This window comes from Armigeres subalbatus, chromosome 1, assembly GCF_024139115.2.
Source record: "Armigeres subalbatus isolate Guangzhou_Male chromosome 1, GZ_Asu_2, whole genome shotgun sequence".
Lineage (NCBI taxonomy): Eukaryota > Metazoa > Arthropoda > Insecta > Diptera > Culicidae > Armigeres > Armigeres subalbatus.
The window spans coordinates 155950291-156022379 of NC_085139.1; the positions used below are offsets into that span (position 1 = coordinate 155950291).

At 41.9% G+C, this 72089-nt stretch overlaps 2 protein-coding genes across 16 annotated transcripts in view; one reads left to right on the plus strand and one right to left on the minus strand.

Annotated features, from left to right (window-relative positions):
* Positions 1-7982: 7982 nt before the first annotated feature.
* On the minus strand, positions 7983-31876 carry LOC134207730 (dynein axonemal intermediate chain 3). The gene is made up of 4 exons (XM_062683583.1): positions 31256-31876; positions 13607-15317; positions 13375-13550; positions 7983-9185 (listed from the first exon to the last, which is right to left on the minus strand). Exons 1-4 carry the CDS (start codon positions 31808-31810, stop codon positions 8292-8294), a joined length of 3336 nt encoding a protein of 1111 aa, XP_062539567.1. The 5' UTR covers positions 31811-31876; the 3' UTR covers positions 7983-8291.
* Positions 31877-36512: 4636 nt separating this feature from the next.
* The window catches only part of LOC134205359 (cytoplasmic dynein 1 intermediate chain), a 40459-nt gene continuing 4882 nt past the window's right edge, over positions 36513-72089 (plus strand). For 2 of the 15 annotated variants that reach the window (XM_062680558.1, XM_062680549.1), the window contains exons 1-6: positions 37736-37924; positions 37994-38140; positions 38201-38325; positions 48893-48925; positions 49519-49539; positions 60688-60735. In XM_062680558.1, coding sequence (XP_062536542.1) covers positions 37779-37924; positions 37994-38140; positions 38201-38325; positions 48893-48925; positions 49519-49539; positions 60688-60735 — 520 coding nt within the window. In that variant the 5' untranslated portion in view covers positions 37736-37778. Of the gene's footprint in view, positions 36741-37735; positions 37925-37993; positions 38141-38200; positions 38326-48862; positions 48926-49518; positions 49540-60687; positions 60736-72089 lie in introns of those variants that run through there. The other 13 variants (XM_062680547.1, XM_062680550.1, XM_062680551.1 and 10 more) reach the window with 8 other exon arrangements.

Sequence of the window (72089 nt, forward strand, 5' to 3'; positions counted from 1 at the left end):
AGGAGGTTTGCGCAGGCCCAATAAGCCGCCTAGAAAACCAATCATTACGAACAATATAAGAGATAATGCGACTCGATATAATCGGCAAAGACCTAGGCGACGAATACAGGATCACGATTGGAAGCTTGGAACATGGAATTGCAAGTCGCTAGGTTTCGCAGGTTGCGACAGGATGATCTACGATGAATTACATCCCCGCAACTTCGACGTCGTGGCGCTGCAGGAGATTTGCTGGACAGGACAGAAAGTGTGGAAAAGCGGGCATCGAGCGGCTACCTTCTACCAAAGCTGTGGCACCACCAACGAGCTGGGAACCGGCTTCATAGTGCTGGGTAAGATGCGCCAACGCGTGATTGGGTGGCAGCCAATCAACGCAAGGATGTGCAAGCTGAGGATTAAAGGCCGTTTCTTCAACTATAGCATCATCAACGTGCACTGCCCACACGAAGGGAGACCCGACGACGAGAAAGAAGCGTTCTACGCACAGCTGGAGCAGACATACGATGGATGCCCACTGCGGGACGTTAAAATCGTCATCGGCGACATGAACGCACAGGTAGGAAGGGAGGAAATGTATAGACCGGTCATCGGACCGGATAGTCTGCACACCGTATCGAATGACAACGGCCAACGATGCATAAACTTCGCAGCCTCCCGCGGAATGGTAGTCCGAAGCACCTTCTTTCCCCGCAAAAATATCCACAAGGCCACATGGAGATCACCTAACCAAGAAACGGAAAACCAAATCGACCACGTTCTAATCGACGGTAAATTCTTCTCCGACATCACGAACGTCCGCACTTTACCGCAGTGCGAATATTGAATCCGACCACTACCTCGTTGCAGTATGCCTGCGCTCAAAACTCTCGACGGTGTACAACACGCGTCGAAGTCGGACGCCGCGGCTTAACATTGGGCGGCTACAAGACGGTAGACTAGCCCAAGAATACGCGCAGCAGCTGGAAATGGCACTTCCAACGGAAGAGCAGCTAGGCGCAGCATCTCTTGAAGATGGCTGGAGAGATATTCGATCCGTCATTGGTAGCACCGCAACCGCTGCACTTGGCACGGTGCCCCCGGATCAGAGAAACGACTGGTATGACGGCGAATGTGAGCAGTTAGTGGAAGAGAAGAATGCAGCATGGGCGAGATTGCTGCAACACCGCACGAGGGCGAACGAGGCACGATATAAACAGGCGCGGAACAGACAAAACTCGATTTTCCGGAGGAAAAAGCGCCAGCAGGAAGATCGAGACCGTGAAGAAACGGAGCAACTGTACCGCGCTAATAACACACGAAAGTTCTATGAGAAGTTAAACCGTTCACGTAAGGGCCACGTGCCACAGCCCGATATGTGTAAGGACATAAACGGGAACCTTCTTACGAACGAGCGTGAGGTGATCCAAAGGTGGCGGCAGCACTACGAAGAACACCTGAATGGCGATGTGGCAGACGAAGATGGCGGTATGGTGACAGGACATAATTTCACCGGCTCCGGATCTCCAGGAAATCCAGGAGGAGATTGGCCGGCTCAAGAACAACAAAGCCCCTGGGGTTGATCAACTACCAGGAGAGCTATTTAAACACGGTGGTGAGGCACTGGCTAGAGCGCTGCACTGGGTCATTACCAAGATTTGGGAGGAGGAAGTTTTGCCGCAGGAGTGGATGGAAGGTGTCGTGTGTCCCATCTACAAAAAGGGCGATAAGCTGGATTGTAGCAACTACCGCGCAATCACATTGCTGAACGCCGCCTACAAGGTACTCTCCCAAATTTTATGCCGTCGACTAGCACCAACTGCAAGGGAGTTCGTGGGGCAGTACCAGGCGGGTTTTATGGGCGAACGCTCCACCACGGACCAGGTGTTTGCCATTCGCCAAGTACTGCAGAAATGCCGCGAATACAACGTGCCCACACATCATCTATTCATCGACTTCAAAGCCGCATATGATACAATCGATCGGGACCAGCTATGGCAGCTGATGCACGAACACGGTTTTCCGGATAAACTGACACGGTTGATCAAAGCGACGATGGATCGGGTGATGTGCGTAGTTCGAGTTTCAGGGGCATTCTCGAGTCCCTTCGAAACCCGCAGAGGGTTACGGCAAGGTGATGGTCTTTCGTGTTTGCTATTCAACATCGCTTTGGAAGGTGTAATACGAAGAGCAGGGATTAACACGAGTGGTACAATTTTCAATAAGTCCGTCCAGCTATTTGGTTTCGCCGACGACATAGATATTATGGCACGTAACTTTGAGAAGATGGAGGAAGCCTACATCAGACTGAAGAGGGAAGCTAAGCGGATCGGACTAGTCATCAACACGTCGAAGACGAAGTACATGATAGGAAGAGGTTCAAGAGAAGACAATGTGAGCCACCCACCGCGAGTTTGCATCGGTGGTGACGAAATCGAGGTGGTAGAAGAATTTGTGTACTTGGGCTCACTGGTGACTGCCGAAAATGACACCAGCAGAGAAATTCGGAGACGCATAGTGGCTGGAAATCGTACGTACTTTGGACTCCGCAAGACGCTCCGATCGAATAGAGTTCGCCGCCGTACCAAACTGACAATCTACAAAACGCTAATTAGACCGGTAGTCCTCTACGGACACGAGACCTGGACGATGCTCGTGGAGGACCAACGCGCACTTGGAGTTTTCGAAAGGAAAGTGCTGCGTACCATCTATGGTGGGGTGCAGATGGCGGACGGTACGTGGAGGAGGCGAATGAACCACGAATTGCATCAGCTGTTGGGAGAACCATCCATCGTTCACATCGCGAAAATCGGACGACTGCGATGGGCCGGGCACGTAGCCAGAATGTCGGACAGTAACCCGGTGAAAATGGTTCTCGACAACGATCCGACGGGCACAAGAAGGCGAGGTGCGCAGCGGGCAAGGTGGATCGATCAGGTGGAAGATGACTTGCGGACCCTCCGTAGACTGCGTGGTTGGCGACGTGTAGCCATGGACCGAGCCGAATGGAGAAGACTCTTATATACCGCACAGGCCACTTCGGCCTTAGTCTGAATAAATAAATAATAATCATCCGCTTTGCTCTCCGTTTCCTTAATTGGCGAGATTCCTATAATTTACCAAGATATGAGAATCGATGTATGCTTATAAACTTGGAAACGCTTCATGCTAGACGAAACGTTGCAAAAGCCTGTTTTATAGGAGATTTGCTTCAAGGCCATACAGATTGTCCTGATCTGCTTGAAAAAATTGAAGTAAACACGCGAAATCGTAATCTTCGCTCGCATTCATTTTTGTATATTCGTGCTTCTAGAACTAACTACGGAATCAATGAGCCCATCAAAAGCATGTGTCGCGTGTTTAATAGGTGTTACAATGTATTTGATTTTCATGTTCCTCGTATAACTAATAAGAATAGATTTAAGAGTATTTTGTGTTAGATATAGTGCATTCAATGTTTTGTTTGTATACCGTATAGTATGTCATTGGGGTGCGTATGTTTCACCTGTTGGCAGTTGCTGCTAAATAAATAAATAAATAAATAAATAAATAAACGTTGGAGGAATGCCTCCCAGAAGAACAAGTTGTCAGTCGTCATCAGGCAGCCGTGACGGTAAGGCGCGTACCTCAAACCCCACCGCATGGGCTGCGGATCCGCCGACTGACGAGGGTTTGGGAATCGAACCCATGACCTTCCGCTTGTAAGGCGAACGTGTAGCCAACTACGCTACGGGACCCCCCCGTTCAATGGTAATTACTATGTTTAAATTGAGGATGTAACAGTAAAATTTATGATATTTTAATCATATTTTATACGGGAGAGCCCAAGAAGCTCTATTAACACGTTTTAACGACTACAGCTCACTGTAAATACAACATATTACTACTCTGAATGATTTATTCATTAAAGTAATCATCATCGAGAACCATTTTCTCCTGGTTATTGTTTAACATTCGAACCGTATGCCCGGCCTACCGAAGTAGCTCGATTTTCGTGATGTAAACAATGGATGCCAATTGCCATGGATCCCAGCATCTGACGTAATTCATACGACTCATACTATTGTAGGAATAATAACAAGAGGTTCAATTTACCGCTAGATTCAAATATTCCACGAAGGAAATGAAACATTTCGCATAGTTAAAATTGAATATGATTTCACTGTCTCCCCAATACCATATGAGCACGGTAAATTGTTTATACATAAACGTATGTCTGATTACTGCTACTTACGTCCAACAGTTTCGAGTGCACGCTTACGTATGTCTGACTATTGCGACAACGTTTGCATATCGCTACTAGACAATGTTCCTAATGGGCATAAATAGCCGTGCATGGACCGAAAATGAATCCAGTTTATAAACGGATGCAGACGGATAAGAACGCCAGAGGAAGAAGGACCATTCAGCAGCAGCAGCCGGGCGAGGATGATGGCCAAGTGGGAATCTAGCGAGCAGCAGCCGGACGAGGACCGAAGAGGACTCCAGCTACCAGCAGCTGGTTGAGGTGTGGAAAAGACCTCTTCAATAGCACATCCTGGCCGTTGGCATCCGCAGCGAGGTTTTTCCAGAGTTTCCCTCACTGCTGCCAAAAGGATGATGCTATTCCTTTGCAGCTGCTGGAATCGGATGGATCGACTGTTCTCCTGCCTGTTCTCATGACAGCAGCAAACAGTCAAATAGGGTCGGTCGCGACAACTATCTTCCAACTGCAACCCGGCAAAGATGGTATTAGTAATACTTTTCTTTCGAAAACTCCATATGTACATTGGTCCTCCAAGCACCTTATCCTGGTATCGTGTCCGTAGACGACTACCAGTGTGATGAGCATTTTGAAGCTAGCTATTTTTTTTACGGCGGCGAGCTTCCAAAGCGATGTCAGGCTCGAAAAACCACTTGCGGTAAGCCTCTGTGGGTTTGTCGAAACTTGAGAATGTCCCTTGAACTACGTAATATCACTCGACCCATCATCGCTTTGACCAACCGTGTTTATCCGAAGGCCGTTGTTCGAATATTAGCCACCCCCGAGCATGAGAAATTACCTCAAAAATGCCTCATTCTGTTATTGATATCATACCCTGTTATGAACTAGCCTTGCATAAGAAGTAAAATACCAAACAATAATACCAAAAATTAATATGCAAAATACTTCAAACATAACATACTCTGTTATCACAATACCAAACGCATCACAAATTATTATTCGTTTGGTATTGAAATACTTACACTCCCGGCCAAAAGTTTGGGTTCACCCTCCAGAAATATAGGCAAAAGTTTTTGGTCGTATTTTCGCCGTCTTACATCCGATTTCGGGTATTGTTAGCTCGATACAAAGAATATGAGTAGATCTTCCATCGTCAGTATTTTAAACTAACTATTTTCAATTTTTTATGTACTAAAATATTACAAAAAGATACTCAATTTTCTTATATTTATGTTGCAAGAATATGTTAAATTTTCTCAAAATTGAGCCTACAAAATTTCGAAATAAAAAGTGAAATGGAACCCAATTTTAATCATCTTTTCGTCGGAAAGATTTTGTTTTATTTTCAAAAATCAAAATGTTTACACAAATGCTTAGTATCGGCCAAAAATTTGGGCTCCTTTGGTCATACCTCCGGATTTTTTTAGTAACTTTACAGAAACTCCTATAGACCTTCGGAGATTCCTTTTGAAATTCCTTCGAAATTTATTTCTAGGATCTCTACAAAAAACCCGTTAGAAATTATGTCATGTATCCTTCGTAAATTTCATTTGGAAATTATGTTGGGAATTCCATAATTTTCCAGGAGAGTTCTTTCAACGGAATAACTCCTACAGGACTTTTGAAAGGAATTTTACATTGTTTTACTAAAGAAATTTGTGGAGAAATATACAAAGGCCTTAGGGGAGGTTTAACGAAAGAAACCCTGGAGAAATATTCAAATGAACTACAGGTGGAGATTTATATATTATTCCTGGGGTAGTTCTCGAAATAATTTATGGAGGATTTCTGGATAAAATTTTTCGAAGAAATTCCTGGAAAAATCTCCAAATATATTTCAGGAGGAATTTCCGAAGAACAACCTGCAAGAACATTTTGGACAAGAATTTCTAAACGAATTTCTAAAGGAATTGTTGAAGGAAATTTCTCAAAGAATGATTGAAAGAATCCTTAAGAGAATATCCAATAGAATTTCCAAATAGTTACCAATTGGAATTTTCATATAAATTTTTATATTTCTAAAAGAATTCCTCCAGGAACATCTAAAAGAATTCTTTCAGGAGTTCTGCCAGGAATTTCTCCAGGAATTCCTTCGAAAATCCGAAAAAAAAACCCTGTTTTGAATCTGGATTGCAGTTGATCCATTATCATACTTCTTTGAATATTCTCGAGAATTTCTAGGAAATTTACTACAGGAGTTGCTTCGGAAATTAATTCAGTAATCATCCAGGTAATGTTCCATGAATTTATTCAAAAGTTCATTCGGAAATTCCTCGGAGTTTTCTCTAATCAATCTCTAATCAATTACTTTTATCAAAAATCCTCCGCAAATGATTATAAAAACACCTTCATTAGTTCTTTAAGGATTTTTTCCCTTTCGAAACTCAAGGAAGAAATTTTTCGAGTTCTTACGAAATTTGTTTAGATGTTCATCGTAACTTTTTTAGGAATTTCTTCGGACATTCTTCCGGAAATTTGGTTGGAAATTCCTCGAGACCTTCGGATATTCCTTTTGAAAAACACTTTTGAAATTCATTCAGAAACTATTTTAGGAATCATTTGGAAATAACTTTAAGAGTTCTTTCGTAAATTTCATCTGGAAACTCCTTTAACTTCCTATAGAAACTATTCCGAAAACGCATGTTAGCAAAAAGAACCGACGAGATTGGTGCTGTATTTCTTTGTTTTGCGATGAGATGAATATATGTTCAGTGAGAAAATGGAACAGTTTCCCTATTTGTAATTCCTTGACATCTTTTTTAATTGATTTTGTAATATAGTTGAGCGGAGATAAATCCTGTATCACCAAAAGAATTGCCAAACGTGTCTCCAAACTAAAATATTAAAGGGTGTGGTACATGGTGAAAAAACGAGCCCAACCATGCTTTCGCTCAATTATAATCAAAACATAGTGTATCCGTATCCGAACACTTTTTCCTAATGCATTGTTTCATATCTAAGATATTTTTGTTTTAAATTAAGGGTGCTGAATTCAGAATTGTAACCTTACGACGAGCCAATCGATTGTTGTATGTGATTCAATTTATAGGTATTAGACATAATATCGTTGTCAAGCATGCTACACTTGAAAGGATTATTTTCAGCGAAAGGTACCTCACATACCTACGTCACATTGTAGACAATCACATAAACCTACTTCGCGCTTAAACAACTAATTAAAATACAATTCATTTCCTAGAATCTATTAAACTCGAACATTCTACGGTTCAATCAATTCAATACCAGCGAACTATCATATATACCACCGAACTCGCACTATCCGTGATTCACAAAAAAGGCTGATGTAAATCATCATAAAGCACAGAGTCATTGTTATACCAATAGACTGTTGATAAAGCAAAAGCCCTGTCATAAAGGCACAGACATTCTGTCATCAATATGAAAGATTCGCGCTTCAATAATGTGTACAGGAAATTCGAAAATTTGCATCACGCCTTGTCCTTGGCTATTATAAATCACGGATCACACCTGTCAATCATATTCCCGCCGCAGTACGGAGCATATCACTGACTAACATCTTGCGGAATTGTCACTACGCTCCAGTCATCCTTCAAATTGAAAAATTAACTACATCAGAAAGCATGCAGCTGAAGAGGGAGAGCTTGATCTGCTTTTTATTGACATTCGTTTATGGAAGACAGGATGCCGCTACATGACACTCACAGGGGCTGGATTATAGGACTCTTATTATACTAGTGAAATACATAGTGCAAAAGGTACCCCATGATTCATGAATATCATCTTTAGATGAAGAATGATGATGCAGGAATTACTCGTTAAGAACTCTTCGTTTATTTTTAAAACTTCAAAATCATTCTGGTGCAACTCAAAGGATTAATCAAAGTCAAATCACGACAAAAAAAAGTATGCCAATCGTTGAATATATGATGAAAAATAGCTACAATCAGTCTTCTCCGCCGTTTACTGGACTTGCAGCGTGTTCCGAATTTTTATTTTATTTAATTTATTTTTTACGTTATTCAGCTTTAAAAGAAACGGCCAGAAACCGGTCCCGTTTTCTTGCGATCACTGCATACGGTCAAGTAGGTGATTGGTTATTTAATATTCCTTCCGCGTGCTGCAACTGTTTCTATTCGTCATTCACCGGTGTATTTTTTCGGGGCGATTCTAGTTCTTGCTCTTGTGACATTTGTCTTCGCAGTTCCTCCGGAATATCGTCGATGAAGGTGACTGACCGTGCACGTTGGAAAGCGTCCGGGCTGGTCACGCTGGCATTACTATCTGTGTCACCACGCGCTTCGTTAGCAACCAATCTGCGCTGTATCTTTTTCCGTTCATAGCTTTCCAGGTGCTCAATGTTTGCTCCCAATTCACGATTAATCACTTCTCTCCGTTGGCGGCCCTTAATCAAAACATCAGAAAAACTTGCAATCTGAGGAAGTTGAAAATTTTCGAGTACTTCCCTTGCTTCCTCTTCAACGCGATGGTAGTCCAACATTTCTTCACGATACTTATCCATATGACTTTTCAACTGTTCTGCTCGAGTCACAATGACGCTTTCTACTGGAATCAGCTGACCCTTAACTTCCTCATAATCATCTTCAATTCTTGCCAAGTCTTCCGCAATCGCTGTTCGCTTTTCTTCATTGTACTTTCTCCTTTCCTTTTCCGGTTTCATTTGTTTGGCTAACTGATCCGGACTGATGTTTCTTCTTTCCATCATGCTGCGCAACAGTCTTTTATAACTTTTCTGTCTCCATTTAGCATCCAGCCTTTTAGCCAAATCAACACGCTTCTCCGCGTCCTTCATAGCTTTTTTCTTAGCTTCTTCGACAGCCTGCCGCTTCATGTACTCACTGTGCTCCTTCAGCTCTACTTCCATGCGTTCAGCTAATTCCTTTGCTTCGCGCTTCGCCTTAACTTGCGCTTCAATAGTTTCTTTATGTGCCTCATAGTACGATTGGATCCAGTCTTCTTGCGATTGCTTGCGAGTTAATTCGTAGTCGATCAGTTTTCGAAATTTCTGAAACGAGAAAACAGTGCAATGTTGGTATATGGGGACGTCAGAGGACATTCATTGGAATAACGTGGACATCGAGCAAGTAACACCACCGCAATTATTCGCCTAGTACCCCATTTTCGCAACTTTGTAAACGACTTAATAATATAAATTTGAAAAAGCGCCAGCAGGAAGATCGATACCGTGAAGAGACGAAGCAACTGTATCGCGTGGAAATTCTTTCAGCTCCGGATCTCCAGAAAATTAAGGAAAAGATCACGCGGCTGAAAAAAACAAAGCCTTTGGGATTGACAACGGTGGTGAGGATTAAACACAGTGAGGCACTGGCTAGAGCGATGCACTGGGTAATTATTAAGGTTTGGGATGATGAGGTTCTGTCGGGGTGTGTCCCATCTACAAAAAGGAGGATAAGCTGGATTGTAACAACTACCGCCAACTAACACCAATTGCAAGAAAGTTCGTGGGGCAGTATCAGGCGGGATTTATGGGCGAACGCTCTACCACGGACTAGGTGTTCGACGTACGTCAGGTATTGCAGAAATGCCACGAAAACAAGGTGCCCACACATCATATATTCATCGACTTCAAAGCCGCATATGATACAATCGATCGGGATCAGCTATGGCAGCTAATACACGAACACGGATTTCCAGATAAACTGAAACGGATGATCAAGGCAACGAAGCAACGATCGGGTGATGTGCGTAGGTCGAGTTTCAGGGGCATTCTCGAATCCCTTCGAAACGTGCAGAGGGTAACGGCAAGATGATGGTCTTTCGTGCGTGCTATTCAACATCGCTTTGGAGGGAGTGATTCGAAGAGTGGGGTTTGACACGAGTGGCACGATTTTTAGTAAGTCCGTTCAGCTAATTTGATTTTCCTACTTTGTATCTTTCTCTATATTTCTCATGTTCCAGCAATCGCTAGAACTGGAAATGGACTTCCATACCGTTTCCATTTCTATCCTATACCTTCAACTTGAGTATTCTAGCAGTAATCTGCTAGAATTGGAAATGAACTAGCTCGTTTCCTACATTCAATTAGAAATTCCATCAGTTGCTTTCTCCTATCTATCACATTGGCAGCTCGTTAATCAAGACGGATCTCTGCCTCTCGAACCTTACCCAAAAATTCCAACAAAATTCCGCATGAACTCGTGGCAAGCCGAATGGGTGTCCTACGAAAGGCTGAAACACATAAGGCTGAATGCTCATAAGGCTGAACTCAAAAGGCTGAAATCTTGAAAGGCTGAAAGTCTCAAAAGGCTGAAAGTATCAGAAGGCTGAAACGTATCGAAAGGCTGAAATTGATGGGATGAAATGAATCCAAACCATACGATATGTTGTACCAACTATGTTGAGTGGTTGGATAGTGAATAATTGATAAAGAATAGAGAATAATGAATAAAGAAGAATAAAAAATAAAGAATAATGAATGAAGAATAATGAATAAAGAAGAATAAAAAAATAAAGAATAAAGAATAAAGAATAAAAAATAAAGAATAAAGAATAAAGAATAGAGAATAAATAATAGGGAATAAATAATACAGAATAAAGAATAAAGAATAAAGAATGAAGAATAAAGAATAAAGAACAAAAAATACAGAATAAAAAAAAGAATAAAGAATAAAGAATAAAGAATAAATAATAGGGAATAAAGAATAAAGAATAAAGAATGAAGAATAAAGAATAAAGAATAAAAAATAAAGAATAAAGAAAAAAGAAAAAAGAAAAAAGAATAAAGAATAAAACGTATAAAGAATAAAAAATTTACAGAGACAAAGGAAGGAGGAAAGAAGAAGGAAGAAGAGAGAATGAAGACGGAAGAAGGGAGAAGGAAAAAAGATGAAAGATTGAAGAAAGAACATAGAAGAAGGAAGAAGGAAAAAGTAAGATAAAGATGAAAGAAGAAATAATGATGAAGCAATAAGAAACAAGGAAGAAGGAAGGATGTTCTATGTTACCGCCATCGGGAGTGACAATGGGTCATCGCTCTCACCGGCAGTCTGGAGGTCGTAGAGAAAAATCGTTCAAAAAGGTCTCTTATATTTTAGTCTTCTTGCCCTCAGATACATTCAATGCATTCTACAAGCATTCATTCAGTGACCCATTCTCACCCCCATTTGACCCATTGTCACCCCCGACGACAGTACCTCAAAATTTTATGAGCTGTATAGACTACAAAATAAGAATTCCGTATAAAAATTGAAAGACAACAAGAAGTCACAAGAAGGTTGCGGATCATTTTAGTTTGTGCCCCTTTTACCCTCAAATGTGAATTCTTCCACTAATATTGGTTTCTCACGATTTTTCAGCCTTTCGAGTTTCAGCCTTTTGATATTTCAGCCTTATGTGAGATTTTTACTTTTCAGCCTTTCGTGTTCAGCCTTACGAGTTTTCAGCCTTATGTGATTCAGCCTTTCGTGGAAGACCCCGGCTTGCAGTGGGCGAGTGATTGCATCATCATTTCCTCCCCCTTCCCTACATTGACTTGCATTCTGACGTGGCAGGAGCCAGTATGACCTAACAAATGAGATCACCACCCTAGTAGCACAGTTCAGATCGATTTGGTTGCAGCAACTCCAATGTGACTGGATTTGGTCGCATATGAGTCACAGTGACTGATATGTGACAAGTGTGCTACTCGGGCAGTACCTGTACATTGAAGATGTTCGCTAGTCTCAAGCAAACATCTGGGCAAGAACAGCTAATCTGGTCATAATGGAGTAGCAACATCGGGCGGTCAATCAAGCTCAAGCTCAAGCTCAGCTAATTTGATTTCGCCGACGACATTGATATTACATCACGTAACTTTGAGAAAATGGAAGAATCCTACACCAGACTGAAGAGGGAAGCAAAACGGATCATAATAGTCATCAAGTACATAATAACCCTTCCTTGACCCGATAATAAGTGTAAGCTAACCAGTTATCGTTCTCAATAAAAAAAACAATTACAATTACAATAAGAGGTTTATGAGATGACAATGTGAGCCACCCACCACGAGTTTGTATCAGTGGTGACGAAATCGAAGTGGTTGAACAATTCGTATACTTGGGCTCACTGGTGACCTCCAATAACTATACCAGCAGAGAAATTCAGAGATGCATCATGGCAGGAAAGCGTACGTACCTTGGACTCCGCAAAACGCTCCAATCGAATAGAGTTCGCCGCTGTACCAAACTGACTATCAACAAAACGCTTATTAGACCGGTAATTCTCTACGGACACGAGAGCTGAACGATGCTCGTGGAGAACCAACGCACACTTGGAGTTTTCGAAAAGAAAGTGCTGCGTACCATCTATGGTGGGGTGCAGATGACGGAAGGTGCGTGGAGGAAGCGAATGAATCCCGAGTTGCATCAGCTGTTGGGAGAACCATCCATTGTTCACCCCTCGAAAATCGAAAGACTGCGGTGGGCTCGGTAAAAATAGTTCTCGATAACAATCCGATTGGAACAAGGAGGCGAGGTTGCACAGCGAGCAAGGTGGATCAATCAAGTGAAGGAAGAATTGCGGATCCTCCGCAGACTGCGTGGTTGGCGATGTGCAGCCATGGACCGACCTGAATGGAGATGACTTTTATGCACTGCACAGGGGCCCTCCTTAGCCGTGCGGTAAGATGCGTGGCTACAATGGAAGACCATGCTGAGGGTGGCTGGGTTCGATTCCCGGTGTCGGTCTAGACACTTTTCGGGTTGGAAATTGTCTCGACTTCCCTGGGCATAAAAGTGTCGTGTTAGCCTCATGATATACGATTGCAACAATTGGCTTAGAAACCTCGCAGTTAAAAACTGTGGAAGTGCTTAATGATCACTAAGCTGCGAGGCGGCTCTGTCCCAGTGTCGGGATGTAATGCCAGAAAGAAGAAGAAGAAGGCCACCCCGGTCGTAGTCGGAAAAAATAAAGCTTAAAGAAGCGTTTGTTTGTGAAACTGCATATGTGACATTTTTGGCCAAAATGATATATTCTGAATTGTATTCTGAATCCTCGTTCAAAAGTAAGTTTCCTGGCAAAAAAAACGAGAAAAAAAATTTGATCGGAATACTCATTCAATACTTCCTTCCCTTTGCAGTTTCGAAAAAACGCATCATAGAGTGGCATCATAGAATGGTAGGCATATCTTAAAAGCAGCAGGGCTAATGACGTTGCGATCTGTGAATAATGAAAATGAAAATGAAATAAGAACTCACCTCTACTTCGAATGGAATAGCTTCTGAAAAGCTACTCGGTATAGTCATGATACGGATGTTGCTATTATAATCTGCGACTGCCAAAAATTTCTTCGATGCCGATAACTTGTGTTGCGAAAGATACGTTAGGATATTTCCACCAAGACTAACCGTTAAACAAGGAGTATCAATACGCACTGTAATTTAGAAATTATTTATTGTTAGCAAACTTTTGCTGCGTTCAATGGCCTACCATTTGTATCCCAAATTTCCAGATCACCATTGGCATTGGCAATGAAAAACACGCACGCTCGATCCAAGCTCCACCTCGCGGCAGTTACCCTTCTATCACGTCTTCTCCAAAATATTGCCGAGTTGAGACATTCCTCACTCCACAAGGCCAGTACGTTGCCACCGATGGTCAAAAATATATCAGCACAGAATGGGTTCCGTTCCACCAATAACACAGGTCCATCATGGATTGCCGCAAATTTCTCCCTCTGCTTTAGCGATTCCTCATTGGTTGCCGCTCCCTGGTCAAAATCATGTCCTTCCCAGTGGCCTTTTATTATATCTCCCAACAGACTTCCAATCACCATTTTCATGCAATACTGCACTGCTACCGGCTGAGCTTGATGTTCGATTCTGGTAGCGATATCGGCCTTTTTGTAGTCCCCATCTATTGGTATGAATTCATATAAAGCTTCGTCAATGGAAATCGATGTGATCGGAGTATCACATTTGATTCTAAAGATTGGATAAAATACGTTGTCCAACGATTGATATGGAGAAGCTTCCCCGGAAGCAACTGTTTTTGAAGTGGGCGGAGCTTTTTTTAAAGCAGGAACTGTGAAATCCAAGTCCCAAAAACAGACGGTGCCGTCGATAGATGTAGTCAATATAAATCGATGTAACTTATCAGCATGTGCCCGAATCTGTCCGGTTGTGGCACAATAGTAATTCCGAGGAAGCCATTTGATTGCTGTGATGTGTTTCCTTGGTGATTTATCCATAGCACTGATGGCCACAGGTTCGACCGTTTGATTACCTTCCTCTACTTTGGACCAGCCCATGAGCTTTCTAATTTCCTGGCGATACATTTGCTGTTTCGGAGTAATATCCTCGACTTGTTCAACACGCTCTATCTCGCCCTTCAAATCCCAAATCAGTATTTGCCCAGACGCCAAACCAGCCAGAAGTAAATTTCCATCATAAGGGCAAAATGAAAGTGAAGTGACTTCACGACTAGATCTCAGTTCCAACTTCTGAGTAAGGGTTTCATCGAAACTCCACATCAAGACCGGACATTTATCGAACACGATACGGTTCACGGGGTCGATCGAATTCGTCTCTCTATCTTCGATATCCACTACAGTGCATAACGTGTTAAAGTTATACGCAGCTACGAATATCCCTGAATATTTAGGATGCCAATCCATAGCCGACACGTAACGATTCTCACACTTTGCTCGATCAGTAAAGCTGAGACATTCTTCGACAACTGGTGTTTGATATTTGTGAACCTTGCGTTTCGAAATACAGGGGTAGTCGTTTTTATACATGTCCACCTGATTGAATTCTAGAGTGTTCAGCAGCTCCTGAACGTAACTGTTCGGCTTCGATGATTGACCTTTATCATCCGCAGCAATAGTGGGCTTGTTTGCTGCATCTGCTTCCTCCTGAGTAATTTCATACAAGTATTGGGACCATGCGTTGGTCGGAAAGGTGGGATCGGTTTGTTGGTACTGATGAATTTTCGGTGGACACGTTTGAATGGCGAAATCCACCAATTTGCGCTGAAGGTTGTCGAATTTGAACTTACCGGGAACAAGCTCTACATAACCATCCCGAACGTCATCTACCATGCGGTGACTGAAAGCATCGCTGCAACGTTTCACAGGAAAAACACTTTGCGTTTCTAAATTAACCACATTCAAACGTTTGATAGGTATGTAACATTGCACCTGCAACAAAATATTTGAAAAAATAAAACTGATTAATTCGCCTAGCGGTGTTAAGTGCATTTCGCGAGAAATATAATAGGTAAATTGTGTTTATGAGAATTCTTAAAATGCACTGTTAGATGGATGGACAGATTATTTATATTTAGATATACATATATTCATTTCAAACACAACCTGTTACGAGCAAATCGGATGAGTATAAATGCCAAAATGTTTTTTTTTCTATACACGTTTTCGGATTAGTATTTTGACCTTGACTTATAATCCCATAATCCAATTCGGCCAATTTTTAAACGGAGACAATGGGATAGAATTCCACATCAAGCTTTCAACTTGTTGCGAGCAAAGCGGTCAAGAGTAAGTGCACACACACACACTGGGCTGCGAAATGGTGAGTTGATGTCTGGGAAGGAGCGTCCTCACAAGTTCCAATCTCACGCTTCCACGGGTCTTCCGATGACAATCGACCGCCAGCTAAGGGTTTTGTACTTAGCTGGTAGTGCAGTCAGGGCACTGTTGTCCTTCTGACATCAGCTTGACTGAGGGGGTGCGACCAAGGGGACCATCGTCCCTAACTTCTAATCCCAAGGCGTTAAGCGACCTGTGCCGAAGAGATGCATGGCCAGGGGGGGGGGAATAATAAGCTAGGCCTTTAACGGAGCCTGTGGGGTACCTGGGCACCCTCCACAGTAATTGTCCCTTACCGCGTCATGCTGGGCTCTGGTGCGGTGACCTCTTTTCCCGAGCAACTCGTGGGACCAAAATGGAAAATCAAGTCAATTCTTCAATTAGTGGTAGTAGTGTAGGCGACAACCCCTTCGCAAGAGGTGGGTTGTTCAGGTCTCCTCCGAGGTCAGAGGCAATAGTCGGCAGCTCGGTGAGCAGCGCCAGCGTGGGTTACTTAACCTTCCCCCCGGACGCTGGACGCCATCATCGACTTTACGTCATCGAAGCATAATATCAGTAAGGACCTCAAGGGGAGCATGCTGAAACATCGAAAGTCGATGTTGGACGCCAAGTTTAGAGAGCGGTTGGGGGGGCCAAGTGCAAACCCGTGAAATCCGTGGAGTCGACTGAGGCTCAAGTATTCGCGGGCACGTCGGGGGTGACTGCTCCAACGGAGCAGACACAAAAACGGGAAAGACAGTCTCCAGGGGATGAGCTCCCTGGGGGCCGCTCAAAAACGCGGAGGGTTACTACCCCGAACAAGGGTAGTGGAGCTGGGAAGTTGAACCCCGGTCAGGTACCTCCAAAACCAGGGGAGGAAGGACCTGGAAAGTGTTGATGTGAGCAGTGTTTGCCCTTCCGCAGTGATTGATGACGTTTCGAAAGTCACACTAACGACATAGATCTTTTGTTTTTTTATTATTATTAAGTAATCAGCTACCGCCATGTAATTTTGTGATCGTCTTTCAAATAAACGTTTACTTATAGTTTATCGAATTTCGCGGTTGTAATTTGTTTTCTTCGACGGCTCCCAACAGGTTATGGGCCAGGCGCGCGGTGATTAAAGAAAAAAATTGATTACGGATCGGAAAAGAAGTGGAGAATTGATTGAATAATCGCTTATGTTTTGAAGTGGTCTGAAGAAAAAGCGATTTTGTGTTTTGAAATGGCGGAGTCAAAAATAGTGATTGAACGTCTGAATAACTTCAACTGGCCTAGTTGGAAGTTTAGGATGGAGTTGCTTTTTGCTCAAGGAACAACTGTATGATGTGGTTACTCAAGCAAAGCCTGAAGAATCCTCCGCGGATTGGAATAAAACGGACGGAGCAGCTCGAGCGGCTATTGGACTAGCATTAGGTAACGATCAGCTGTGTCATGTTATGACGGCTCGTACGGCAAAGGATATGTGGGATGCTTTGAAAAGCTATCACGAAAGGGACTCGCTGACGAACAAGATTCACATAATGCGTAAGCTATTCTCGCTGCAGTTGAAGGGGGTGTTGGGCAGAGACAGGTTTCGGATCCTTCGGAAAACACGCAGTTTATCACTTGAAACACGAACTATTTATTCATCGAAGTAAAAACTATATTATACATCCGCACGCGGTTATTGATCAGAGAGGAAGAGAAAAATCAGAAACAAGTTTAAAATGAAAAAGGCAAAAACCAAAAAAAAACTAAAAAGTTATGCACTGAACGAAAAAGCTGTTAATGATTATAATGATTAATGATACGATCTGTGTTGCCATATAACAACACTCCTCCTCAGCACATATCGTTACTAGTTTGTAACATCAAGTCCACACAGTTTTCTCAACACACTTAGCCGGATTCTTGCGAGCGGTTTTGTCAGAAGATCAGCTTTGGTTATCGTCGTTCATTCGGATTGATGTCACATTTTCTCCCAAGTCGATCAGCAACCGTTTAAGCCACAAAGCCTCTTGTGAAGCCTCTGCGAGGGCCACAAACTCAGCTTCCGCTGTCGAAAGCGACACACAAGTTTGTTTCCTACATGCCCATGAAACTGTTCCTCCATTGTACTGAAATACAAAGCCGCTATTCGATTTCCGTCCATCACGACTTTCCGCCCAGTCTGCATCTGCATAACCGACCAGCCCTGAGTCGTCTGCATTATCACTAAGTCGAAGCCGAAGACTTGCGGTACCCTTAAGATATCGTATTACTCGCTTAATTTCGTTCCAATCTCGCTGAGACGGCTTGCTTGTTCTTCGGCTAAGGATAGAAGCAGGTGCAGTTATGTCTTGTCGTGAGTTCACTGCAAGCAAAAGCAATTTTCCAATCAGTCGCTGATTCTCACGATTATCAGGTAAAAATCTGTATCCTGCTCTTGCTTTTCATATCCCGTATCTAGTGGAATCGTAGACACTTTAGCATCCTCTAAACCGGCGGTTTTTACGGTATCGGCAATATACCGCTGCTGGCTTATATAGTAATCTCCTCCTACATCCTGTTCTACATCAACGCCCAAGTACTGCTGAACTTTTCCTGCTACTGATAACGAAGTTCTTCTTCAGCGCTCGCTCCAGAGACTCCACTATCACGTTATCGTCACTTGCAGTAATGAAATCATCTACGTATACTAGAACGAAACACAGCCGATCCCCAACTTGCTTGCGATATAGACACGGATCCGAATCGCCTCTTTGAAATCCTTCCTTAACCAGAACCTCATGGAGACGATTGTTCCAGGATCGCGCCGCTTGCTTCAAACCATATAAGCTTTTTTTAAGACGGCAAACTTTGTCCTCTGCTCCTTCCACAGCAAACCCTGGAGGCTGCCGAATAAAGATCTCCTCCTCAAGGTTGCCGTAAAGGAAAGCTGATTTAACATCATACTGTTGTACTGTCATTCTTCTTTTGCTGCCACCGCCAGAAGTACACGAAATGTCGTCAAACGCACCACTGGCGCAAAGATTTCGTCGTAGTCGCAGCCGAAACGCTGATTGAAACCTTGAGCCACAAGTCGTGCTTTGAAACGCTTGATCTCTCCATCCGAACCACGTTTTAACTTATACACCCACTTGCTTCCAAGCGCTCGCTTTCCCGGAGGCAGGTCCACAATATCCCAAGTATTATTCGCTTCAATTGATTCCAACTCTTCCAGCATGGCACGGTTCCATTCATCCTTGTTAACATCGTTCTGTGATTCTGCGTAATTCTGAGGTTCCGTTTCCAATTCTTCCGTTACACAAGCGTATCTTTGTGGTAGAGTGCCCTTTGTTGTTCGTTCTGACCGTCGGACTGCCAGTTCTAACGGGTCGACTTGCGGTTCCTGTAAGGTTTCATCATCGTTAGGTTCATTGTTCAAGAAACATTCAGTATCGACCCACATGTCGTCAGGATCGTCTACTATTTCGGCAATATCTTCTGGTATCATTTGATGCGGGTGAGGACGCGAGTTAGTTAAAGGTACGGTCACTTCATTTTCCCGAGGCTTTTCAATTAGATCAAAAGTGTTTAGAAACCGAACATCCCTACTTATTGTTATTTTTCCAGTATGAACATCAACCAAACGGTATCCCTTGGTTTCATCACTATATCCCATGAATTTTAACTTGACAGCTTTATCGTCTAATTTGCCCCTTTTTCCTTTCGGTACATGGCAATAAACATCGGTACCAAATGGCTTGATGTTATTCAAAACTGGTTTTCGCCCAAACCAACGTTCATAGGGAGTGCATTTAATCGAACGAGACGGTAAACGATTTTGCATATAATTTGCCGTAACCACCGCCTCTCCCCAGAAACGATCATCCAAACCCGCATCAATGAGCATACATCGTGCCATCTCAACAAGGTACCGATTTTTTCTCTCGGCAACCCCATTTTGCTGGGGCGAATATGGCGCAGTAAGCTGACTGATGATACCATTCGATTTGAGATAGTTTCTCACCTGTTGTCCGATGTATTCGCCTCCCCTATCCGACCGAAGGACTTTCGGCTTCCGTCCAAATTGGGTTTTTGCCATTTCAACAAACTCCTTGAGCTTCTCCAACGTATCCGATTTTCTTCGCACTATATAGACCACAGTGTATCTGCTGTAGTCGTCCGTGAAGGTAAGAAAATACTTCCGACCGCCCAATGTCGCAGTTCGCATCGGACCACAGATATCTGTGTGTATCAGCTCCATTACGTTCGACGACTTGCTGTCTGATGCCTTCGGAAAGGGGCTCTGATGCATTTTACCTCGTATGCACACCTCACAAGCTTCATCACACTTGCAATTTGCAACTTCAGGAAACCGTCAGCTAATTCACACATCTTCACAATTGCGTCGCAGTTTCTGTTGACCCAGCTTACGTGGTGCCAACCATGGACACAGTCATTGTCCTTTCGTACTAGCGACGCGGATTCGCCACACCTCGCATAATAAACAAATTGTGCTTAAGGTCCGCGTACGCACCAACAACTCCATCGCGAGCAATTTCTGCACCCTTGCTATCAAATGTCACCACAAAACCCTTACGCACAAGCATTTTAACCGACAGTAGATTGGTGTTCATTTCCGGAATGAATAATGCTTCAACACTAATAACACGGGCTCTGTTCTTGGTATCAAAAACTTTTATCGTACCGCGCCCGCGACCTTTCGCCACCACCTTGGCACCATTGGCTACGTATACCACTTCTCGAACCGTTTCATTGATGCTATCGAAAAAATCACGGTGATTCACTATGTGGCATGTAGCACCTGAATCCAGCAGCCACATCCTTTCAGCTGACGTGAACCCCGCAGTAACGAACGCCCATTGGCAATCTTGTTCACGGACATTCACCGCACTATGTACCTCTTCTTCTTCTCGATTAGGATTCCTACTCCTCCAGTCCTTGAACTTCTCACACTCAAACTTCTTATGACCGGACTTTTTACAGAAAAACATTTCACACTGCTTGATGCGGCATGCAGCGCCGTCTCAGGGTCTTCATCCTCAAAACGATTTTTCCGCTTTGCCACTCATCCAGCAGCTTTCCTTTGACAAGGTTCAAGGTTAGATCCTCATCGGGGCGTGCTTCCAATGCAGTAACGAGCGTTTCATATTCCTCAGGCAGGCTGCTGAATAACAATGCAACAAGCCAATGATCATCGAGTATCTTGTCATCCTGTAGGTCGTTTAGTTTCTCGAACAGCTCGCGTCAGACGACCAATGTGCTTCCATATCTTCACCTTTTTCCAATCGAAGACGGCAGATTTTCCGCATAATTGACACCTTCGTAGTAAGCGTTCGTTTAACATAAAAAGTCTCTAGATTTTTCCATGCCTCCGCGGCTGATTTAGCCTTTCGAATGTGGATCAGTTGGTTATCCTCCACTGCTAAACCAATTGTGGCCATCGCTTGATCGTTCTTGCTGCTAAAATCTTCATCATCTTCGGATATTTCCTCTGCTACCACGGTCCAATTTCCTTCCTTTACAAGAAGGAGCTTCATCCGAAAGCTCCAATTATCATAATTTGACCCATTGAGCTTGGGGAAGGAGGCGATCCTTTCACTGTTTGACATTGCTCAAAATAGAACCGACACTACAATTCGACGCGATGACAAACGATTAGAAAAAACGATCCCACGCAAGTCATCCGCCTGCTCCGCCGGGCCCATAACCTGTTGGGCAGAGACAGGTTTCGGATCCTTCGGAAAACACGCAGTTTATCACTTGAAACACGAACTATTTATTCATCGAAGTAAAAAACTATATTATACATCCGCACGCGGTTATTGATCAGAGAGGAAGAGAAAATCAGAAACAAGTTTAAAACGAAAAAAGGCAAAAGTCAAAAAACTAAAAAGTTATGCACTGAACGAAAAAGCTGTTAATGATTATAATGATTAATGATACGATCTGTGTTGCCATATAACAACAGGGGGGAGGAAGTATGTCAGAGCACTTAGTGAATGTGTCCGAACTTGTGCATCGATTAATTGCTATGGGTGAGGATCTCAAAGAGCACTGGATAATCGCTATACTGTTGTCAAGTTTGCCACGGAGTTATGATTCGTTAATTACTGCATTGGAGACCCGTCCGGAAGAAGGAATAAAACTGGAATACGTTAAGGGAAAACAGTTGGATGAGTGGAAGCGACGATGTGATCATGAGGATGTTGATATGGGAAAGGCAATGGCTGTTTCGACACGGTCCGTTATTCGTAAGAAGCGTACATGTTATTGCTGTAAACGAGAGGGTCATTTTTGGCGTGATTGTCCGAAACTGGATACGAGAGAGCAATCTGATGAAGATGAAGGTGCATCATCGAAGCAAAGTGCAAGAATGTCAAAAATACAAGCGACAAGCGGCGGAGGAGGAGTTTGTTTTTTTTTTTGTGTCAGGAGGAGATGACGTTGCTGAAAGTACGGTAGTGATGCGGAAAAACAGTTGGTGTTTGGATTCGGGCTGCATGAGTCACCTCACTGGAAATGCAGGGCTGTTAGAGGATTTAGTCAGCTGCAACGAAACGATTTACTTGGCGGACGGACGAAAAATGAGAGCAAAAGCAAAAGGCACAGGAAAACTGATGGTTGGAAGTGTTGCTATTACAGTGAATGATGTGTTCTATGTTCCTGGACTGGCTGGAAATTTCATATCAGTTCCGCGGATTGTTGAACTCGGATTCAAGGTGTGCTTCGATTCCAGAGAGGCTCAGATTATGAAGAATGGCTCAATGATTTTGAAGTGTGTTCGAAAGAATGGTCTTTATTTTGTTTGATGTTGTAAATAGTTCATAATTAGCTAATTAGTAGTGGGCGCACACTGAGGAGGTGTGTTGATGTGAGCAGTGTTTGCCCTTCCGCAGTGATTGATGACGTTTCGGAAGTCACACTAACGACATAGATCTTTTGTTTTTTTATTATTATTAAGTAATCAGCTACCGCCATGTAATTTTGTGATCGTCTTTCAAATAAACGTTTACTTATAGTTTATCGAATTTCGCGGTTGTAATTTGTTTTCTTCGACGGCTCCCAACAGAAAGGTCCGTGCACCCAGCAAAGGCGGTAATAAGGGGTTACGGCAGGCTGAAGGCTTTCAGCCTCCCCAGACCAGGGAAATAGAGGGGGATGACGCCTCCTGGACCATGGTAAAGAACAACAGGAAACCAAAGACGTTAAGGGCCGAAAAGAAGGCCCAGGCGAATGAGGGTAGCAAGAAGTCTAGAGTAGGCGCCAATCGCTCCAGGGGCGATGCCCTAGTCATCAAGACGGACAAGGCCAAGTACTCGGACGTCTTGAAGGCGATGAGGAGTGACGTCAAGCTCTGTGAACTCGGCCCCGACGTACGTCGAAAAAGACGTACCCGGATCGGCGAGATGATCCTCGAGCTAAAGCGGGGCGCCGCCTACAAGAAGTTGGCGGAGGAAGTCCTAGGCGAGACTGTCAAGGTGAGGGCACTCACGACGGAGGTGAATCTAAGGGTTAAAGACCTGGACGAGATCACCGAAGTCGAAGAGCTTCTCACGGCACTGCGGCGACAGTGTGAAGTGGAGACGCCCACCGTAGCCGTTAGGTTCGACAGGGACGCAGGTAGCATTGGTTCGGCTATCTGTAGCGGACGCCTCCAAGGTAGTCAAGTTAGGTAGCGTCAAGGTGGGATGGTTGGTGTGCCCTGTGGGCATATACGAGCAACTCGAAATTTGCTTCAAGTGCCTGGAACCGGGGCACAAGCAATGGGACTGCAAAGGCCCTGACAGAAGCAAGCTCTGCCGACGCTGTGGATTGAAGGGGCACAAGGCACAATGCTACACGAACCCTCCCAATTGTTTGATTTGTTCCAGCAAAGCTGCAAACAGTAAGCACCCCATGGGGGGGGGTCGAAGTGCCCGGCGTTTAAGCGTGCTGCAAAATCACAGTGCAGGTAACGCAGCTAAACCTGAACCACTGTGATGCAGCCAAGCAACTGCTGTGTCAGACAGTTGCTGAATGGGGGACGGATATCGTCATCATAGCGGATCCTTTCCGGGTACCCGCGCCAGGAACGGTAATTGGGTCACCGATGGGTCTAAAATGGCGGCAATATGGACAAGGGGGAAATACCCAGTTCAAGAGTTGGTGTCTTCGATACACGAGGGCTTCGTCATTGCCAAAGTCAACGGGGTCTTCTTCTGCAGTTGCTATGCGCCTCCTCGATGGTCGTTCGATCAGTTCGGTCGTTTGCTGGATTGTTTGACGGCTAACTTGATGGGGCGTAGACCAGTGGAGATAGCGGGGACTTCAATGCTTGGGCCGTGGGCAGTTCCTGCTGGAATCACTGGCCATGTTGGATGTGGATTTGGCCAATGTCGATACAAAAGTACCTACATCTGGAACGGGACCGAGTCGATTATCGACGTTACGTTTTGGAGTCCTGGCCAAACGAGTAGTTCGAGGTAGATGATGGCTACACTCACACAGCGACCACCTGGCGGTTCGCTACGGTATCGACTATACGACCAGTATTCAGTGGACGGAAGAAAGGACGAGGCCTAGCCCTCGTATGTGGAAGACATCGTACCTCGACGACGAGGTATTTAAGGAAGCGCTTTGCCGCGAGCACAATACTCTCGGTCTGAGCGGCGAGCAGCTTATAACAGTACTCTCGCGTGCATGCAATGCCATCATGCCTAGGAAAGTCCACCCTAAGAATGGGACTGGTGGTGGACTACTGGTGGACTCAAGCAATTGCGAACCTGCGTCTCGCCTCCCTACGGGTACGGAGGCGGATGCAGCGAGCACACACAGAAGAGGAGCGTGTTGAACGACGGGTGGCGTTCGTGGCTGCTAGAGCCACTCTAAAGACTGAGATTAGATCAAGCAAAAAGCCTGCTTCGAGGGCCTGTGTCAAAGTGCCAACGTGAATCCATGGGGTAACGCCTATAGAGCCGTAATGGCCAAGACACGTGGGGCGATGGCCCCTACAGAACGGTCTCCAGAGATGCTGGAGAGGATCATCGCGGGGCTCTTCCCACGTCATGACCCAAGTCCCTGGCCTGACTTTGTGGAGCTGCCAGGGGCCGGGGTGGCCGACGAGGGAAGAGTAACCGTGGCGGAACTTGCGGCGATTTTACAGTCCCTTAGTGTACGTAAGGCGACCAGATGGTATTCCGAACCTGGCCATCAAAGCGGCCATTGCTGAGGCTCCCGAGATGTTCAGATCTGTCATGCAGAGATGCCTGGACGAGGGAGTCTTCCCTGAAGCATGGAAGGCAGAGCTTGGTCCTATTGCCAAAGACGAGAAAACCATCGGGTGATCCGTCGGCATGTAGACCAATATGCCTGCTTGATACGGCGGGGAAGGTGCGGATGGTCTATCGAGTAACCAGTTTGGCTTCCGAAAGGGTAAGTCGACCGTAGACTTGTCGGTTATCAAATCCGCGGAGATAGCTATTCAGCGTAAGAGGAGGGGAGTTCGCTATTGTGCAGTAGTGACTCTCGACGTGAGCAATGCATTCAATAGAACCAGTTGGGCAGCTATTGCAGATCCACTCCTGCGTCTTGGAATTCCCGAGTACTTGTACAAGATTCTCGGAAGCTACTTCCAGAATCGAGTACTAGTATACGACACGGAGGCGGGGCGGAAGTGCGTTGACATAACATCAAGAGTTCTGTACGGTTCCATACTGGGTCCGGTGTTATGGAACGTCATGTACGAAGGTGGCTTGAGGTTGAAGTTCCCGGTGTGCATGGTAATCGTCGGCTTCGCTAATGATATTACGCTGGAGGTTTACGGCGAATCGATCGAAGAGGTGGAGTTGACTGCAGCCCACTCGATCGCAATTGTGGAGGAGTGGATGAGTTTCAGGAAGTTATATCTGGCTCACAACAAGACTGAGGTGGTTTTTGTTAACAACCGAAAGTCGGAGCAAAAAGCGGTAATAAGGGCAGGCAACAAGTGGTCACCTCTGAACGCTCCATCAAACTCTTGGGGGTAATGATCGACGATAAGCTCACCAATTATGCCTGCAAGTGTGCCTCCACAGCTATAGTGGCATTGTCCCGGATGATGTCCAATAGCTCAATAGCCAGCAAGCGCAAGCTTCTGGCTAGTGTCGCTCTGTCCATACTGAGGTATGGAGGGCCAGCTTGGGGCACGGCCCTGCGTATTAACTGCTACAGAACGAAGTTATAAAGTACGTATAGGCTCATCTGTCTAAGAGTTGCGAGCGCGTACCGTACCGTGTCGCACGATGCACTTTGCGTCATCACCGGTATGATGCCTTTTGACATCGTTATCGGTGAAGACATAGAGTGCTTCCGTAGGACTGTCAGGTTGGCATCAATGGTCAAATGGCAGCGTGCGTGGAACAGTTACACTAAGGGTAGATGGACACATAGGTTGATACCGGAAATAGGTACGTGGGTCAAGAAGCGCCATGGGGAAATCACTTTCCACCTGACCCAGATCCTTACAGACCATGGTTACTTTAGGGCCGATGCCCACGTAGCGGTTTTTCAACGCCACGTGCACGCAGCGTTAAAATAACGCTGATGTGCATCGGCGTGGTGACGCTGCGTTACCGCTTTTTCCCGGTGCACACCTGCATCTTTTTGACGCCACGTGCACTCTGCGTTGAAATGACGCTACGTGGGCATCGAGCCTTAGACAGTATCTACACCGGTTCGGACACTCGGCCTCGCCCGGGTGTTCGGTGTGCGCAGGTTTAGAGGAAACGGCGGAACACGTGTTATTCGTCACTGGACACTACCCCGGACACCCCAGTCCGGAGGATGTGTAAAGATGAAGTTGGCTGGAACGCCGTTTTATCGGCTATCGTCCACATTGTCTCGGAGCCACACAGAAGGTGGCGCGTGGACTCGAGAAATGGCTAGTTCAGCCGCAAATAAGAGGTGGTCCAAGGGTTCGGAGTCGGCTTCATGGGTCATACCGGTGCCCTGTGGTCGAACTCGATCCTTTTATCGAACAAGTGGCCGCGCGAAGAACAACATGGTATCCAACCGTCTAAGACGAATTAAGTACTCTCCATTTAATTCCACCAATAATTTTAGATAGGGGCTCTCCTTAGCCGTGCGGTAAGACGCGCGGCTACAAAGCAAGACCATGCTGAGGGTGGCTGGGTTCGATTCCCGGTGCCGGTCTAGGCAATTATCGGATTGGAAATTGTCTCGATTTATTTATTTATTTATTTATTTATTTATTTATATTTCATCTGACTGTATGGTCTACATGAAAACTTAATTACTATTTGGAACATTGTCAGTCATTAAAATATCTTGTCAAACAATACCGAAATCTAGATGCGTTGATGTTGAAGTCGAAATAAATGGCTCCTTCGTTGAAGCGACGAATCATAGCGACGAAGCAGCTGTTGGCGGCATAGTTCGTGGTTTGAACTGCTTCATACAATAAATCTCTAGGCCGGAGTGTACGAGAGGGTGCGTAAAGTTGTATCTTTGTCAACAAATCTGGCACATCGTATTCAGAGAGCAATAATTTAGCGATAAAAACTGCTTGAGCCACATTCCTCCGCTTGCCAAGAGTATCCAGTCCTAGTAAGCGACAACGATCAGCGTATGGTGGAAGATTGAGCGAGTCCCTCCAAGGGAGATGGCGTAGTGCGTAGCGGACGAACTTATGCTGGACAGCCTCCAAACGAGCCGTCCATACGGCTTGATAAGGATTCCAAACAACTGAAGCAAATTCCAAATGAGACCGCACTAATGAGCAGTAGAGTGCTTTGAAACACAAAGGATCTCGAAATTCACTGGAAATTTTGAACATGAACTGAGCTTGGCGATTCGCTTTGTCAATAGTAGTAGATAAGTGACGATTGTAGGTTAACCTATCATCCAATACGACACCGTGGTCTTTGATATGGTCGACACGTTGTAGAGTAGTACCTGCAATATTATAATCGAAGATCATGGTATCTACAGTGCGACGAAAGCTTATCACGTTGCATTTAGCGATGGCAAGAACCATCATGTTTCGATCACACCAATCATTGAAGATATCTAAACGTTTTTGCAATTCTAGGCAGTCCGCCAGGTTTCGAACAACGAGGTAAATTTTAAGATCGTCCGCAAACAACAACAGCAGTCCTCCACGCTGCAGGATGAAGGTAACATCATTCACGAAAAGCGAAAACAGCAATGGACCAAGCGTGCTTCCTTGGGGACTCCGGAGCCATTCGAAAACAACGAGATGAGTGGTTTCTATGTTTGACGGTTACTTGGCGTTGCACTAGGTAGGAAACGTAGCCAGTTGCAGAATGTGGCAGAGCATCCAAGTTTTTCTAATTTTGCTAGCAGTATGTCGTGATTGACTTTATCAAACGCTGATTTGAGATCTGTATACACGGCATCAACTTGAAACTTTTTGCACATGTTGTCCATGCAAAACGAAGTGAAGCTTACAAGGTTCGTTTCCACAGATCGACCAGGAAAGAATCCGTGTTGGCGTGGGCTGATATAATTCTTGCATGCAGCGAACAATCTCTCATAGATCAGCGACTCGAACACTTTCGATTCAACTCCGAGTGATGTAATGCCCCGATAGTTTCTTACGTCACTTTTGTTTCCTTTTTTAAATACGGGAAACATGGTAGAGCATTTCCATTGAGTAGGAAATTTTTGCTGACGAAGTGATAGGTTGAATAGTATGCGCAGAGGGGTGGCCAAAATATCGGAGCATTTTTTTAACACTGCCGAAGGAATTACGCTAGGACCAGCAGAGAATGATGATTTGATTCTATTAATAGCCGAAACAACCATATGAGTCTCAACGTTCCCTGGGCATAAAAGTATCATCGTGTTAGCCTCATGATATACGAATGCAAAAATGGTAACTTGGCTTAGAAACCTCGCAGTTAATAACTGTGGAAGTGCTTAATAACACTAAGCTGCGAGGCGGCTCTGTCCCAGTGTTGGGATGTAATGCCAATAAGAAGAAGAAGAAGAAGAATTTTAGATATCTTTGCAGATACGTATTTCGACCACAACTGTGTAACATATGGCGGAAGTGAGTAAGGCGCAAAGAGAAAACGATAAGGAATTACATTACGAATTTAGATCTAAGGTAGCAGAGCATGTGTATAAGGAAAATGCACGGGGTATTTTTATAAAATTTTAATTCGCATTTTAATTCGCAATTTGTATTTACAAAAAAAAAACAATTACAGCCTAGGATCGAATTGTACCTATGGTATAGTGAACGCGAGCTTTATCCAGCCCGTGACCCACCATTCACCTTGCCGGTGTTATCGCCAAACTCTCCACATTTCTCAACCAAGCCAACCACCCCGCTCGGCACACCGTGAAACCTCGACCAACGTGCAAATCCACCGTGTGTTCGACGTAGCCCCCGTATGTAGGCAACGGTTAACACCTTTATCGACGCAATAACACTGAGCCAAATATCCACCAGGCAGAGTGAATTTGTTGCGGATCGTTTCTCTACGCATCAGCACGACGGGGTCCACGCGTACTAGCGGCCGATATCCGATCGGGCTATTTCCATTTTCCCTTTTTCCTTTTTTTCCCTTTTCTTTTTTCCTTCTTCCTTCCTTTTTCCTTTTTCCATTTTCCTTTTTCTTTTTTCCTTTTTCCTTTTTCCTTTTTCCTTTTTCCTTTTTCTTTTTTCCTTTTTCCTTTTTCCTTTTTCTTTTTTCTTTTTTCCTTTTTCCTTTTTCCTTTTTCCTTTTTCCTTTTTCCCTTTTCTTTTTTCCTTTTTCCTTTTTCCTTTTTCCTTTTTCCTTTTTCCTTTTTCCTTTTCCTTTATCCTTTTTTTTCCTTTTTCCTTTTTCCTTTTTCCTTTTCCCTTTTTCCTTTTTCCTTTTTCCTTTTTCCTTTTTCTTTTTCCTTTTTCCTTTTTCCTTTTTCCTTTTTCCTTTTTACTTTTTCCTTTTTCCTTTTTATTTTTTCCTTTTTCCTTTTTCCTTCTTCCTTTTTCCTTTTTTCATCTTCCTTCTTCCTTTTTCTTTCTTCCTTTTTCTTTTTTCTTTTATCACTTTTCCTTTTTCCTTTTTCCTACTTCCTTCTTCCTTTTTTCGTTTTTCCTTCATCCTTTTTCCTTCTTCCTTTTTCCTTTTTCCTTTTTACTTTTTCCTTTTTTCTTTTTACTTTTTCCTTTTAACTTTTTCCTTTTTTTTTCTTCCTTTTTCCTTTTTCCATTTTCCTTCTCCCTTTTTCCTTATTCTTTATTCCTTATTCTTTATTCCTTATTCCTTATTCCTTTTCCCTTTTCCCTTTTCGCTTTTTCCTTTTTTCGTTTTCCTTTTTCCTTTCTCCTTTTTCCTTATTCCTTATTCCTTTTTCCTTATTCCTCATTCCTTATTCCTCATTCCTTATTCCTTATTCCTTTTTCATTTTTCCTTTTTCCTTTTTCCTTTTTCCTTTTTCCTTTTTCCTTTTTCCTTTTTCCTTTTTCCTTTTTCCTTTTTCCTTTTCCTTTTCCTTTTTTCTTTTCCCTTTTCCTTTTCCTTTTCCTTTTCCTTTTTCCTTTTTCCTTTTTCCTTTTTCCTTTTTCCTTTTTCCTTTTTCCTTTTTCCTTTTTCCTTTTTCCTTTTTCCTTTTTCCTTTTTCCTTTTTCCTTTTTCCTTTTTCCTTTTTCCTTATTTCTTATTCCTTTTTCCTTTTTCCTTCTTCCTTGTTCCTTTTTCCTTTTTACTTTTTCATTTTTCCTTCTTCCTTTTTCCTTTTTCCTTTTTTCATCTTCCTTCTTCCTTTTTCTTTTTTCCTTTTTCCTACTTCCATCTTCCTTTTTTCCTTTATCCTTTTTCCTTCTTCCTTTTTCCTTTTTCCTTTTAACTTTTTCCTTTTTTCTTTTTACTTTTTCCTTTTAACTTTTTCCTTTTTCCTTTTTTCTTTTTCCTTTTTTCTTTTTCCTTTTTCCTTTTTCCATTTTCCTTCTCCCTTTTTCCTTATTCTTTATTCCTTATTCCTTTTCCCTTTTTCCTTTTTTTCTTTTTCCTTTTTCCTTTCTCCTTTTTCCTTATTCCTTTTCCTTGTTCCTTATTCCCTATTCCTTATTCCCTATTCCTTATTCCTTTTACCTTTTTCCTTTTTCCTTTATCCTTTTTCCTTTTTGTTTATTCCTTTTTCCTTATTTCTTATTCCTTTTTCCTTATTCCTTATTCCCTTTTCCTTATTCCTTATTCCTTATTTCTTAATCCATATTCCCTATTCCTTATTCCTTGTTCTTTATTCCTTATTCCTTACTCTTGCTCTTTATTCTTTTACCTTACCTTTTACTCTTTATTTTTTATTCTTTAATTCAATCAGAGTTTGACCAATTGTCATCAACTCATATACAGAAACTGAATTTTAGAATGAGTTGCATTTTCCCAAAAAATGTTTAGAGAGTTCGTTGTTTGAATTCTATTAGATACGAAGCTCAAGTACATTCCCAAGCATCACATAACATAACACATAACACATTGTCATAAAGTATCGCATGTGGCTCCTATATGCGTCGAAATCGAATAATATTAGCATCACTGCAATTAGAAATGTGCTACGAGATTTAAGTGATAAACCTCCTCATTCAATACCTTCTGATGGCTTCCTTGATCTTTCCATTTCCTGGCGCGCTTTTTGAGAATGCCACGTGCTTTATGGCGCTCTAGTAGTTCAATCCGTTTGATCAGCTCACTAGCCTCTTTGGTTTCCCGATCATCGATGAAAACAATAAACACGTCGTCTTCCGTCGAAAGTTCCGGAGAGTAGCCCACCAGAATCAGCTTTCCTGGGTCCAAATCTTTGAGCTTTTCTTTCAATTGTTGCTGCGTGGCGTCCTTTCCCGGAAGGTGGTCCTCTAGTACTTCCTTCTTAATTTGCTTCCAAGGATGTTCTGCACTAATCGTGTGACCAATTTCCATCCCAATTTCGGCTTGCAAATCTGGACTTATTACCATCCGGGTTGATTTCGGAAAGTTGATCAACCTCTGACGCGCCTCATCGTCTCGGAAGCCGAGAATCATCGTAATTTCCTCATCTTCCGATGAGTCAAAGTCAAAATTTTCCTCCGACCGGTCGGATTTGTCCGACTTACCATCATCGAAACCGCTCGTCGATTTCAAATGGCTCATCTGTGTTACGTGACTCATTTTTAAGAACAATCTTTTTTTTTGTGATGATCACTTTCAAACGCAAACTGTTTGAAAAGGATTCAAAACATTACCATTATCCTTCGCTCCCAGCAACCGTCGTCCAGGCGACTCGAATAGGATGCAAACGGTTATTTCTGTATTCCGTCCGTTGCGCCTACATCACAGCAACCAGTGAACCATCAGTGCTTGATGCATGCGCCGCGTGCTCCGAAATATTTCACCCCCTTTCAGAAATGTTTTTGCCAACAGAAATGCCAGATATGAAAATATATTCAAATTGATTTTTCGCTTATTAACTTTTATGGTATATTGTAATCTAAAATGTTGGTTAAGGATTCCGATAATCTTACTAAAGTTTACATACAAGTGTAGATAGTGGCTTAAAAATATGGGTTCTTCGAGAAAATTGACCTTGAAATAATTATGTTTAAAGAATTTATTGAGCCAATAAAACACTACAGAAATCCACACATATTTATTGGCAAAAATCCATAGATTTAACTTATGATGTGTATCAGCGCACACATAACCATTCTCCTCGCGAACTACCAATAAAATATATATCCAGATAAACTTTATGTGTGGTCTCGAATTAGCAATTATTTAATTTATGTGTGGTTCTATATCGATTATATTAGGGTGAAGCAATTGCAAAAATTTATAACGGCGACACATATATCTTATACAGATATTTTTGGTAGTGAACGAGATTTTATTTTATTAAAATTAATCCGATCTCGTAAAAAATTATGTTTGGCATTTCTTCGATTTAGTATAGAACAGTCTTTTCCCGTAAAAAATACCTACAATGAACTTCCATAAAGCGATGTGTTCTTGATCTCGATAAAGGTTTTTCCATGGCTGCTCTGATCTGATTACCTTTCTATCATCCCTATAAATCGATTATAGTAGAACTGTCAATTGACGGTAAAATCAGTTGTTTTCAAACGTCTCGTGAAAAGGTCTATAGTTTAAAACTGATTTGGGAGACTTCATTGTATTTCGGTTTATAGACCATTTTATGAGGCAGTTTCGATCACCAGCTCGAAATTTAAACTTTAGCATCAAAAGATAGGGTAAAGTGACCAATAGTGGACCCCCAACCAATAGTGGACCCTCCAGCCATTTTTGCATTATTACTGCACAATGTCAACATTTTGCAATGAAATTCTACCGGGAGAACTTACCTTACAGTCCTATGATTTGATTATTTTATATTTTAATTTTATAAAAAATAAACACGAGAGTGTCCATTATAGGAATATTTTGGGGGGTCCATAATAGGGAAGAAGAACGTCCCGAAACGGGACATGAAAATCAAATGAAGTGTCGACTATAGGGAAGCAATTTCCTATTATGGACCCCCAGGGGGTCTACTATAGGGAGAATTCAGTTAGACTTTAAAATGTTAATTTCAACGAATAACGTCTCGTATTTGGGTGTTTTATGTATGTATCGTGAAGGAGGGATGCAGAGCTTGTTGTTATATATCAAGCAGAGTTAATATTTTGAAAATTTCTAAGCCGTATGACAGGAAGAGCAAAATTCCGCTACTAGGGGGTCCACTATTGGGCATTTTACCCTACTCATTGTCAAGTGATAAAGCGATGAAGCTATACAGCTAATATTACTACAGTAGCCGTTCGATAACTGCAAAATGTTTACTTATATATACTTTTTACTTATATTTTATTTATATGTCCGTTATGACAATAAATAAATTACTTTTCAGTTAACGAATGCCGTTCGATAACTGCAACGCATTCTAGACGTCAAACGGTTGTCAATCGACGTCAGATGCAATAAAACTGCATCTAAATGTGCAGCGCAATGCAGCTGTCATTGAGTTTGACATCAGTTTGAAGTTTAGCGGTCCGATAACTGCAAAACTGTTGCAACTATCGAATTGCAGTTAAAAAGCATTGCAGTTAAATGACTTGCAGTTATCGAACGTCTACTATATATACTAAACTTGCTTTGCTCAAGTATTGCTATTGTATTTCTCAATCGATTCCTTATAAAGAAAAATATTAGGGGGATTCACTTAACGGCGTAGGTTGCTGTGTATCTGTTTATGGAAATGTTTCACAGGCGATTTGAAATATGTCCCTTGTGATTGAGTGTGAAACATTTCTGTCGTATTCCAGCCGTTCTTCTTTGCATTAGATGTTGATAGTACTACAATATTAAGAATTGTCTTAATTTATTTTGAAGCAATTTGGGTATGATTTTTCATTATAATGAAATATTTATAAAATTGAAATCATATTCTTACAAAGTCCAAAGAGTAGGGAAGGAGAAAGATGTAGTATTCAGAGTAAGCGGTTAATGATTTTAGTTTGTATAAGTAATTCTAGACTATGAATTGATTCTGCTATTGCGGATAGTGCATTAAACATAAGCAATCAAATATACCAATCGTGAAATCACATATTTCGCGTGCCCCAATTTACCGTACAATGTTATAAGTTTTACATTAGACTTGATTCGAACTCTCAATTTAGCATATGCACTAATACTGATCTCTATCGTGAAAGAATCTGTGCATGATTGAGTGCATGATTGTGCAGTGTGAGATGGTGTTGGTAGCGCCATCGGATTGAGTAGCAACGACGAAGATTGCACCGTCAGTTTGTTGTCGAATTTTAAAACGAACAGTCGCACCGCTCTTCAATGGCGGATTCCATTCAGCCGTTTTCGGATGGAATACGACATGTCGCAGTCGGTAGTGTTTGGTTTTATATTTGTAACTAGCGCATGAAAATGGTGCTTGCCACATCCATTAATGTGCTAGTTACTAAATAGTAAGTATGGTCTCATGTTGTGGATTTCGGAGCGAGCAGGTCTCAGATACACAGCAACCTACGCTGTTAAGTGTACCTATACCCCTATTGACTTTCGCCTTTCTGAATTTTAAAAATCTACTGGCATCACAAATCACTATTTGATTGTCCATTCAGAAACGCTACGATGACAGACCGCTGCTATAGCATTTTTCATTGGGGAACAAAATGTTGATGGTGTATTGGTTAATAGGGGTGTTCCACAAAATATAGATTTATTTTCAAAATGATTTCATTTTCAACAAATCTCGCTTAACTTTTCAAAAGGACCTAAGTAACATTTTTTTCATGAATTAATTTGAATACTGCAATCAATAGCTCTCACGTTGTTCTGTTGATTGCGCCATTCAAATTTATTCATGAAAAAAATGTTACTTAGGTCCTTTTGAAAATTTAAGCGAGAAATCAATATAATTTAAAATTCAAATCTTAGTCCATTTCGTCTAAACGCATCTTTCTCTTTCAAGTGCATAGCAAAAAAAGCAAACGTTTCCCACAAATAGATTTTCGTTTACTTATTAATGGGTACTTTTATGTGCTATCCTATCTCTTCCTCGACACCAAAAAATATATATATATACCCATATACTCATTTTTTGAAGTTCAGAGGCATATTCGGGACCGATCTGCGATTTGGGTGAAACTTTTTTCGTACACAAACATTGTTTTGTTTTGTGGATTCCGTTGAAAACAAGCGTTTTCCTCCAAAAATTATTTCCTTACTTGAAAGAGAAGAGCTTCGGTCGGATGCATACCGAGGTGTCATCAGGAAATGCTTGCTCTAGCAGGAATTTATCTTTCAATGTTTGTTTACAAAATAAGTTACGCCCAAATCGCAGATCGGTCCCGAATATGCTTATCAATGAGTTATGCCGCGGAACTTTAAAAAATGGGTAAAATTTTCTTCACAGAGAAAAAGAGAGAGCATATAAGCCATTTTATAGCTCAAATGACAGGAGACCAAATACTAATATTTACATTTTACAAGGAACATTTGCGAAAATGAAATGAAATGATGATGATGATGACGAAATGATGATGGTTTACATGCAAATTTACCAAAACAAAGACCGAGCCGAGCCGTCCACTCAAAATTTCGATCAGCTGATCGAATCTGTCTCATGAAATGGCATATAAAAGCACCAAAACCATTAATTAGTATTGTCGGCGTAGCACCAAGTTGGAATTCGGAAGTCGGGACTTCCGAACCGAACTTTCTTCCGAAGTTTTATCTGTCAAACTAGTTGATGCGTTGTTAAGCGCATCTTTAGGCGAATCCAGCGCACTACTTCCGAAGTTGGAAAAGTTACCTATATCTGGAGAAAATTCCAACTTCGGTATAAAAAGCGGTATAAATTTGTACCGGATAGACAATAAATTGAGTTTCTCCGTGCGATGAAGAAAAATATATTGCTTTTTGCATTGAAACTTTTCGTTCCGTCACTGAAATCATTGACACTTGTCTTCAGCGACTGCTTCCGCGATAGAGCATTTACACATTTTATTCACTCATACATCTATATTACTGTCAAAATGTGCATTTGACAATTGAATTTTCAGCTAAAAGCTCTATTTTTTGACACCGGTGCACTCACACAACCAATCGACATCAGTTGTCAAAAAATCAGGAGTACCAACTTGACGACTATCTCCTTGTCGCCGAGAATGGCGCTGAGTGCTCGGCGCGGAAACCCAAAGGTGGGAATAAAATTTTGGGGCTTATGCGCAATATAAAAAATTGAGTCTAAAAATGGGAAATCTTTTATCGTTGATGAGATTAAGAATGAGATTAAGGTATATTATTTAAAATACTGATCACCCCTAACCAAATCGATGTAAACAGCTCAATACTATCACAAAAGTGAAAATTGAAGCACCTTAATCTTGTGCATTGAACTAAATTTTGATTTCGTGTCGATCGCCAGAAGTCAAGTGTAAGCGCTGCGAAGTGCGTGTTTCGTTTTTCACTCCGCTTTGGTAATACAAAAGTAGAAATTATTCATCCATCAATCCCCAACTAACTGTTCAGGAAGCAGGAAAATAACCCCCAATAGTTTCTTCGGTGCATTTAGTACAGGAAAAACGTAAATAACCCCAGTTCGAAGTGTTTGATTATGCAAAATTTGCGAGTGAAAAAAGTGTTCGGATGAGCCACAGCCTACTTTTTCTTCTGTCTCCGTTAAGTGCAGGGCTGGTAGCGAACAATGTATTTGATATTGCAATTCGCAGTTAACTATGTTACTAAAATAGTGATTTTTTATAGAATGTTTTTATAGCTTGTTGAAGAAGTATCTCTACCTAGCACTAACCGAGCTTTTCCTCCATCAGTGCCACGAAAAAAATCAGATACATACATGGAAATTGAACATGATGTGGTATTAGAAATGAAATTCAATATGTTTGGTCCGTGGGGTTGAACATTTTGTCATCTATTATTAAAAAATGAGAAAATCGAGTAAATATGCTAATTTGTGGTTCAACCGCTTAAACCTAGATTTCTAAATTTTTTTTTGTATAATGCTTCGTTGTCCCGATAATAAATGTAAACCGGTTATCGTTCTCAACAAAAACGTACATGATTTTATAATGCAAAATTGCATTGTAATGCAAATTCCTACTACAAAAGGCAACCACCTTATGTTACACAATAAAAAATATTTCAATATCTGACAAAGTGAAACAAGTAAAGCCATTTTGATATTGCTACAAAAAAGGCCTCGCTATCAGCCCTGTAACCTAGAGCTCAATTTTCTTTCGTTTGCTCAATGCTTTTGGAAACCTGCTGCTATGATTTTCCAAGCTACTCTATTCCACGTTTATAGTTTGCATCTTTCTATTCAAGTTCAGCCTAATGAAATTCGTGAGTTTGGCTTTCCTGCAAGTGCTAAATTGAACCTTCCATCTACCTTCATTTTTTACGTCTTGCACATATACAAAGTGAAAAATCGATAACTGCAGCCGCGAAAGTGACGTCAACATTTTTTCTTTATTTCTCTTCATGCTTGATGTGTCATCATCGCTTCGTGAATGTTTGTCAACAATAAACCACTGTTGCGCTCATCGTCGTCGAAAACCACAGAGAAAAGCTGGAGAAACTAGAGCAGTTTGCGAAACTTTCCAAAATGGACCGAAAGGCGGAATTGGAGCGGAAAAAGGCCAAACTGCAGGCCCTCCGCGAGGAGAAGGACCGGCGCCGCAAGGAGAAGGAAATGAAAGACCTGGAGGAGGCAGCCGGAAAATTGGGAAATACGGAAGGCAACACCCGAAAGTAGGTTATTAACCATTAGTTTATTACTAGTGTTTTTGTGAAGTTATTTAAAAATTTGTTTGTCTTCAGGGATCTGGATGAAATGCTCTCATCCCTGGGCGTAGCACCCGTATCAGAAGTGCTTTCGTCGCTATCTTCCGTGAACTCGGCCACATCCGACCAATCAGCCAATCACACTCCGGATGCCAGCTTACAACCAAACCTAAACGGACAAAAGTCAGTATAAGACCTACAGGAAACGAGCAACCTTATTGACGAAACTATTACATATTGCAGCAACCGTAAGAAACCGATCAACCTGAGTCTGGTGTCGGTGCAAGCAACGAACATTCCCCCGAAGGAAACCGTGGTGTACTCGAAGCAAACACAAACCACCAGTACCGGAGGCCACGAACGCGATGGTAAGTTTGTCTTCTTTGACCATTGTCTCTTCCATTCTCTACATTTATTGTGAGTTCCAAGTAGAAACAGAAAGGCACTCAGTACCATTATGTCCATAATTTAACCCTGTGTGTGGAGTTCATTGTCGAAGCCTTCGATTCAACACTACAATCATGAAATGTTTTCGTATTTCTCTGTTCTTTTTTTTTTGTATATTTTTGTGTATGTAAAAATAAGTTGTGTTTTGTTTTCTTAGCATTTTTAGTTTTGGCGATTCAGACAACGTTGCTGAAATTAATCTAAGTTATGTGTTCAGGGGGGAGAAGTAGAAATTAATATTTTTAAAAAACATGAGTACAAGATGAATATTTCAGAAGAAAATTTTAATTATATACTTTTTTGCACAACCAATATGAAAATTTCTAAGTATACCGTAACGGATGTCTTTGATAGACCTTACTAAACTTTCGGGAGACCATTCGAGTCCCTCACTGAAACTGAAACGATGAACCTATCATAACTTGGGAAGAGAAGCTGTTGTCAGCCGCTCGTCACATGAAAACAAACGCTCCTGTTTTACATAAGCAAGTCATCTCTCAATTGTTGGTATACGACCAAAGTTCCCGAAAAGGCTGACAACCTGATTGCTCTTGCTCGTAGCTAGTAACACGGGGAAGTATGGTCAGGCATTGCTGGGTAGGAGGCTGTAGACCACTCACTAGGCTTTATTTCATTCCAGATACACAAAGTACAAATGCCCAACAATGCATCTTATTTTCATCAATAAGTAGGACATGGCACCAATGTACTCATACTTAAATATTTAAGACATATAACGTAATATTGTTGTTAAAACTTGTTTTACAATTTTTGTTATTTCTACTAATGGTACATGTTTATATCAACAACTGTTATCAAAAAAACTGTAACGTAAAAAATTTCGACTCGAATCATCTACTGTTTGGGAAAGCCTCGATAAAGTTAAAAGACTATCCGAGAAGATAAAATATCGTATTTGAATGACGTCACGTCATGTGGTGAGCATCCATCGTATGTCTCTTGCATGGGAATACCGTTTGGCATAAGGCCTGTTTGGCATAACGACTTAAATGTCTAAAGGCTATTTGGCATAATCGTTGAAAAGATATATCCAATACAGTGGGCCGTTTGGTATAACAACCATTTGACACAATGCCCACAACAAAACTTATATGAATATATGATTTTCATCTTTTGAAGTATGCATTTGATAAGAGTAAGGCAAAAGAATAGATGACCACTGGCGGAGCCAGCTTTTGTTTTTTGGTGAGGCACCACTAAGCGCACGAACAATAGCCTTCGAGAACAATGGTGTGATTGCATCGCGTGGTGCCCCACCTCTGTCTCCGCCAGTGTAGATGATGTCTTATTTAAAAAGCACGCATCTGCTCGGAATAATCTAAAAAAGTAGATGACCCCTTCTTTAAAGTACGAATTTGCTCGACATGAGGCAACATAGTATATGACCTCCTCTTTAAGCGTACGCATTTTCCCGGTATAAGGCAAGAGTAGATGACCTCTTATTTTAAAGCACGCATTTTCCCGGAATAATCCGAAAGAGTAGATGACTCCTTCTATAAAAGTACGCATTTGTCCGGGAAAAAGCAAAAAATATTATCCCTTCTTTAAAAGTACGAAGTTGCGCAGAATAAGGAAAAAAGAGTAGAAGACTTTTTGCTTAAAGATATGCATCTACTTAGAATAAGGCAAAAGAGTAAATGACTTCTTCTTTAAAAGTATGCATTTGCCCGGAACAGAGTGTAAAATAATCGATTTTTTTTGGTGAAGTCCATCTTTCTTCACTTGTCAGCTCACTTCTAGACACATTCATAGTCGGCTCTGGAATGTCAATATTCGGTTGAATATTAGTCAATGAATATTTATGCACAATCTGCAAATTGATAAATTATCTGAACTCTGAACACGTTTTAAATGAGTAAAGTAATTTATCTTATAGAACTGAATCGGATTTTCATCCTTTTAACGGTAAACATCAATATAAACAATGCTAATAATGTTTTTTTTTGCACATAGTAAGCACACTCAGTGACAGTCGAATGAATGAGTTTGTGGAGTAGTCGGCTGACTATGTCATTCTATGTTTTGAATATTCATGCGATGTTTGTCAAAATTCGGAACGAAGTTGCTTCATGAAGATGAATATTTTAGGCTCTGGCCCGGAATAAGGCAAAAGAGTAGATGACACCTTCTTTGAAAGTACGCGTTTCCCCGGAATAAGGAGAAAAAGTATATGACCGGGTTTTTTTTAAACTACGCATTTGCCCGCAATGAGGTAAGAGAGTAAATGACTACTCTCTAAAAGTATGCATTTGCCCGGAAAATGACAAAAAGGTAAATTACCCGTGCTTCAAAAGAACATATTCGCCTAGAAAAAGTCAAAGTGTATAAGATTTCTTTTCTACGCGTACGATCGGAATAAGATAAATGAGCAGATGATTCCATCTTTTAAAGCACATAATTTCTTCTTATAACGCGAAAGAACGCACGTATTTGCCTGGAAGAATTCTCGCTTAACTTTTCAAAAGGCCCTAAGTAACATTTTTTTCATGAATTTATTTGAGTACTGCAATAAAAAGCTTTCAGGTTTTTCTGTTGTTTGCGCTATTCAAATTAATTCATGCAAAAAATGTTACTTAGGTCCTTTTGAAAAGTTAAGCAAGAATTCTATTAACGTGGATCCTCCATTCGAAGGACGCTTTTGCCCGTAAAATGGCAAGAGTAAATGAATACTTGTTTGAAATTTTTTTTTCAGTGATAAGGCAAATTAGTACAATATTTCTTCATTTAAATCACGAAAGTAAATTATTCCTTAAAAACTCTCACCAATGAGACAAATGACTCTTGGGAAGCACGCATAAGCCTAGAGTTTTTTTAAAATTATTTTTATGTTTATGCCAAATGCCCCTAAAATCATTACGACCATTTTTCTTCATTATGCCAAACGATCTTTATGCCAAATGGCGCCTTTCTATTCAAACGGCTTTTTGTCATTTGGGGTAGCCGCATCTTGCAGCAATGCGTGTAATGATGCCGTAGGGTGGGTGTTGCTTAATCCATAATAGGAACACATGTACTGCCGTGAATCGCATATTTGTCCCATATGAATAGGAAACCCAGCAAAGATGGGACAAATATGCGATTCACGGCAGTGTACCAGTTGTGGCACTATTCTTAGAATTCCATTTGGTATTTAATGCCACTTCGCGGAACTTTGGATTGATTTTGTACGAGATAATGGTCATACGACTCGTGTCGTACCAGCGGGATGGCCTTAATAGTAATGTTGATTTCGTTGACAGTAAAATTTGTTTCCAGTATGATTTTACACTGTAAAAATATGCTCTCATTTCTGCTGTGTTAACCGTTAATCCATTCAAAACGAGATCAACTGGTGTAATCAAATAATTGACAACATGACAGCAAATTTTGATTTAAAACTTTGCCGAGTATTTGCATATATGCGTAATGGAGCTGAGATATATTTTGAGAAACTTTTTTCCAGAGATTTTTTTTTTGAGAAACCAATCCCCAGAATGACATTCCCTGAATACACCATTCTCCGGAAAATAATCCCCAAAATAACCCATTCCTAAGAAACATATCAGTTACATAAATTGTGGTCCCGCTAAACTTTTAGTCCTTTCTAAGCAATTCTTTTTTTATACACGTTCCTTCCAAAACCTCATTTTGAAGGTACCTCTAATACAGTTTACAACGACTATCCCTTTATTAAAAGTATGTGGATGAGTAATATGGGGGACACACTTGTGGTATTCATACCATGCTACAAAAATCTTGAAATGAGTGCCATACCAATTATTGTCTTCATTAAAGATAGCCTTGAAATTATTTTCTTGTCGTCTTGTACCATGGTACGAATACCACAAGTGTGTGCCCCATATAACCAATGGAATGGTAATGTGGAAATAAACTAATCGAGCATATGATTTCGTTCTTAAAGACAAAGTAGGATATGATGTCTTCTTTAAAATCTAATACATGCATTTACGCGGATTAAGGCAAGAGATAATATGATTCCTTCTAGAGGGAATTGGGGTCTCCAGTAGCCTTGCGAGCAAGATACATACTCATGCAATGGCGGGCATAGAAAAGCAGGCCAAGTTCCAGTTGGAATGTAGAGCAATCGAATAAGAAGAAGAAGAAGAAGAAGAGGGAATTATCCATTCTTTAAATGCATGCATATGTTCGGAACAAGGCAAAACAAGACATCATGCTTGAATTTGCTCGATTTGGATATGATTCCTTCTTTAAATAATCGCACTAGTCTGGAGTGAGCTTAAAAAGGATAATTGATCCCTTCTTTGAAAGCACGCATTTTCCAACGATAAGCTAATATACCTACCTATATACCTACGATACCTACCTCGGATATTGATCATCTGACATAGGTATTTCAAGACGGAATTTTTATTCTCTTTATCAAGAAGATTTTCGGCCCATGGTAGGTTCAAGGAGGAGATCCTTCGTAGCATAGTTACCAGTGGTGCGAATTCTCAGTCTCAGTGACTGAAATTTGTTAGATATTGATACCATTTCCTCTTCACACTCACTTCCTAGCAGTGAAAACTGAAAATGATTAGCAGCAACAATCCAAGATAAACTAAACAAAAGACCTCTCTTCTCATTGCACACGCAGCCCGCAGTGACAGGCCATTCAGTTCACTCGCTGCTGCGTGAATGCGACGGCCCTATATAAATGCATGGGTGAATACTATCACTTGAAAGACAATGACAGGAAATTTGTGCCGAATGATCATCAGCTTCAGCCCGCTGTTGGCAAACCGAGTTTGCTAAGCTACTCCTGCTTTGCCTTGCTGACTGAAAGGCACCGTCATAGGCAAAGAGGAGCAGAGAAAAATACAAAACAAAAGAATCACACTCAGCAGGCATTGTTGATAAATTGCACCACTGATAGTTACAGTTACTGATTAGTTACATGGTAAGCAGTTTAGTTTGGAGACTTAGGAGTTCTGAGCAGGGATGGGAAAAGTCAAATTTTCAATTAATTGTAAACAATGGTGGTGTGGTGCCCCACCTTTGTCTCCGCCAATGATAATGACACACGATCCCCAGTTTTGTATTTTATGTTTTACTAATTGTTGTTAGTTTTAGGGGACCAAAACCTCTCGTTGTAGTCCGGAAGCGAAAAATTAATAAACGGCACAAATATTACTAGGGGGAATGACGGCTTTGGCAGGTTTTGTTCTATTATTGGCAGTGGGGTTTTTTATGTCTGACTATGCTCAAATTTGGCCTAAACATTCTTTGCATATCAAAGAACATTGTGGCCAAATTTCATAAAATTTGGTCGACAGAACCCCCCCTGCCAAAGCCGTCTTTCCCCCTATTTAATATAACTTACGTTTGTCAATAACACGCGCGGGTGTACTTACGAGCTCCGGTTTTACTTCTGCCCTTAACGATTTCAATAGGAAGTTATCATCTTTGAGAAAAAATCTAGAACAAAAGTTAATTAGCATAGCTAAAATTAGTGAAAAACGAAAAAAATGTTTTGATTGTTTTCAATAGTCTAACTATTTGCACTCAAAATTGATTATATTTAATTGCAAACTAATGGAACCATAAAGATGTGCCAGATATTGCTTTTTGTTGTTTTAACAATTTGATAAAGGTTAGAAGGTGCAAGATTTGGTGATGCTCCACAAAAGATATTTTAGTTACTAGATAAAGATTGTCGCTGTCGTCGCTGTCCGGAACATCTTTTGCTGGCGAGGATAGGGGATCTAAATGTCAATGAAGGAAAAATACATACGATTTGACAGTTTTATACCACACATTTTTCGGACAGCAGAACAAAGGGAACCGAAGCGACAATCTTTATCTAGTAACTAAAATATCTTTTTGCTCCACGGCCACCATGGGCGGGAGAGGATTAGGACCAAGACAACCCAACACTTCTCTAATAGGGTTTGGTTATCTTCCTCGGAATCGAAGATGTTTAGTTAGTGCAGATCTGGATCCGCGATGTTCCTCGCATGCTCAATCGACATGGTCTGTAATCTGCGTCGCAAACGGGGATTGCTACCTGAAAGCCATCCCTGAAAGGATAATAGTCGAAAAGCTATAGGCGGAGGCGTATTAGTTGCAGTTAAAACAAATTGGGGTTCTATACAAGACTTGACCACTCGATGTACTACACTACTTAAAACCAAATTTAGTACACTGAACCAATTATTCCGCTCTATATAGAAGAGAAGGAACCATTGCAACGACACTACCACCCAGCTTCACCAGCACCTCGCACTCTGTGAGAAAGTAGGAACCGCACTGTCAGCAGCCGGGCTGCCCCATTCATACACTTCAGTTCAATAATTGATAATACCCTAAAAGTAGGCAATTACCAATGATTGGAACGCGCTGTAAAGGGAATGCATGATGCATGAAATAACTTACATTTTCAATAGTTTAGCGGTGATAATCAAAAGTTTCAATACTACTGGCAAATTGGTGGTGGGTTTGCGAATCGATTGGGCACCGTCAACATATTATGTTTGAACATTTCACCAAATAATGTGATGTCCATGATAGCCAGGGTCTGCTTTTTTTATGAAAACCACGGTTTAGGCGATGCGCGGAATTAGGGCAGGTCACGGTATAAATCTTTAAAATCTATTGGAAGATAAAGAACCATTATTTCGTGACGGTGCCAAATTTTTAAATTTTCATTTTACACCCTGTATCCGAGGCTTCCCCTTCCCCTAGATGTAGTTTACGTCAAAACATTTCACTCCAACTCAATCGAGAATCAGGCATGGAACTGCTTGGAACAGATGTGGACATCAATCGAATTCGGAGATCATACATTGTTCCTCTGTGCGCTGTATATTCCACCGGACAAAATTCGCGAACGTAGCGTCATTGAAACTCATTGTCAATCTGTTTCCACTATTCTGGAAAAAGCAGAAGCCAACCTCCCAGGAATTTCTTGGGTGAATTCTTCCAATAGATTTCTCTTTCCGGATGTACGCCACTCTGCCATTCAACAGAACACCTCGTACCTTCTAGACAATCACAGCTCCGCCACGTTCTCGCAAATAAATCACGTAACTAACCAGACTGGACGTAGCTTAGACTTATCTTTTGTCAGCGTTCAAGATGTCGCGCCGTTCATATGCGAGGCTCCATCACCTCTGGTAAAACTAGTTAATCACCATCCTCCTCTGCTGTACTGTGTATATCGTAAATATATGTATGTACTGTCATATATCGTTGACAGACATGTTCCCAAAATAGTGAAGCATAACCCTCCCCACACACCGTGGCAAACAAGTGGTCTGCGACGATTGAAGTCGTATAAAAGAGCGGCGTTAAGGAAGTTTTCAAAGTACCGCACATTGTCCCTGAAACGGCACTACGCACAAATCAATCACGAATACAAGCGGACTGACAAAAGCTGCATCTCGTATCAGCGTGGACTAAACAGGAAGCTGAAAACACATCCTAAATAGTTCTGGAAGTACGTGAAAGAGCAACGTAATGAATCTAGCCTTCCTTCGCGAATAACGCTTAACGTAATTTTGGCGTCTAATTCTCAAGACATCAGTAGACTGTTTACTGAAAAAATCGCCAGTGTTTTCAGCAATGAAAGATAATCAGAAGACCAAATACGAAATGCTATGAGCTTCGTTCCTATCTCCGGCCAAGCTATAAGCAGAGTTGATATCAATGTCGGAATATTTAGTTCGCGAAGTTGCATTGAAACTGAAAACATCGTACAACCCCGAACCAGATGGAATTCCTTCCGTATTTCTGAAAACGGACACCGTTACTCCTTGTTTTACAACTTTCGATTATGTCAGGAATGTTTCCGTCTATCTTTTCGAAGATAGCGTACATGTTCCCTGTTCATAAGAAATGTAACAGACGGGACGTTGCAAATTTCCTCATTGTCTGCTGTTGCCAAGTTGTTCGAGCTAGTCATCATGGAACCTCTACTCGCCCATTGTAAACCATAAATTAGTGACGACCAGTTCGATGAAGGATAGAAGGTTAAAAAAATATGGACACTATGGGCGAGAGAGGGTTAAGGACCTGGGAGTTATTCTAGACTCAAAACTCATCTTTAAGTAGCACGTGTCCTACGTTGTCAGCAAAGCATCAAAGGTTTTGGGTTTCATCTTCAGGATTGCCAAAGAATTCACTGACATCTACTGTCTAAAGTCGTTGTACTGTTGCCTAACTCGTTCCGTTCTGGAGTACTGCTCGGTCGTCTGGCCTCCACACTATAATAACGGCGCCGAAAGAATTAAATTCGTTTAGCGTCGTTTTCTGAGATTCGCATTGCGCAGATTATACCGTGGCAAAATCCCTTCCGTCTTCCAAGCTATGAAAGCCGTTGCCGTTTGATTGATCTGTAACCCCTTTCCGTTTGTAACAAATCTATCACATGCAACCAGGGTGCAACGATGTTCAGGGTTCCTATGCACCGAACGAACTACGGTATGTTCGGTGGTATCGCGGTCTTCAAAGACTACAACAGAGTTGCATTTCTTTTTTTTTTTTAACTTGTCCCGTCAACTTATTCGCCAAAGGTTCAGTTCTTTTTTAGGAATAGTCGTTAATGATACTTGACCATACAATGTAATTTCGCATTTTATAATTTTTTATAAGTAAGCATCATTGGGCCCAATACAGCCTGTTGATGTATCATATAAACAAATAAACAAATTACCTACTATTTACAGCCGTGCAAAGCAAAAAATCATCGTCCCCAATGGCAATCCAATTGAAAGGAAGCGAAGCGTTTTATTGCAATGGTTCTCTTTTTATTTATTTTCGCACTTATATCAGGTTGCGATAAACTTTGTTTATAGCCGCGATGTTCGACTTCGACGCGTGTTGTACGCCGACAAGCATTTCGAGCGCAGGTATAATACTACGACGTGGTAGTAGTTGGATTTTTATATTCGCACTACAGCAAATGCGGACATTTGTGATATCCAAGAAAAATTGACCACCGATTAGAACGTGTTTGGTCGATTTGTTGTGTCGTTTCTTGGATATCTCCGTGTAGCCTGTGAATAGTTTTGCGTGGCAGAAAGGTGCTTCGAACTACCGTTCTGCGTGACGCTGGAAAATGCATGCATCCTTACCCATTTGTGCAAACTATCCGATCACCGATTTGTACATTTTTCCTTTTTTTTACCTGAGCGATCATGTCGCTGATTTACAATGTTCTGATAATTCAAATGTGAATATGTATTTAGGGGAAATGTTCCGATCTCTATCTCATTGAACATATATTCATCTCACCGTGAAACAAAGAAATACGGCAGCAATTTGGTCGCTTCTTTTTGTAAACATGCGTGCTCGCTGCTGAAAAAATCACAAAATTAAGAAACAAATCAAGTTCCTTTCCATTGCTTTGTTTTTGATGAGATGAACATCGGAGCCATGAGATGAAATCCAGGAGCAGTTCCCCTACATTATGTGGAAGATTTTGATTTGAAAATGTATGGGAGGTAACCAATTTCCTTCGATGGAACTCGAATTCACGACCCTCGGTTCGCTAGACTGGTGCTTTTAACCAACTAAACTACGAAGGACCTCAGCCTTTGCAACTTAGCAGCTACTGAATGAGCCCGAGATTCCCAAATCGGACACATAGTCGAAACACTTACAATCGATTTCCCAAGCCAACACATGATTGGTTGATGATCTTCATCCCTCCAACCTTTTGGTTGTACATACTGACATCAAAACTCGGGTATTCAGAGGATGGAGTGGAAATTGGAACACTAACGGGTAGGGTGACGGTTGAACACTAGTTGTACTCGCCGATAGATAGAGTTCGAAAGACCTTATCTCCCAACTCAGACGCAGGATCTAAACCGCTACTGGTCGCTGGAAGGAAGGGCTCGAATCCGTTGAGAGATGGATCGAGGATTCCGTAAGTGATGCCACAGCGTAGGTCGATGTCCGCTTTTCAACACTTTCTTTCCCGTCCATAAAATTTTCTGCAGCGCACGAGGTCGAAGTTGCGGAGATGTAATTCGTCTTAGATTATCCTGTCGCGTCGTTTCTTTCCATCAAAAGATGTTCCACTCGTGTCAATTCTGGAAATGCAGAGATATTCTCGATCTTTAATGGCCAAATACAATGGCGTTCCTTTCCAATCGAGCATACAGATGTTTATTTTGTATATGCACCTAACAAGTATTGTCGAGCAGGCATATTTGATTATACAGTTTAAAGTTGAAAAAGGACCGTGGAGCTTTATTCTACCAAACATTATTACAGAATGCTTACTATTACACAAGTTCAACACTGTCACTAAATATCCAATGATTTTTGATTTCTTATATATATTGCATCGAATTAGTGTTGTGAATACCTTACTTACTCCCCAATGATGTGAATCAACCAACTAAATGTCTCATTAAACGTAATGATAATCTTAATATCGTTCCAACTACAATGCAAAGACAACTAATTGAAATGAAATAACAAATACAGTTTTTTCTTGCCATTCCTCACCTCTATCAGGATATATGGAGGATTGGTGGAGACCCCGTAAAGGTAAACAATCATGCAACGCTAAACCAGTATATTAGCTAAAATTGTACCAACATATACCCCTAAACCCATATATACAGTGTGTTGCGTTATACAGTTACTCTCTACCTCTTACTTCGATTCTATCAATCAATCTATATGTCATAGATGTATTCTATTTGTAATCAATCGAAGCAGTGCGCAGCTTTCCCTCGGTTGCGATGGAGTGTTTTCCATTTTTTCTTCCTTTTAGTTACATTTAGGCCAGCACAAAATCGCTATTTTCTAATCATGTCGGGCATAACATTTGGGGTTTTATGGAAAGCAATGTACGCATAAGATGCCCGATAAACCCCTCAATGTTATCGCCGTCAATACCGGCAAGCTTACTGCTTTGTTGCTTATATTGTGGTTAGCTTTCCCAGCGCACTTCCCTCAGCTTGTGTCGGACTCGTAAAGGTTTAGGTTTTTATTGCGAAGAAAAAAATGCGGAAAAACTCCATCCCATGTACATTTGCATCGCATAGACTGATATATATGTAAAATTGTTTCCCGATGGTATTTACATGTATACTAATTGTTTCATTTTCTTCTCTATACTCTACCCGTCGATTTAGCCCATGCCACGGATTATTACGGTGAGTGTTGGATTTCTTTACTATCATCATTACGAATTTAGGTCACGTTAACTGTAGGAATTCAGCTCAGCTGGTCTACAGAACACACCTTTCTTCTGACTTCTCACTAACACATGATAGGAGCTCTTGTTGAATTCTGCTATTGTTTTACTTTTCTCATTTTATTTTATTTTTTAAATCGGCATAACTAGTTTGCTATAAGACAGCTTTTTCTTCCGTTAGTCGTCTCCTTAAGTTGTTGATTACTTTTTATTTCTCCGTTGATCTCTATTTTTTCAGTTCTGTTCAATAGAACCTCGCAAAACAAGAATGCCTCTGTTTGTCATTGAATACGTCGTTTAATTTAATTTCTCCACCCATTCTTCTGTTTAGAGTACTAAGTTATATTTTGATTACTATGTTTCACGGTCTCTTTTCGACCTATTTGTTACTCAAAAGTAGTTAAGTTTGATTCTTACCAGGTGGATCCGTCCGATCTCTCCGGAATTTTGTTCGATTTTCCGAATAAAATAAATCAATGTCAGATTCACATGGTCGTGACATCACAAAACACTCGGAATTATAAATAGGAACGCAGCTAGATGGGATAGTTGGAATTCTAATCACTTGTAAATACTGTTGATCATGCTTTCTATCGTTCGGATTAAAATATGAGTAGGATTATCTATACAATTAGTAGCTAGTAGGGGGGATGTAGTGGCTAGCGTAAGGCCTAATGCACAGCGGAATTATTTGTAGGCTTGTATTACAAAAGTTGATTAATTTAGGTTGAACACTTGTATTGGATGGAAAATTAATTCAAAAGCAGTTGTGCGCGTTTGCTTAATACATAATGCATAGATGATAAAATTAAAGTGCGCAAGTGCTTTTGAAATGCAATTATTATTTATTTATTCAGACTAAGGCCGAAGTGGCCTGTGCGGTATATAAGAGTCTTCTCCATTCGGCTCGGTCCATGGCTACACGTCGCCAACCACGCAGTCTACGGAGGGTCCGCAAGTCATCTTCCACCTGATCGATCCACCTTGCCCGCTGCGCACCTCGCCTTCTTGTGCCCGTCGGATCGTTGTCGAGAACCATTTTCACCGGGTTACTGTCCGACATTCTGGCTACGTGCCCGGCCCATCGCAGTCGTCCGATTTTCGCGGTGTGAACGATGGATGGTTCTCCCAACAGCTGATGCAATTCGTGGTTCATTCGCCTCCTCCACGTACCGTCCGCCATCTGCACCCCACCATAGATGGTACGCAGCACTTTCCTTTCGAAAACTCCAAGTGCGCGTTGGTCCTCCACGAGCATCGTCCAGGTCTCGTGTCCGTAGAGGACTACCGGTCTAATTAGCGTTTTGTAGATTGTCAGTTTGGTACGGCGGCGAACTCTATTCGATCGGAGCGTCTTGCGGAGTCCAAAGTACGTACGATTTCCAGCCACTATGCGTCTCCGAATTTCTCTGCTGGTGTCATTTTCGGCAGTCACCAGTGAGCCCAAGTACACAAATTCTTCTACCACCTCGATTTCGTCACCACCGATGCAAACTCGCGGTGGGTGGCTCACATTGTCTTCTCTTGAACCTCTGCCTATCATCTGCCTCTGTCTTCGACGTGTTGATGACTAGTCCGATCCGCTTAGCTTCCCTCTTCAGTCTGATGTAGGCTTCCTCCATCTTCTCAAAGTTACGTGCCATAATATCTATGTCGTCGGCGAAACCAAATAGCTGGACGGACTTATTGAAAATTGTTACCACTCGTGTTAATCCCAGCTCTTCGTATTACCTTCCAAAGCGATGTTGAATAGCAAACACGAAAGACCATCACCTTGCCGTAACCCTCTGCGGGTTTCGAAGGGACTCGAGAATGCCCTGAAACTCGAACTACGCACATCACCCGATCCATCGTCGCTTTGATCAACCGTGTCAGTTTATCCGGAAAACCGTGTTCGTGCATTAGCTGCCATAGCTGGTCCCGATCGATTGTATCATATGCGGCTTTGAAGTCGATGAATAGATGATGTGTGGGCACGTTGTATTCGCGGCATTTCTGCAGTACTTGGCGAATGGCGAACACCTGGTCCGTGGTGGAGCGTTCGCCCATAAAACCCGCCTGGTACTGCCCCACGAACTCCCTTGCAGTTGGTGCTAGTCGACGGCATAAAATTTGGGAGAGTACCTTGTAGGCGGCGTTCAGCAATGTGATTGCGCGGTAGTTGCTACAATCCAGCTTATCGCCCTTTTTGTAGATGGGACACACGACACCTTCCATCCACTCCTGCGGCAAAACTTCCTCCTCCCAAATCTTGGTAATGACCCAGTGCAGCGCTCTAGCTAGTGCTTCACCACCGTGTTTAAACAGCTCTCCTGGTAGTTGGTCAACTCCAGGGGCTTTGTTGTTTTTCAGCCGGCCGATCTCCTCCTGGATTTCCTGGAGATCCGGAGCCGGTAGAATTATGTCCTGCGCGCGTTCTCCCAGGTCCATCACCATACCGCCATCTTCGTCTGCCACATCGCCATTCAGGTGTTCTTCGTAGTGCTGCCGCCACCTTTGGATCACCTCACGCTCGTTCGTAAGGAGGTTCCCGTTTATGTCCTTACACATATCAGGCTGTGGCACGTGGCCCTTACGTGAACGGTTCAACTTCTCATAAAACTTTCGTGTGTTATTAGCGCGGTACAGTTGCTCCGTTTCTTCACGGTCTCGATCTTCCTGCTGGCACTTTTCCTCCGGAAAATCGAGTTTGTCTGTTCCGCGCCTGTTTATATCGTGCCTCGTTCGCCCTCGTGCGGTGTTGCAGCAATCTCGCCCATGCTGCATTCTTCTCTTCCACTAACTGCTCACATTCGCCGTCATACCAGTCGTTTCTCTGATCCGGGGGCACCGTGCCTAGTGCAGCGGTTGCGGTGCTACCAATGGCGGATCGAATATCTCTCCAGCCATCTTCAAGAGACGCTGCGCCTAGTTGCTCTTCCGTTGGGAGTGTCACTTCCAGCTGCTGCGCGTAGTCTTGGGCTAGTCTACCGTCTTGTAGCCGCCCAATGTTAAGCCGTGGCGTTCGGCATCGACATGTGTTGTACATCGTCAAGAGTTTTGAGCGCAGGCATACTGCAAACAAGGCAGTGGTCGGATTCAATATTCGCACTGCGGTAAGTGCGGCCGTTCGTGACGTCGGAGAAGAATTTACCGTCGATTAGAACGTGATCGATTTGGTTTTCCGTTTCTTGGTTAGGTGATCTCCATGTGGCCTTGTGGATATTTTTGCGGGGAAAGAAGGTGCTTCGGACTACCATTCCGCGGGAGGCTGCGAAGTTTATGCATCGTTGGCCGTTGTCATTCGAAACGGTGTGCAGACTATCCGGTCCGATGACCGGTCTATACATTTCCTCCCTTCCTACCTGTGCGTTCATGTCACCGATGACGATTTTGACGTCCCGCAGTGGGCATCCATCGTATGTCTGCTCCAGCTGTGCGTAGAACGCTTCTTTCTCGTCGTCAGGTCTCCCTTCGTGTGGGCAGTGCACGTTGATGATGCTATAGTTGAAGAAACGGCCTTTAATCCTCAGCTTGCACATCCTTGCGTTGATTGGCTGCCACCCAATCACGCGTTGGCGCATCTTACCCAGCACTATGAAGCCGGTTCCCAGCTCGTTGGTGGTGCCACAGCTTTGGTAGAAGGTAGCCGCTCGATGCCCGCTTTTCCACACTTTCTGTCCTGTCCAGCAAATCTCCTGCAGCGCCACGACGTCGAAGTTGCGGGGATGTAATTCATCGTAGATCATCCTGTCGCAACCTGCGAAACCTAGCGACTTGCAATTCCATGTTCCAAGCTTCCAATCGTGATCCTGTATTCGTCGCCCAGGTCTTTGCCGATTATATCGAGTCGCATTATCTCTTATATTGTTCGTAATGATTGGTTTTCTAGGCGGCTTATTGGGCCAGCGCAAACCTCCTGTCTCGTCGGAGGGCCGTCGTGTCAGGGCTGTTTAGCGTCCCACCTAACACCAGGACTTGGGCTTGTGCGCTTTGAGCGGCACACGGTCGCTTTGGTGGGGCCTACTTGCGGATACATGCAGCTTTTTATAGAGGTTTAACAGGGCCCACTGTCAAACCCCACCACATCCTAGGCAAGCCCCACAACTCGCAGATGGCCTGGGGAGGGATCGTCAAGCCCTTGGACATAGTCCCTGCTGCCCGTGCTTTTGAAATGCAAGCAAGGACGTTTTCGATCATTTAGTAATCTGGGTTCAATCATCTAGAAGTTTGTCAATAACTCATTCCAGCGGCTGAATTTCAGAATTTGTTGTATGGTTGACCTCTAGTGCAAAAGTTTTTCTAAAACTCTGCCAAATAGTTCGTTGATTAAATTCCAATAATAACGGAGTTAAAGCGCTAGTAGCAGTAACTCGAACTAAATGATTAAAATTGTGTTATTATTTAGTATAAGTTATTACAACTGGCGCTTCAACTCCGTCATTATTATTATACCTACTTGGGAAGAGTTGTCATTCATTCATTTATTTAGTCTACATCTAAACAGATAACACTGAATCAACAATTTGACGCCATAATACACGGTTCGAGGCCGCATCTCTCCATTCTCGAATACGCCCCACGCTCGCCAAGTCGTTCTGCACCTGATCTGCCCATCTCGCTCGCTGCGCTCCACGTTGTCTCGTACCTGCCGGATCGGAAGCGAACACCATCTTTGCAGGGTTGCTGTCCGGCATTCTTGCAACATGCCCTGCCCATCGTACCCTTCCGGCTTTAGCTACCTTCTGGATACTGGGTTCGCCGTAGAGCTGGGCGAGCTCATGGTTCATTCTTCGCCGCCACACACCGTCTTCTTGCACACCGCCAAAGATGGTCCTAGGCACCCGTCTCTCGAATACTCCGAGTGCTTGCAAGTCCTCCTCGAGCATTGTCCAATGTCCATGTTTCATGTCCGTAGTGGACAACCGGTCTTATTAGCGTCTTGTACATGTCACATTTGTTGCGGTGGTGAATCTTTTTTGACCGCAGTTTCTTCTGGAGCCCGTAGTAGGCCCGACTTCCACAGATGATGCGCCTTCGTATTTCACGACTGACAGTGTTATCAGCCGTTCGCAAGGATCCGAGGTAGACGAATTCCTCGACCACCTCGAAGGTATCCCCGTCTATCGTTACACTGCTTCCCAGGCGGGCCCTGTCGCGCCCTGTTCCGCCCACAAGCATGTACTTTGTCTTCGACGCATTCACCACCAGTCCAACTTTTGTTGCTTCACATTTCAGGCGGGTGTACAGTTCTGCCACCTTTGCAAATGTTCGGCCGACAATGTGGGTAGAGTTGTAGAAAAAACTAAAAATCCAACATGCAACACATTTTGAAATTCAACCTCTGAAATTAGTTATTGCCAAACTACTAAATGATCGAACCTAGATTACTAAATGATTGAAAACATACTTGAATGCAAGATGTTAAGCGTAAGATATTCCTTTCATTATTAATAACATGCACTTATATTAGACGCATTTTTCATCAATTGATTCGGGCCCAATTCCTCCCGTCTCTTTTTGTTGTCATGCATGCTCACTGCAGAAGTACATAAATAAGTAATATTTTCTCAAATTAACAATAATTTGGGTCTAAACCCGGGAATATTAACTTATTTTTTTTGTTAAGCATCAAAGTTTTTACATCAACAAAACATATAGAAGCATTACTGTCCTTCTAAGCTTTACCTCATGCAATCATGGGTCGAAAAATTCATACTCAAGTCCAGCTAATTTTTAGTAGATTTCCCCCCTCGTGCTCAACCAAGAACCAACCTGTAAAACCGGATCTCCAGTAGTAATCGTTTCGTCCGGCAAATCGTATTTTAATAACGGAGCTTCAGGCTCTTCTTTTGTTTCTGTCATGAACGGAAAATTTCTTTCATTGAATTTGACATCTCGCGCCCCAAACAATAATTGTTGTTGAGGTAAAACTTTGCAGAATTATTATCTACCCCAATCGGTTGTCAACTTCAAAAGTCGGCTTCCTGACTCAGCTATTACCATTGCTTCGTAGGGGTAAATTCGAAATTTATCCAACACTTCGGTCTTTCGCTTCTTTGTGTATAATTGTATAATCGCCAACTTATTTATGGGTCCTGTACACATCCGGTGGTACAAAGGGCCGACTTGAAAGATCTCCATCCTGAGCGATGTCCAGCTATCGCTTTAATCTGTTGCCAGGTTAGAAATCAGATGGACTTTTTTTATTTCTTTAGGGGTTTTGAAAGGGGTTTCAAAACATCACCGAAACATATATTCCCTTCCAAAACCTCCACATGCCAGATTTGGTTCCATTTGTTTGATTAGTTCTCGAGTTATGTAGAAATTGGTGTTTTATTTGTATGGGAGCCCTCCTTTCCCAAAAGGGGACCTCTGGGTCGGCTTCTAGTGCGATGTCCCGCTGGGTTCCAGTCTAATGCTTGTTTACAGATTTCGTTTCCGCCCCGGCGTAAGGTGTGGCCGACCTAGCACCACTTCCGATCCCGAATTTCTGTTGCTATCGGTCTCTGGTGACAACGACGATGGAGCTCGTTGTTTGATATCCAGTTGGGAGAGCACCAGGCCCCTATGATATACACCGCAGGTATCTGTTGATGAACACCTGCAGCCGTTGAGTGTTCTCCACTGATACACGTCATGTTTCGCTAGCGTAAAACAGGGCGAGCGAGGACTGCAACGTCATCAACCAATTCAAAGTAGTTTAGGTGCTCCATGGTTATAGGCTTCCATAGCAGCCCGCGGTTTGGTTCACGGTCAATCGGTCCTACCAGAATCTCGTCGATTACGATATGGAACAATAACGGTGATAGAATACGTCCTTGTCTCACACCAGCTACAACCTGGATAGGGTCGGACAAGACCCCATTGTGCAGCACTCTACACGAGAAGGCCTCGTATTGTGCTAAGATTTAGCCGATGATTTTCTCAGGAACCCCCTTGCGTCTCAGGGCGCCCCACATTTGCGATTGACGGTCGAAAGCTTTTTCGTAGTCAATGAATACCAAGTAAAGGGACTCGTGGAATTCGTTGACGTGCTCCAAATGATACGGAGCGTGACACAGGATCTTCCGGCATGGAATCCGACCTGCTGCCGCCGGAGAATCGCATCGATCTTCTCCTGAATTCGGGCTATAATCGTCAACGAAGGAAACAGAATGTCTCAAATCGTTCCAAGCCATTGATGCAATCGGTTCACATATATCTAAGTGCAATCGGTCTCGCGATATTGTAGTTCTCAGACGTGTGTCATTGAACTGATCATGACAATGCCTTTTGAGGATTCTAGTTTTTCAGGCTTCACCATCTTCGATAATTTCGCATGGTTCTGTATTACAGTGATCGCTCGCTAATTGGGCACGATATATCCCCGTCGAACGTAAACGTAAACGAACCGTCAACATTGTTTACTTTCTGCATTGAACAAAGAAAACTTAACGCGCCTAAGTTTAACGACCCCGTCAAAAGCGAAAATAAAACGTCAACGCGGTTTTGAATCACATTTTAACGTTTGGCTACTTTTTGAATTGAGTTTCACCCCAAATTGGGTTTCACCCTCAACTAAAAAAACACAATTAGCGAACGTTCACTGTACGAGGTGGCCTAACCGTCGATGCCATAAACTTGTGTTTCCTTCAGCTTTGCCCAGATTGGCAAATGCATGCGACAAGCAAACATCCGTCTCATAAAAATTTCCTCGCATAGGGCACACTCCAATTATCTCAACCGTCTTTGCTCCAAAAAATACCTTCACGCCCGCTTTAATCCATTTTTTTTACAGATAGTTGAATCGCTCTCAAATTTAGGACATATAGACATGGTGGTTGGTTCCTACTATTTTGTTTTTATGCCAAACAGTATGCTATTGGTCAACCTTTGCCACACTAATAATTATTGATTGCTTCATCTGTTCAAGAGAAACAAAATAGATTCCCAGGGATGCCAGACATATAGACATTTGTTCTTCTATACAGACACCATACAGATTACAGAAATTATACACACTTTTGATTGAAGCTACAAACATTTGTTGTTTTCAAAAAACTTTGGGCTTCCAAACAGATTCCTGTCGGGCTTTCCAGTTGACCCATTTTAGATTTTCAAACATAATCGTTATGGGATTTCGTTCGGAATTCTATAAAGTTTCCGAACGGTATCATTTTGGAATCCCGAGCGAAGCCTTTTAGGCTTCTGAACGCGATTCCTTTTGGGTTTTAAACAGAATCCTTTTAGAATTGCGAACGGAAAGGAATCGGAAGCCTAAAAAATCCATTCAGAAGCCCAAAATAAATCAATTCGGAAGCCCAAAACGATTCCGTTCGATACCCCAAAAGAATTCCACTATGGTGCCAAAAAGATATCCGTTCGTACGAATTTCCGCACAGAATTATCTAAACTTCCGAACGTAATCCTTTTGGACCTCCAAACGGAATTCTGAACAAAATCATTCTCATTCATGCTTATGGGATTTCCTACCGAAACCCTAGATAATTTTGTTCGGAAGCGCAAAAGGAATCGATTCGAAAATCCAGAAGAGTTTCTTCCGAAAGCCAAAAAGAGCTCCGTTCAGTTTAGTTCAGTTCTCGGTACGTAAACCTAAAACAAGTCCTTTCTCTGGGCTTCTAAAATAGAATTCTTTTGAACTTCTGAACGAAATTATTTTGGACATTTCTTTCAAACGGAGTCCTTTTAGAAGCCAAAAGGTTTTTGTTTGAAAGCGCAAAAGGTAATAGCAAAGCCCAAAAAGAGTTCCGCTCGGAAGCCCAAAAAGGTTCGAAAGACCAAAGGATCTTCGTTTGTAAACCTAAAAGACGTCCGTTTCGTTTTTTGGGTTTCCAAATAGAATTATTCCTCGCCACACCTCCGAGCCGAACTATTTTGGACTTTCCAACGGATTTTCAGTACGAAAATTGCAAACATATTATCAATTCTAGACCAGCATTTGAAAAGGGCGTAACAGCCAAAATGTAATCCTTCTTAATTCCGTCCACATATATAGCTTTGTATGTAGACAAAGAATCAGAAGGAATAAATTTTGGCTGTTACGCCCTTTTCAAATGTTGGTCTAGAATTTATGTTGATCTAACAACATACATATTGATAACAACATCATTTAAAGGTTTTCAGTGTAATATCTTCACTTATCATAAGGCGAGCTAGTATTATCCCATTAACCCATGTAACTTTACAGTAACTTCAAGAATACGTATTTCAACCTCAACAGTGGCCTTACTTGTCTTCAGTAAGACGTATTTGACTGGAAGTCCAATACCAACTTTTTATTTATTGAAACCTTGTCAGATCTTGTTTACAACTTTTCATTTATTGAAGTTGTCAAAAGGGTATGGTCTTTTTTTTAAATAATTTTCCAATTTCTGTACCTTCTAAACTCCATACAAACAAATAAATACATTTTGCTGAGATTGATACAGACTTATAAAAATTGCATCTGGCATCCCTGTTCGTGATTTACATTAGTCCACATTAGTGACATTGCTCGATTGGATGGCACCTCAAAAAGGTGTGCAGTCATCGCGAGTATAAATATGTACTCGATCAGTTGATTCAAGTGTATTGAGCGAGCATGAAATACGCATTAAGCAACCATTTGAAAATGGCGCGATGATCTTTTTTATGTAGTTTACAGCTCAAACGCGACTGTAACTGGACTAGATGGCAGTAGTGATCTATCATATATAAATTTGAAAACTTACGCAATAATCAGATCAAATTTGCTTTGGCATAAATACCTCTATATTTTCTGAGTTGCTATTTTGAATGCTGAATACACCGGAAGGAGTAGAAAGCCAACTTCTGATGTTGCATTGTTGTACATATACACAGCATGTGGAAGATTGAGTTCGCAAAATGTAATGGGGGTAATCACTTTCTTCGGTGAGGTCTTTCTAGCATGCTTGGGTCGTGGATTCAAACCCCACCGAAGGAAGTGATTACCTCCAATACATTTTTCGAACAAAATCTTTCACATGCTGTGCATATGCACACCGAACTTTCCCTACTAGGTTACAAAGACCTCCGTCGTACTCCGTAACTTGGCGGGTACTGATGAGCCCAATTTCATATCATAAGGAACAAGAGCCCACACACGCCATCTATTCCCACGAACTCTTTCCCACGTATTGTTTTGCACACATTCACATCGAGTGAGACTGAGTATTTATTATTGTCTGATATCTACACACATACTAGGCAATTAACACGCCACCATGTGCCACGTTTTTATGCATCAGCATTATTATACAGGTCGAATGAAATTTACATTTAATTTTAATAAAACATTTAATGGTTTTCTTTTAAACTGTTTCGTCTGATTAAACAGATCTGTTCATCGGATCAGATTAATATTTCTGCTTGCCAATTGCCTTTCTAAAGCTCTCAGTAAAATGTTTGTCATGATGACAAATATTTGGCAAGTCAGTCTGAAATCTATGTCGATTTCTAATCATGTCCGGATAAACTTGACAAATATTTGTCAGCATAACAAACAGAATGTTTGGCATGCAGTGAGTGTGAACGTTTTGGGGTATCCATAAAAAGATGAATATTGGAAGTGTGCTAATTTTGTATTCGAATGATTTTTAGAGCAAGCAGTTACTTTATCAGTGAGAGCGATAATTTATCTAGAAACTTTAATAGAGTTTTACGAGAGAAAAACGACCAATACAAGTTAGTTTCTTGCTAAGATCTACAACAAAAAAATACCTACTACTTCTGGCTGCGTTCCTATATATATAACATTAATGTGACCGTACGGAATGACAACACAATCTACTTCAACTCTCGCCAATTCATTTCAATGTTGTGTTTCCATTCATTCAAAAACCGAAATTTAATCCAATGAGTAACCGCAACTCGCAAAACGCAAACGGCAGCAGCAGTTGCTAGGTAGTGTTGAAATCGATTTGAAACAGGCTTAGATAAATAACTCCCTTTGTGATTAGTTGGCTTTCCTTTAGTATTTAGTTCCTTAATTCCATTCAAAGGCTTACTCCCACCCACCAGTTAGTGTTCCCTCTTCCCTACTCTATGATAGAATATAATCTCTTTCACCCTTCAGTTCATAATTAACGATAACTAAGTTAAAGTTGAACTTTCTTTCTGTTTCAAGATGAATACAATCTGAACCCCGGTTTAGAGTGGGAGGATGAGTTTACAGGTAGGTTCTTCCTAACATGACTAATCCCTTATTAGTCACTCTCTAAAAAACTGCTTTTTAAAAGTCTCGTTCCTTTTGTTAATACCAAGAATGATCCTTTACCTTGTTCTCTTGCATATATATAGTTAGTTCAGTTTTTGAACATTATAATACCCTAGCGAATGCGTTTGCTTAAGTTTTTAGTATACTTGCCATTAAAATGCACTTTAAACCTTAGATTTGTACATTATCGAGCTGTATTTTGTTCTTTCAAAATTACCTTACTTTAGATATTGCAGTTTTGAAGGTTATTTTTTGAATGAATGATTGTTTTGTGAATGTTTTTGTTTTCCTCACTTTCCTTCGCCTCTCCCTTTCTTATCTTTCACTGTATCTGTTCTCTTCCTGTTCTGCATCCGATTACATTTAGAGAATATGTGTGTTTCCACTACGTAGAACGAACCTTAGACGGATCTGAATTTCTCATAAACCAGCTTTGTAAACTCAAGTTCATGAACTATCCTCTTCCCTGTTCCTGTTTCCCCGTTCCATCTGTTAACCATAGGCTTCTGTTTGATGCGGGTTTAACACCTTCCTTCTAGTATCACATCTAATAAGTTCGTAGTATCTAAACAACCATCCAGTGGGCAAACAACTAATGCGTAGCGACTCATCAGAGATCTAATTCCCTCATAAGTGTTTTAACAAATATAAGTAATCCAGAACAAAACCAACATGCGTTGATAACGAATACCAAAGCCTAAACCAAAGGATCAACGCCAAACAAATGGGTGGAGAAATTAGAGGACCTGTATATTTTTTATCTGTCAATGATTGTGATTTTGATCAAGCGAACGGTTTTTACTCTCAGATGTTTACGATCCTGCTTGTCGAATAGATTAAACACTTTAAGGAGGCTACAACTAGTTTCTATCCTAAGTACTGTACAAAGCAACGCTAGAGCTACTTCTGTAAATAACCCACATCCTTTCGTTTCACTGCTTTCGTTCTAATACACGATGATGATGAAATCGACTACCAATTCCAACTGTCATTAGTTGTAATTCAAAATGTCTTTCAATAACATTATTCCTTCGTCCTGTTTCATAATATATGGTAACTCATAATTATATACGACAATGAAATTTACATACACATTACTGCCGAAATACGCATAACTGTCTCACGTATATAGGGAATCCCAGCAAACATGGGACAAATATGCGTATGACGGCAGATTAGGTTCTACGTGATATTTTATGTCTGCTTTTACCGACCAAATACCATCAACTCATGAACGATGTGATTTTAGAATATTTGTACCGAATGGACAAAAGTGAACATAGCATTTTTCTCACATGACATTTTATGGATACGAAACATGTTTTTGACGAATGTTTGAGCAAAAATGCTTTTTGTTTATGGTTAGTGTGTCTATTTATAATCAACTGAATCCCTTTTATTCGATGAAACCACAATAATTGTGGTAATTATTACTCCCAACAAGGGATTGATGTTCGTGAACAAAATTCTGTCATACTTTTGGTATTTGCTCGCGAAAAAATCATGTGCCTGAAAAAAATAAAGAAAAGTAGGTTCGCGTGTAGCGGTGATCGGGGCAATATGATCCACCCACCTAAGGAAATTGTTGCGAAAAGCGCTGAAAAGCTAAAAAATCATCATTCAAATGTAGTTGGCTTATACTAGGGAGTGTTACCTTTCATATTACGTCGATGAATGATGAAAAATGCGTTTGGAAATTGTTGGAATGCATTTTTGAAAATGTATTAATTTCAATGTGTGCTCCCGACTATACGGGGCAATATGAGCCACCATTAGGGGTAGTAGGGCCACCCATCTCAAACGTTTTTTGTGAGAGTAAAGTGCCGTAATATGAAAGAATATGATATTCCTACAAGAGTTTAGAGTATTCCATATCAAATAAAATTAATAAACCGCACAACAGCGGACCGAACCGATTTGCCACTCTTCTTCACCGTTTGAACAGCCACATTTCATTTGATCCATGGTAATTTTTTCTGTTTCGATCGATAGATGATAATATTCTTGTATTTGGCAACTGAAATTTGAACTTGTTCGCAAATTAAGGCCTGATATCTTGCTCTGTGCAGGTATGCCCATATTGCCCCATAGAGACTGGTTTTGGAAAACAAAAATTTTATGAAAAATTCATATTTGTATCAGTACAAACGTGTGCACAATATTCAATTATAATAGATGTTTTGATTGTAATGTATTTTTAACCTGTATTTTAATCAGTTTTATGTCAAAACCTTATTTATAAACTTCAAATATTATACAAATTTTGATTAGGCAGCGAAAATTTAAAATTTCATGTGTATTTTCGTGTTCGAAATGAAATTTAATGCGGTTTACATGTTGAGGCATACGTAGAGCATTATCATAAAGATCATATAACTTTTACGTGATAAAACTTGTCAATAAGCTCGAAATGAGGGTGTCTCATATTGCCCCGTATGTTCATATTGCCTCTACTCCCCCTACCAACCAAAATCACCTTACTTACGGCGTTTACAAACGCTTTAATTAAAAATTTACTATTTTCTTCATAACTTTTGAAATACTCAACCAGTTCTCATCAAATTCAATGGTGATTAACATGGCTTTGTCTCCTTCCGAATGCAACAACAACTGAGAAAATCGGCTTAGGATTACTATATGAAAAGTTGGCAAATGTTTTTCTTACCTCGCTTGTATATTAGCCTGTATCGATTTTTATAGTTGAAGCCGTATTATGATATTTTCATAAATTGAACCAAAATCATAGATACATGAGCGTGGATCATTTTGACGAAGAGGGTATGAGCGCCGTGTAATCGTTTCAAGAAAAACCCTCCGCAATTGCCAAAATCGTCATCTTTATTTTTATTCAAATCAACTATGAACGTATGATATTTGACGATTTTTTAGTCATCAGTTTCCTCCAGGTTACAGTTCAATGGGACGGCGATATCGATAATGACAACTTTCCTGAAATCTTTGTCATGAATCATAATATCTGAACGGTTGTGATGGATATAGAGATCCGTCAATACGGTACGATCCCAGTACAGCTTGTAACAATCATTTACAAGAACACGATCTGGGCGGTACCGGTACAAAATGGTCGAAGAGACCACATTGCAACGTCAGGTGTTAGTGCACAATCTTTACGACACCACTGTTCGGTGTAAGCTGCATTTGTGAGTACTGCGCACGGGCAGCCTGCCATAACCTGTTCTACGGTTTCGCGTAAAAATAGGCTTCCGGGCCTCTTGAAAGGAGGCTTCCGAGCCCCTTGAAAGGAGGCTTCCGAGCCTCTTGAAAGAGACTTTCGAGCCTCTTGAAAGGAGGCTTCCGAGCCTCTTGAAAGAAGGCTTCCGAGCCTATTGAAAGGAGGCTTCCGAGCCTCTTGAAAGGAGGCTTCCGAGCCTCTTGAAAGGAGGCTTCCGAGCCTCTTGAAAGGAGGCTTCCGAGCCTCTTGAAAGGAGGCTTCCGAGCCTCTTGAAAGGACGCTTCCGAGCCTCTGGAAAGGATGGTTCTGAGCCTCTTGAAAGGATGGTTCAGAGTCTCTTGAAAGAAGGCTTCCGAGCCTCTTGAAAGGAGGCTTCCGAGCCTCTTGAAAGGAGGGCTCCGAACCTCTTGAAGGAGGCTTCTGAGCCTCTTGAAGGAGGCTTCTGAGCCTCTTGAAGGAGGCTTCTGAGCCTCTTGAAAGGATGCTTCTGAGCCTCTTGAAAAGAGGCTTCTGAGCCTCTTGAAAGGCGGCCTGAGCCTCTTGAAAGGAGGCTGATCCTCTTGAAAGGAGGCTTGAGGCCTCTTGAAAGGAGGCTTCTGAGCCTCTTGAAAGGAGGCTTCTGAGCCTCTTGAAAGGAGGCCTGGGCCTCTTGAAAGGAGGCTTCTGAGCCTCTTGAAAGGAGGCTTCTGAGCCTCTTGAAGGAGGCTTTGAGCCTCTTGAAAGGAGGCTTCTGAGCCTCTTGAAAGGAGGCTTCTGAGCCTCTTGAAAGGAGGCTCTGAGCCTCTTGAAAGGGAGGCTTGAGCCTCTTGAAGGAGGCTTGAGCCTCTTGAAGGAGGCTGAGCCTCTTGAAAGGAGGCTTCTGAGCCTCTTGAAAGGAGGCTTCTGAGCCTCTTGAAAGGAGGCTCTGGGCCTCTTGAAAGGAGGCTTCTGAGCCTCTTGAAGGAGGCTTCTGAGCCTCTTGAAAGGAGGCTCTGAGCCTCTTGAAAGGAGGCCTGAGCCTCTTGAAGGAGGCTTCTGAGCCTCTTGAAAGGAGGCTTGAGCCTCTTGAAAGGAGGCTTCCGAGCCTCTTGAAAGGAGGCTTCCTGAGCCTCTTGAAAGGAGGCCTGAGCCTCTTGAAAGGAGGCTTCGAGCCTCTTGAAAGGAGGCTTCCGAGCCTCTTGAAAGGAGGCTTCCGAGCCTCTTGAAAGGAGGCTTCCGAGCCTCTTGAAAGGAGGCTTCCGAGCCTCTTGAAAGGAGGCTTCCGAGCCTCTTGAAAGGAGGCTTCCGAGCCTCTTGAAAAGAGGCTTCCGAGCCTCTGAAAAGGAGACTCGAGCCTCTGGAAAGAAAGATTCCGAGCCTCTGGAAAGAAAGATTCCGAGCCTCTGGAAAGGAGGATTACGAGCCTCTAGAAAGAAGGATTCCGAGCCTCTGGAAAGGAGGATTACGAGCCTCTGGAAAGGAGGATTCCGAGCCTTTGGAAAGGAGCATTTCGAGCCTCTGGAAATGAGCATTCCGAGCCTCCTGAAAAGAGGATTCCGAGCCTTTGAAAAAGAGGATTCCGAGCCTTTGAAAAAGAGGATTCCGAGCCTTTGAAAAAGAGCCTCCGAGTCTCTGGAAAAGAAGCCGTCAAGCCTCTGGAAAGGAGGCTTGTAGATTGCATTGGAGATTTTTAAAATTTATGCATTAGACCTTTTTTGATTTTTTTTTGTCGCACAGTCTATTCGGTATGAATAAAAGATGTGTTTACTACTGATTTCTTGTAGTCTACGTTGCTATTTGTATTTCATACGCATGTTTTCATCGGAATCGAAGCGATTCGTCTTTGTTTTTAAAAATAGAAGTCCAATTAAAGGGAAAACAATAAAACATCGCATTTGACGATTAGCTGCAGAAAATGATGAAATGATAGTCGTCATCATGTGGTCTATTTTGTTTTGACGTTTCTGCATGCAGTAAATGGTAAGGAACGGTAGAAAATGCTTAAATTCGAATGTCATATCAGTTTAATCAAAGTAATAAATTTACAATGTTCTGAAAATTCAGATGTGAATATGCCTACATTATGTGGAAGATTATGATTTGAAAAATGTATTGGGGGAGCCACTTTTCCTTCGATGGGACTCGAACCCACGATCCTCAATACGCTAGACTGGGCCTTTTTAACCAACTAAGCTACGAAGGACCTCCGTCGGCTTTCGCAACTTAGCGGCTACTGAATTAGCTCGAGATTCCCAAATTGGACGCATTGTCAAATCACTAGCAATCCATTTGTCAAACCAACACTTCCACATGTGTATAGAACACGTTCACATTCTTCATCAGCAATTGTACTGATCAAGATTATGCCATATGTTCGAAAAGTTTTTTTTATTCATATCAAACACGTAGTTTTCTTTGAGTTTAACAACTTTTTATTCATAGGACTTAATGACTCTGAACCGGAAAGTGGCCCCAACACCCAATCCATCTGTCATCTATTTGCCGACAGATATGCAAGCACCTTTCATAATAAAGTCATCTCTGATGTCAATCACCGAGGCTGCTAACAACGTTGCTTCGGCCGTGGTCACTTGCGCCACTTCACTGTCTAATGGAATTTTTCCGCCTGTGTAGAAAACCGCTACAAATGTTTCCTGTATACAAGAGCGGCGATCGAAGAGATGTCAATTATCCCGACATCTCATCCTTGTGCGCCGCCGTATCGATCTACACACTTAGTTTTTATTTCTGCAGATCGGCAAAAATCCGCACAGCCGTGCGCCAGCAAAATGAAAAACTGATATTCCGGTAAAAATTACGTTTGTTAGCTGATTTTCGGCAAATTGTTTGCTGATTTCCAGCAATTTTGACAGAAATCCCGACAAAAAAACATGTTTGCTGGGGCACGGCTGTGCGAATCTCGGTAAAAGTTCAACATTTTGCTGAGATATTGGTAAAAAAAATTAAGTTTGTAGGCAATTTTTGGATTGGAAATTGTCTCGATTTCCCTGGGCATTAAAGTATCATCGTGTTAGCCTCATGATATATATTTTTAACGAAGGTAAAGGAAATCTCCAACCAGACACCTGGGGATAGGATCAACACTCCCGACCCACTAAAACCAACTCCTTCCTCTCCGCATTTAAGCAATACTTCGGGGGATGTCTATTGGGCATTGCGCCCCCTACATAACGTACACAAGTGCACGTTTGCGCATCACCTCTCCTAGTTCTCCCCATGCACCACCTGTGCACAAGACATATTGGCCCCACGTATCCCCCAACACTCACCTGCCTATGCCGCTCGAATAACAGCAAGAACGCACAGGAACCCTGCAGAAGGTACCTCATGCTACCATCTCACAACACAGATAGTCCTTATTCAGTATGGTGATCACCCCGTCCTGCAACAGGGTGGCACCACTTGTCTACCAAGCCGGAGGCGACCCTATGTTGGTGCCGCTCCTACCTCAGCTACGAGGCAGACCCTTTTACGTCTCTTATTTCTAAGGTGCCGCAGAAGCACCAAACCCCTAATTCTGGGGTGCTGCAGAGGTATCTGCACCCGATACTTCTGCCAGGTCTAGCGAGACTTCACTAAATCCGTCAATGGCAGCCGGACCACACTACTGCCTAAGGGGTCGTTTTCTAATTACGTGGAGGATGTGGGTTCAGTCATTTTCTTACTCTTCACATAAACAAAAAAAATCTGGGGTCCGTAAACCCAGAAAAATGCTTACGTAATTAGTGAACGACCCCTAAGCAGTCACTCTGACCATGCGTTCCATGCGAGGCTTATTTGTGTGCTCGTCCATACATTCGGTCCCTCACTTTGTTGGGGTATTACTTGTTATACCCCCATCTCCCATTTGCTTGCACCACTTGTGCACCACTCTCCTGACATTCAGTCTCTCATTCCGTGAGGGTTGTAACATCACCATCTCCCATTTGTTTCCACTTTGTGCACCTCCTGTGCATTATTTTGGGCGTAGAACACCCGCACATCACTTGTGCCTCAACGCTCACCTACCCGAACTTTGATACCCAACAGAGACACAGCTATCTTGCAGTTGCGCCTCTCAATCAGTTTCAAAAAGGTGGAATAATTGGTTTTTATCATATATCAGCCCACGGTCTGCAGCGTCACCTGTTTGGCAGGTAACGCAGACCCAATGCACAGCAACGTAAGCAACGGAGACAATAAATTGCTTTCATCGAGCTAGCAATGCATAACGCCATCTAAGGTTTAGTCAAGCATAAGAAGAAATAATCGGTAACGATGCCGGTTTATAAAACCGTCGTTCACGGTCATTCGTACCTAACTGGCATAGCATTGCGTGTGAAAATTGGCTGCTGTCTTTCAACGACTTCTGGGGTTTCGCAAGGTAGATCGTAGCTCTCGTAGCAATAACAAGCTTATTGTTAACGTCCCTACATCACCAATTATTGATTACAACTATTGCATTTATGGAGTTTTGCCGACTAAGTAAAGGACTTAGGTACCGTGCTATATTCAAAATAGTCTTTCGATTAGCATCGCTGGGCTGTTATCTTTAAAGCCAGTGGTTATTTGGGTTTTATCGCAAATATTGCTCATTAGGGGAAAACCGACAAATGTTAAACGGCTAATTTTATCGCCTATTGTTGAACTCCCATAAGACATGCACGTGCGTTCAACAATAGGCGAAGAAATTAGTCGTTCAACATTTGGCAAATGACCCTATTTCACAAACCTATTCATATTGCTTTGGTTCTTCCCATAGAAACTGCTTAATTTGTTTGGGTATATACCAGGTTTCATAGCGTTCAAGGATTGAACGCATACAGAAACGAGCTATTCTTAGGGCTAGTAGCGATGAATGCCATACAAAATAGTGACTTTAGTGACCATCGAAAACGAAAAAGTGACCAAATAGTGACTTTCAGTTGCAGAAAAAGTGACCAAATCTCGGGTACTTATTCAAAAAGACGTATGCGATTTTATAAACAACGATTCATACGTCGATTTGTACAATCTGATGGAACTACCCCACAAACCAAAACCATGAACAGGTAGCCGAAGCCTCACCCCACCTGTCTGTGGTGACGGTTTGCGTGGGAGTTCTATCAGATTGAAGAAATCAACGTTTGAATCTTTGTTTACATAATCAAGTACTTTTGAAAGTCACCCGAGAAATAGTGACTTTTGACTAACATTTCTATCCCGGTATTGAGCTACAAGTTGCATTGGCTTTGTTACGGCGTAATTTTTAGATTAAAAATCAGTGTTTTGCCTATCTTCTTCATTAGTAGGGAGAGAATGGAAGCAAGAGGCCAGTGACTTTGCAACACCCTCATAAGTACCAGGGTGTGAGGTGTGAGGTGTGAGGCTACCTTTAAGGCATGGGGCCCAAAATCCGATGGAATTTTTTTCCGGGGTTTAAGGCTACCTCCAGGGTTGTTACGACTACGTGGATTTCGCGATTTTCGCGGATTTCGCGGTTTTCGCGGATTTGGCGCGGATTTACATAACGATTTTAGGACTTCGCGCGAATTTGGCGCGGATTTAGTTTTAGGTATAAATTGAACAAATAAAATTCTGGATCTAAGGACGTTTATTTGAAAAAAAAAATTATGTCTATCTAGATGGGTTTTATTCTCGTTAGCAAATGTTTTCGAGAACAAAATTTGCGTTTGTAGTTATTTAATTACTCACATTGTTTTTCGGATATTAACAAGTCCTGTTTCAATTCTATGATTACCCCCTTGAGCATTGATTAAACAAATGTTATGAGGGGCGTCATTTGTTGTCGCTTTCAAATCATTCTGAAACGTCATTCTGATGACGCATACAAAACATGTCTGTTGAAGGACTTGAACACCCGTTTTTTATCCCGGCAACTTCGTCGTAATTCCGAGATATTTGTCAGTTTCTGATTGATTATTCCTTTTACGGTGCACCACAAGTATGATATTTCATATCATTTTTCGAAACTTTTATTTTTTAGCATTCATCTAGAACGAATAAGGGTTATTAAACACAAAAATGATTTTTGATTTTATGCAGATGCCTCATTTTAATAAAATTCGTTTAAACATTAAAATGTAATTTTTAAAAGGTGTTTCTGAAAAAAAAACCGCAATTTTTCTAGGAGCATTTCTTGCGAAATATTTTAGAAATATTTTGGAAGAATTTCCACGGAAATTATTGGAGCGCTGATCAATGGAATTACTGTAAAAAAAATCGCAGGAATATCGCCTTGAATTTACGAAAGAATTCCCGAATTATAATGTTTGCAGATATTTCCAAAACGATTTCCACAGGAATTGAAGGAGGAAATTTGTAATATATTTCCAGAAGAGTTTTTGCAAGAATTCACGTTGCGATTTCCTTCGAAGTTTCTGTAGCAATGATCAAAATGATTTCTGTAAAAAATCCTGAGAAACGCGCCTTGAATTTAACGAAAGCTTTTACAGTTTTTTCCGCGGGAAGTCATCAATCAATTTCTGCAAGAATTTCCAAAGCGATTTCCACAGGTTTCCACATGTAGTCTCTTGAAAATTTCCCGCATGTTGTTTTGGAAGAATTTTCTTGAATTCATGGAAAAAAATAATTTCCGCATAAATTCCCGGAGGAGCTTTCGCAAGAACACCCGGATACATTTTCGCAAATGTTCTCGGACAGAGACAATTTTGGAGCGACTTTTGCAGAAATTCCAAAAGCAGTTGGATTTCTGCCAACACATCCAGGATAATTTCCGCGATAATTGTCGGATGATTTACCATAGGAATTTCTGGGATGAATCTGCGCATGTATATAACATTTCTGAAGAAATTTTTGCAAATTTTCACGGAGATTTTAGCTGAAATTCTAGTAAAAAACGACACAGGAATTCCTGCCGAATAATTGCGGATAAATTGAAACTAAAAATGTCAGTTGCCGGAATTTACTGCATCAGCTTGTAGAGTGTTTATCTATTACAAGAATTAAAAGAGGACTTTACGCACAAATTCCGAACGAATGTTCACTGGAGATGCAAATTATTCTACAAAAATCTTGAAGAAATTTCTGGAGTTCAGTGCGTGATTTCTCTTGTTTCGGACTGCAGAACGATCGCGTGTTCGGCCGAAATATTTGTTCTGCATTGCGCGGCCGGTAATAAAAATCAGTTCAGTGCGTGATTTCTCTTGTTTCGGACTGCAGAACGATCGCGCGATCAGCTGAAATATTTGTTCTGCATTGTGCGGCCGGTAATAAAAATCAGTTCAGTGTGAGATTTCTCTTGTTTCGGACTGCAGAACGATCGCGCGATCGGCCGAAATATTTGTTCTGCATTGTGCGGCCGGTAATAAAAATCAGTTCAGTGCGAGATTTCTCTTGTTTCGGACTGCAGAACGATCGCGTGATCGGCCGAAATATTTGTTCTGCATTGCGCGGCCGGTAATAAGAGTAGCTATCGAACAAATAAGTGCAGTGCGTGTTTTAGTCGTCGGGAAAGAAAAAAAGTATCTATCTTGTGTTCGGTGGCTCATGCGCATGTCGCGCGCGGTCGAAAAAAGCGAATTCTTCAATAGTTTGCTGTAGCCATCGAACAAGTGAATACAGAGTGCTGCGCTTCCGTGCGGTCGTTCAAAACGCGAATCTCCTTGGCTTTCATATGCCACCGGGCGTGCAAGTTTTAAACTTTTAACTCGTATTAGTGTCATTTCCCATCCCATAGATCGCATCGCTTACCAAAGTGAATCCAGATAAATTATCCTTTGTAACTAAGACGATATCCTATCCCAAGACAATCGTGGAGATGCAGAGGTATACTCGGTCTCTAGTAGCAACGAGAGTCGGACTAACAATCCTTCCATTCCTATATGACCGTAAGGACGTGGCCGGCGCCGTTATTGACTTTAAATATTTGAGCTCCTGAAACGTGTACATTGAGAATGGGTAGCTAATCCCAAGCCCCATTCATTGTGTTCTCTGTGCAATTTCACAAGTTCAGTCAATCACGGAGTAGCAACTACGAATTGTGCGGTCATAATGCTCATGCTCATGCTCATGCTCAAAAATCTTGAAGAAATTTCTGTTGAAATTTCCGAAAACTCAGGATTCTGAGTTGCAAATCAGCGGAGCTTGAGCAACTACGTTAGATTTTGTATTATTTGTTTCTTGATACGAATTCAAATAA

Coding starts and splice junctions, on each gene's coding strand:
- LOC134207730 (XM_062683583.1), bottom strand. CDS start 31,810: ATGAGTCACGTAACACAGATGAGCCATTTGAAATCGACGAGCGGTTTC. Junction 15,318..31,255: donor ATCAAGGAAGCCATCAGAAG/GTATTGAATGAG, acceptor ATTTTGTTGCAG/GTGCAATGTTACATACCTAT. Junction 13,551..13,606: donor GGAAATTTGGGATACAAATG/GTAGGCCATTGA, acceptor TCTAAATTACAG/TGCGTATTGATACTCCTTGT.